This window comes from Astatotilapia calliptera, chromosome 15 (genome assembly GCF_964374335.1).
Source record: "Astatotilapia calliptera chromosome 15, fAstCal68.1, whole genome shotgun sequence".
Taxonomy (NCBI): Eukaryota; Metazoa; Chordata; class Actinopteri; order Cichliformes; family Cichlidae; genus Astatotilapia; species Astatotilapia calliptera.
Window position 1 is genome coordinate 16,071,968 of NC_137436.1, and position 72,089 is coordinate 16,144,056.

The 72,089-nt window shown below is 40.8% G+C and overlaps 3 protein-coding genes across 7 annotated transcripts in view; 2 read left to right on the forward strand and 1 right to left on the reverse strand.

Moving 5' to 3' along the window:
* The first annotated feature begins 4,769 nt into the window (after positions 1–4,769).
* LOC113037399 (brain-enriched guanylate kinase-associated protein) lies at positions 4,770–44,090 on the forward strand. Of its 2 annotated transcripts, XM_026194419.2 has the most exons (7): positions 4,770–5,768; positions 8,728–8,765; positions 27,188–27,349; positions 31,234–31,300; positions 32,953–33,060; positions 36,233–36,313; positions 41,779–44,090. In XM_026194419.2, the coding sequence occupies exons 1-7, from the start codon at positions 4,785–4,787 to the stop codon at positions 43,189–43,191; spliced, it is 2,853 nt and encodes a 950-aa protein (XP_026050204.2). In that variant the 5' UTR covers positions 4,770–4,784; the 3' UTR covers positions 43,192–44,090. The 2 variants fall into 2 exon arrangements, with proteins under 2 accessions (XP_026050204.2, XP_026050205.2); XM_026194420.2 differs by lacking the exon at positions 36,233–36,313.
* Positions 44,091–44,373: 283 nt separating this feature from the next.
* On the reverse strand, positions 44,374–49,702 carry rdh14b (retinol dehydrogenase 14b). The gene is made up of 2 exons (XM_026194421.2): positions 49,259–49,702; positions 44,374–46,798 (listed from the first exon to the last, which is right to left on the reverse strand). Exons 1-2 carry the CDS (start codon positions 49,610–49,612, stop codon positions 46,181–46,183), a joined length of 972 nt encoding a protein of 323 aa, XP_026050206.2. The 5' UTR covers positions 49,613–49,702; the 3' UTR covers positions 44,374–46,180.
* A 5,856-nt stretch (positions 49,703–55,558) lies between these two features.
* LOC113006580 (interleukin-6 receptor subunit beta-like) overlaps positions 55,559–72,089 on the forward strand; it is a 22,722-nt gene continuing 6,191 nt past the window's right edge. The window contains exons 1-13 of one of the 4 annotated variants that reach the window (XM_026142636.2): positions 55,559–55,926; positions 61,124–61,396; positions 61,494–61,620; positions 61,726–61,895; positions 61,972–62,087; positions 63,792–63,818; positions 65,127–65,313; positions 66,490–66,572; positions 66,661–66,871; positions 67,014–67,178; positions 68,371–68,472; positions 70,515–70,658; positions 70,744–70,884. In XM_026142636.2, the coding sequence (XP_025998421.2) occupies positions 55,872–55,926; positions 61,124–61,396; positions 61,494–61,620; positions 61,726–61,895; positions 61,972–62,087; positions 63,792–63,818; positions 65,127–65,313; positions 66,490–66,572; positions 66,661–66,871; positions 67,014–67,178; positions 68,371–68,472; positions 70,515–70,658; positions 70,744–70,884 (1,801 nt within the window). In that variant the 5' untranslated portion in view covers positions 55,559–55,871. The remainder of the gene's footprint in view (positions 55,927–61,123; positions 61,397–61,493; positions 61,621–61,725; positions 61,896–61,971; positions 62,088–63,791; positions 63,819–65,126; positions 65,314–66,489; positions 66,573–66,660; positions 66,872–67,013; positions 67,179–68,370; positions 68,473–70,514; positions 70,659–70,743; positions 70,885–72,089) is intronic. The other 3 variants (XM_026142637.2, XM_026142638.2, XM_026142639.2) reach the window with 3 other exon arrangements.

The window sequence follows — 72,089 nt, forward strand, 5'->3', positions numbered from 1 at the left end:
CCACCATGGAACAACACGACACCCGACTTGAGAAGGTGCTGCAGCGCATTGAGCTAGCAGGATTGAAGCTCAACCGAGAGAAGTGCTCCTTCAGACAGAGCCAGCTTCGCTTCCTAGGGCACCTGATCGACCATTCTGGGGTCAGGCCAGACCCTGAGAAAGTGAGCGCCATTCTTCAGCTGCCGTCACCAGAAAATGTGCAAGAGCTTAAACGGATCCTAGGAATGGTTAATTACCTGGGCAGATATATTCCTGCTCTTGCCACAATATGCCAGCCACTGTACGAGTTGCTTAAAAGCAAAAACAGTTGGACCTGGGATCACCCACAGCAGGCAGCCTTCGAGAACATAAAGAGAGCGCTTACATCAGTACCTGTTCTCGCCTTCTATGATGTCAACAGACTCACAGCCGTATCTGCCGATGCCAGTAGCTACGGGCTTGGGGCTGTGCTGCTTCAGCTTCATGGCACAGAGTGGAAACCTGTTGCCTACTGCTCTAGACGCCTCACGGAGGCTGAAACACGCTACGCACAAATCGAAAAGGAGTGTTTGGCAAGTGTTTGGGCCTGCGAGAAGTTTGATAAGTATCTATGTGGCTTAGATCGCTTCAGGCTTGAGACCGACCATAGACCTTTGGTACCCCTGGTCAATAGCCGGGACCTTGACAATGTTCCATTGAGGTGTCAACGCCTCCTGATGAGGCTCATGAGGTACAAGCCGGAGGCCGTCTATGTCCCTGGCAAAACGCTTGTCATCGCCGACACGTTGTCACGGAGTCCACAGACTCGGGCTGAGGATGACACTAGCACTCACAGTGAAGTGGACTGCTACATAGCCACCGTGTTACAGGGCATTCCAGCGTCCCCAAGCCGAATGGAAAGCATTAAAGCAGCCACTGCAACGGACGTTGAACTACAGACCGTCATTACGTACATTCGCAGGGGTTGGCCTGCACACGGAGCTAGTGTGCCATTGAACATTAAAGCGTACATGAAAGTGAAAAACGAGCTATCAGAGACTGACGGCCTGGTTATACGAGGCTGCAGAATCGTCATTCCAAAGTCGCAGAGAACAGCCATTCTACACAAACTACATGAAGGGCACCAAGGCCTCACCAAGTGCAGGGATAGGGCTAATTCATCTGTGTGGTGGCCGGGGCTCTCCACTGAGTTAAAGAATGTAGTGCTGCAGTGCCACACATGTCTGGCCCAGAGGCCAACGCAGACAAAGGAGCCGCTCATCTCCACACCTTTGCCAGATCGTCCATGGCAAAGGATAGCCCTGGATCTCTGTGAACACAACCGGAATAATTATCTCGTTGTGTCGGATTACTACTCACGTTTTCTGGAAATACTTCACCTATCATCCACGACCAGCGACCAAGTTGTTCAGAAACTGAAGTCGACCTTTGCTAGGTTTGGGATCCCTGACGTGGTGGTGAGTGACAATGGCCCTCAGTTTTCCAGCTCTGAGTTCCAGGCCTTCGCGAGAGAGATGGATTTCGCCCACGTAACGTCTAGTCCCCACCACCCACAGGGAAATGGTCACGCAGAGAGGGCAGTACAGACTGCAAAGAAAATCCTCCGGCACGACGACCCACTGATAGCGCTAATGTGCTTTAGGTCTACTCCCTGTGCCACTACAGGCTTCAGCCCAGCGGAACTTCTTATGGGGAGGAGGATCAGGACAACCCTGCCTACCTTGGAGAAGAATCTTCAACCTAAATGGCCAAACAAAAGAGAAGTTAGACGAAGGGATACTGGTCAGAAGGCCGAGCAGGCGTTCTACTTCGACCGCCGCCATGGTGCTAAGCCCCTACCTCCACTTCATCCAGGGGATGCTGTCCTAACTAAGCTGGACCAGGAGAAGGCTTGGGCAACACCGGCCATCATCTCCAAGGAGAGCGTCACTCCGAGGTCCTATCTCGTTGCCACACCCCAAGGTGCGTTGCTGCGACGGAACCGCCGCCATCTCCGCCTCGAACCGTCTCCACGGGCTATGCCACAACCCCTTCCAACACCCACTGTGGACGCTGAGGAGCCGCCACCTCAGTGCGCTGGTGCGTCCACTCCAGAGACCCCACATTTGGCCCCTAGTCTTGCCCCAACGCTCGCACCCACTCACGCTGACGTACCGACTCTGCTACGCACGAGGTGCGGCCGGGTACGCAAGCCAGTCAGCAGGCTGGATCTATAGACATTGGGGTGATGGGACAGAAGGAAGGACTGGGGAGTGGGAATGTTGTATTGTTGCTGTTTTGCACTTATGTTTTCAGCTGCAACCAATACTGCTGTTACCTGGTTGAGTTAATTACCTTAAAGGTTTGCCATGTTTCATGAGTCCTGTTTTGTGGACACTGCCCTTCAGGCTGACAGTACGCCATTTGTGCTCGACCCTAAGAGAACCGCCCAGAGGCTATTATAGTGTCGCATGTTATCATTGTGTCATTGCTGTTCTATTTGGGGTTTGTTATTGGACATAACATGAAAAGGGGGGAGATGTCATGTACTGGGCTTTACGGCTTTACGCCACTAGGACCTGCTTTGCGGCAGGGGGCTGTCTATATCCAGTTCTATGTCTTGGCTGTCACACACGTTGTTGTGCTGTTATAACCCATGCTGGATACACGTTCAATAAAGCAGCGCTACAAGAAGCTACCGAGTGGTCATTCTACACATGTGATTGGTCAATGTCATGTAAATCACAAATTTAACTATCCAATCAGAGAACAGATGGGTTTGGCTGTCGGAGGGGGCTTTTTTGAACTGCAGGTCCTTGAAGGGTAATACAGTTTGAAGCTGGAGGATCTCTATATAACTATCCGATAGAAGCTAGGTCACCTAACTTACAGTACAGTTGTTGAAAGGATAAAGTTGTGGTATATCAGTGGTTAGAAATACCATTATTACTTTAGGATTAGTTTAACACAAAGTCAGGGCTGACCCAGGACCATGGCTGTGAGTCCCAGTACGCAGCATAAAGGTCCTTTCACATCGGACGCAGGATGTGCTGCTAATGCTAACTGCTAACTAAAAGCCAAAGATCCAGAATTTGTCGCGCTGGCAGCTGAGCTCTGTGGGTTTTTGCAGTAGCTCTACCTGTACTAGATGCACCTGCTTCTTGCCGTTTCTATCACTGACTTTATGTCCTCTACAAGAATTTCTGTTTTTGTTGCTGGTTCTTTAAATGTTCAATAAAAACATGTATCGCTAATTCATAACGAAGAAAGCTTTGTAACTATCCCCACTAGTGAAGACTGTGTCATTTCCACAACACTGCCCCCCCCTCCCGAGGTCCGCAGCGCTGTTGAAAAGGCTCTGGAGGTCCCTGTATTAAGCACGTAAACCTGTGGAAACAAAAATCACCAAACTCGAACCACCACAGACTGTTTTCCTTCCTGGTGATGAAGGAAAATGCTGGGCTGGCATGTAAAAGGGCATTTATTCCCTTCAAGGACCTGAAGCTCCATAAAGCACCCCTCCGACAGCCAAACCCATCTGTGCTCTGATTGGATAGTTAAATTTGTGATTGACATGACATTGACCAATCACATGAAAGGAAGAAAAATAGGGTCAAAATTCGTACTTGTAACTTGAAACTTGAGTGCAGAGTTTCACACTTATTTTTTGGCCACACACAAATCTTTTTTACGCACACACAAATTCTGTTTACACATACAAATCTTTTTTAGGCACACACAAATTCTTTTTACACATACAAATCCTGATTTACAAGTACAAAATATTTATGACCACAATTTGAACCCATACAGATGCAGTAAAGCTGTAGGAGCCAACAGCTGTGTGGTAGCTAACTAAACCGATTCTCGTGTGTTTTTTGGTGCATTTTTATTATAGTTAGATTCCTCTTCATTTATCTTTAGTAAAAGCCTGCTGCAGTTTTGATGATGGAAAGTCTTGCATGTTATTTCCTGTTAGTTACCAGTAACTAGCAGGCATTTGAATCTATGTTATATGGATGCTTTGCTAATGTTAATTGATGGTAAAAGCCATAAAGCTAAAATCAGGACTTTGGAATGCAGGTCCTTCTTCTAACATACACTATGGGATATACACATAACACAGAGACATTTGAGAGGAATAGATTGAATAAAGCAGTGTAATTGCACACTGCAAAACAATTTCTAAAATTCACTTTTTTACTTTTGGCATTATTCTGTAACAGACAACTCAAATTCCAACTTACTATTATTTCTCTTAGAATTTCTTAATGATTACGACTATTTTTTTAATGAGATATTAATGAGATCCCAGCAATCAGTTACTCGGCAAGCCCATCTAGTCTGTGTGTGTGTGTGTGTGTCAGCTGCCATGTGCTCAGTTGGATCAATTCTCTTCTACAACCACTGACCTGGAAAAAGCTGAAAAAGCTTTGCCTGCTCTGCTATCAATAGACAGTCTAATTAAGACCAGCACTGTCTGCTCAAATAGTAAAGACACTGGCTAGGATTTTATGAAAATTCCCTGTCAGTAAACCTAAACCTGGAGCTTCTGCAGATTAACTGTGACTCTCAGTGTATTTGACTGTGGCCTCAGACTATGGATGCCCTTGCCTGTGATAGCAGGGAGTTCGCCTGGCACTGAAGGAGGCCATCTGTTCAGCCTAGAGTGAAATGTATTGGATCGCTGTGAGGTTGCTTACACAATAGTGAGACAGGATTGGGTTAGAACTCTTTAAAATTGGAGCTATCCATTGGACCATGGATCATCTGCCATTTAAAACAATTAGAGAGAGGACACATCTGTGTAGACTGGACTTAAGCCGATGGATGGGACAGGCAGCAAAGCCTGCTCCCTCTCTCAGAGAGGCACAGCAAATAAGGGCCAGCATTTCTCAAAGTCATGGGCCCCCTTGAGTCCGGCTACCCCCATGTTCAATGGTGATCAAGTCTGGCTGGAGGAGCTGATAGACCCTGCTTCTAACCAGTCCTCTCCCAGTCAGCCATCTAGCCCCAGCGATCCAAGCAGCAGTCCAGGAGGCAGCAGGAGTAGCAGTGACGGCACTGACAGCCTGCACAGCTGGAACTCTGGGGTGACCTGCATCCTGCACAAGTCTATCAAGAAGCAGAGCCAGGAAGCTTTTCAGACTCGACTCAGAGGAGACAGAGAGTCTGAAAAGCTTGGACCAGTTCCTTCTAGCAGGCCTCATGGCAGAGGACATCCACAGGCAGAGCAGGGAGGAGACAGCCACAGCAGAAATCTGCATCAAGGGAGGGGCTCTGTACTTTCACACACCAGCTCTAAAAGCGGCAAACCACAGTGTGTACTGGAGGAAAAGATTGAAGCCAAACTGAAGTTTTCCCAGTTCCTGGATGAGGTGACATCTAATGTGCTTGACCCAAACAGCCTGCAGGCATTTGGAAAACCAGCATCTCCCTCTGGCTTCACCAATACAAATGCTGATCAGCCTCAAGCAGAGATCCACGTGGTGAGCCCCAGGCTACCCTGCTCAATGGCCCAGCAGCAAGGCCCTTTAGCCGAGCAGAAGACTCCAGAAGAGCGGACTTCTCCTGACCTGGTAGAAAAAAAGTATCTGGAGACGGACATCGACACTGTAAGGAAGGGCGATGAGCTGCATGACCTGGAGATAAAAGCAGACACACCAGAACAAATAGATGAGAAATATGTGATTCCACCTCCTCCAGAGTTCAGTCAAGGATTTAAGATGAAGAGTCACTTTCCTGAGTTTCACTATGACTTCCCCAGATACCCCTACAGATCTATCTCTCTGCCCAGGGGCATCAACATGGTGAGTGATGAAAGTCTTCCCAGTCTTTAATCAAGGCCAGGCCTCTGAACATATGTTGTGATTGGAACGGAAATTGTTCCTCTCAGTTTTTGAAGAGACGTCTGAGTAAATCAAGCCTTTGTATGATTTGAGTGAGCCATTCCTGATTTTTCTGCTCTATTATTAAGAGCGTAAAGAGCTCAAGTAAGCACGGGCATGTCACAGAGTTACAATGTCTTTGTCTAGTGCAGTCTGTGGAGTTTTGTTTGAATAATCCAAGAAGCAGTTGCATATAAAATGAATGCTATAAAAATAAATAAAACAATAAATTATTAAAGCAAGAGTTATAGGGAGAAAATTTAAAAAGAAACTTTTATAGCCCCACTACAGAACTTTGTTATCGCTATCTGAACCAGAAAAACATTCATATACTTGACATTCCTGCCTTTATCCCATTTTACAGTCTGTATGTTATATAGAGGCCTACTTGCATACACATATAAGACAAAACGAAAGATACAAAACATAATAGTCATTCCAGCATTTTGCCCACTTGAGGGCAGTAGAAATGAACTGCAAACACCACACAGACACCTTAAATGTAATTGAGTTTCTGACCTCCAACCTATGCGCTAATTTTAGCTCTGATTTGCTCTCCACCATCTGTTAGTTATTCAGTGTGTTGATTTGACTCATATGCAGTTGTTTTTCAGGCTTTTTATTATTTTGCTGAAAAGAACACTGGGATAAAAGCAAAACATTTAAAGTTATGACCACTGAAACGCCTCTAGGTCTAGAAGAAGTTCGAGCTTTGGGGCGATGAGTCTCTCAGAGTCTTACACAGAGTCATTCAGTTTACTGCTAATTATAAAAATATGGCTTGCAATTGACTTGGGTTCGCCCAAGTCAAGCTCTTTAAAGTTGTCACCTCACTGGTGATTATTGAACCTAGAATATGTAGTCAGAGAGCAGACAAAGCATGTCATCCTGGTGATGACATTATGAGTGTTCCATGCAAGTTCTGCTGTGCTAAAGCTTCCAATTAATAGTAAATCATTTGGAGCAAGAATGAGCTGTGGGTGTACGATTTCTCCTGCTGACCCACATAGACATCCTCAGCTGATTCAATAGACTGGGTATACTGATGTGTCTGTAAGTTTGCACAGGAGCGCTGCTTCATGCTGACCAATAAGCAGACTTTTATGGGACTCCTCATTAGCATTCTACCCATTAGCAACTCCTCCACACAAACAATTTGAACTGAACAATGCTGTCATTTACTGACTCAGCCCACTCGCATTTATTTTTTGACATCCATCATTTACTCAGTTTGAAACATAACCTTGCTAAAATGGCTGTGAAAGCAGCGAACCTTGTTGCACAACTGTTTCCTTCTCGAGTAGCAACCAGTGTTTCCACTGGCTTACACCACTAGAGTGCATTACACGGGAGGACAAGCCTGAGGGCTCAATCAGCAATTACTACAACCAGCGAGGGTATTTTTGCAGTCTCAGCATGACATCCATGTCAGTGGTGGATGATGAGGATGATGAAGCACTTGGCTGAGGTTACCTAGTTGCTAAATGTGCACCGCTTTGCTGACTAGAAAGCGTGCAAGCTTATTGTTTTACATCTCCGGGTTTGGGGTCTGTTTTTTTTAGCATTTCTCACCCCCCAAAAAACAAAACATACTTGACAGATCTTCAAACTCTGTGTCGCTCCCATTTAATAATAAAGGAGAAGATCACATTGCCTTAATTTATTGTCTGATTAAAATTCAGCCTTTGCCGTCACCTTAGCAACTGCTTGAAAAAAGGTGGGTGGTGTGTGGGGGCTGAGAGGCAGGCATGTGAGCCTGTTGGCGTTCATCTCAGTGTGAGTGTCTGTGTGTCGCTGCAAAGTTTCATCTCCTCACACAAGTCCTTGTACTTGTAATGAAACATTCTTTGCACTTGACCTTCTGCTGTGCACACACACACACACACACACACACACTGAACACGCATTCCCCTCACCCCCGGCTTTAAGGTGTGTTTTGTTGGTAATCTGACTCAAATAATCTCTTCGCAACGACTGCTTCCTTCATTAATTACAGGAGATAAATATGGATGAACGTCTCCCCTAAGTGCAGATGGTAAAATCTGCTTTCTAGCATTCGTCAAATTATGAAACATGATAACATAACAGCGTGGATACCACCCTCGATCGGGCCTAAATTTGAACGGAGATGGGGGAATATTCTCAAATCGATGCATAATTCATCGCTTTCTGAGAAAAAGAAAAATGGAAAAAAAGCAGCCGATTCATATAAACCTATTCTCCTTAACAGCCAAGGACTTGAGATGTAAGATTCAACAGATTGAACCACCTGTTCTCCCCACTCTCCACCCCCCCCCACCTCCCCCTTGTTTCCCCTTCTTTCTATGTCTCTCTCCACATCCTCCTCCCTCTCTTTCCCTCTGTGCTCCTTCTCTCTGATTCAGCACCTCGACAGAGATACTGAGTCGCTGCCAGTATCCCTCATGGGGGGGCTTGCCATGTATCTGCAGTCTGGCTGCAATGGAGGTTTTCACTCTCCCTCCCTCCCTTTCTTCCCCCTTTCCTTTGCCTCGCTTTCTCACTCTCTCCCCTCGCACTCCCGGTATGGTACGATTGTTCTCTTCTCACCTCAAGTGAGCGCAGATGTACACATCCGGCCGCAGTCTGATGAGCGTTGCATGGGATTTCTCACTAGTAAGGGAAAAAGGGAAGAGGAGCAGATGAGGGAGCACGGATGTGAGTGGGGGGGAGTGTGGGGACATAAACAAACACATAGGGAAACACAGAGTGTGCTTGCTGAATATGTATGTTTCTTTTCTCGTTCTTTCTTTTTCTTTTCTTTTTTTTGTGGAGGGTGTTTGTGCTGCAACGGTGCTCCACTTGGCAGCTTCTGGGCCAGTTTGATGGGTCCGCTCCACTAACATGCTGTCATTTCCTTTAGATGCCTGACGAAGTGATGAACAACATAGACACCATCAGGTAAGCTTCACCCTCTCCCTCTCTCACTCTCCCTCCTTTTCTGCACATATCTTTCAGCACTCCATCATCACGCCCCCACGTTCTCCCTGTCTTCTTCCTTTAAGCTCCTTCCCTCCCACTCTTCCTGTCTCTCTCTCTCTCTGTCTTTCTACTCTTGCACAGTCTCTCCCTCACTCCCTCTTGTCTTTCCTCCTGGCTCAGCTGCTGCCGCTGCTGCTGCTACTGCTGGAGTGGCGTGGTGCTAGTGGCAGCGACAGTTTTAGTGGTGGAGGAGGAGGTGGTGGGGTGGGTGCATGTGTTGGGGGTTTTCTCCGAGCTTTAAGGGAAAGCTGGGTAAACCAATCCAGATAGCATATAGAGAGGGGGTTTTCTCCATCCCCGGCGAGGCTCCGGCAGCAGGATTTTTATCTCTCGGTCTTCAGGATGAAGCTCTGCGCGAGCGGAAGGTACTGCTTCACTGTTTGCATCTTTGATTTGGATTACAAAGCTGCTTTTGGTTGCGTGTGAATATGTGTGTTTATGTGCTCATCTGTACGTGATGTGGCTGCACTTGCCGTGCTCTCTGTTTACTGATGCAGCGCTGTTAGGAATGATGCCTCTTCTCTGATACTTTGTCAAAGATAAAAGGGTGTATTTTGCAGAAGAAGGCTGACACGGTTCCATGCGGGGAACCTCTTGGCTGGAAATCCGCTGCAGTGACTATGGCGTTACTGTAAAAGCTTTTTTCCAAACAGATCAATCAGGAGTTTTTTTTAATTTATTTTTTTTATTTGAAATAATCTTGAATCTTTTCAGGTTCCCAAAATGTCCATTCACGACTGTTACACATTGGTTTCTGTGTGATTTTTGGACTGTCACCTGTCGGAATGCACCTGTAACACTGATTAATTACTCTGCATGATAACGCTGTTTTTCCACCACGAATACTTAAGCAAGAGCAGCTCTGATCTGTATGTTTTTCAACATGACAGTCAAAAAAACACAAACGTGAGCGCGTGCTGGTGTAGACGGATTTTAATGAGCTCATTACAAAATTGCAGGTGCTCGCCCACTTTTCTGATTTAAGTATTTCAGAGAAATAGAGCAGCAGCGGAAACATGACGAGATGCAGGGGCCACCCCCCCTCCCTCTACCTCCCACTCTCTGTTTTGCACCTCACTGGCCTACAGTAGACATGTTTTAATTAATACCAGTACTAATGAACCATTATTAATCCGGCTCAGATGAAAACAGATCCCAAGCTTTTCCTTTTGTGTTAGATTACCGATGGTGTTATTACGATTTCAGGAAGATTACAGTTTAAAAGCCATTTAACCAGTCGACGAGGGGTAATTAATCTTGACGGGGTGTTTCTTTAATAGGAGGCATCAATTGTCCTCACCTCTGTGTCACAGCTTTAATTGAATTATAGCAGCTGTGCCGAAATAAGAGGGGGGTAGCCCCGTGTCTATTCTGCTCGCTTTTTGCATAGGAAACCAGGTCACCTGTAGCCTATAAGCAAGCTGTGATGGGGTTAAAGAGAAATCAGGACCCACCTGAGAGTCTGACCCTACCTCTTCATCCCCCCCACCCCACCATATCCGCGAGATGCCTTCGAGTCTAAATGATGAAATGTCCTGAAATCTCTCACACTCCGTTGCTCCTGCTCTCTCGCTCACTCTCTCTTCCTCTTTCGCAATCCCTGTCCCTCTCTTGTCCGGGCTCATGTGTCAGGGCCCTGGAGATGGAGATGTAAATTTTGCATGGCGACACATTGGAGCTCCAACGCAGAGGAGACCTCGGGTGGATTAAACAGATTTAAAGTTTCAAGGAGTTTAAAAAAAATCGTTGTCAGAATACTCTAGCGGATGAATAACAGTGTGAAGGGTTTTATTTTAAATATAAGATTGATACCGCTTTTTAAAAAGCATGATTGACAGCCAAAGATTGAGCAAAATTATTATGCCGCTGTCTCGGTGAGCGGTGATGGAAGTGACGTCCTTGAGAGGCAGTAAAACAAAAGTCTGGGTTAGTTTTTAGATTTTTAGGATGATTGATGACATTTTTTTTCTTCCATCAAACCCACTGCGACTGGATATAATTTCAGAATAATATATGCACATTAAGAACCCTCATTATACAGGAAGAGAAGGCGATTAAAAGGTGCTTCATACTGTTAAGTTTCAGAATGTATCCTGCACTTTATATCTTGGTCTTTTTAAGCCTGTTTTTAAGTAGATCTTTTTAGATATATACAGATTAAAGAAAGAACAACATAAAGTGTCATGAAGAGGCCAGATATGAGCTTAAATGCTCACTGGGATATGAGCTATAAATAGGCACTCACTCATTTGATGTGTTAATGATGGTGGTGGAGAGAGTTATCCAACACGTGACCTGCCAGGTGTTCACTTGGCTTGAACTCTGGTGACTTTGAAGACCACAGATCTTTTTCTTTTAGTCATTAAGTCATTCAGTGACCCTTTGTGCCCTAAAGGGAGGGATCTGTATTCATTATGTTTCTGCACTTTTGTTTTTTGTTTTCTTTTAAAAAAGCTCAGTTAGTCCGCGATAATGTCTCGGCCTCGATCTGAAGGTAAACCGAATCTTCCTACTCCTCTGAAGCTCACTAATTAACATGTCCTGTCTTCTTCATTTAATCTGCACAAAAGCAGCTTGTAGTTTTTATAGCTTGGTTATTCCACAGCTCAAATGAACACGATACATGTCAATTATTGAGTTTCATTCGTGCTGCTTTGTGGACTTTGTTCCTTGCGACAGAGCCACGCTGCCTGTTTCCTAATCCAGACTGGCTGCCAGTGGTATGAGAGTGATATCAGTTTTCTCATCTAATTCTTGGCAAGAACACAAATAAAAGGCTCTCCTGAAGTCTTCCAGTGCCGTTTAATTTGAACTTAAATTTGCCAACTGGAAGGTTTTTCTCTGCTCGTTCGTGTGGTAGTCGCTGTTTGTGCTGTGTTTCAGTTATTATTGTTTCTATTTGATGCTAATAATACATATAGAACACTGGGCAGCTGCTCTATTATAAATGAGTCAAACGGCCATGTTTATGTTATAGCAAAGGCACCTGTCAGCGTCTGGGATGTTGTCGCAGGTTAGTGAACAGTTTTCAAAGTCAACATGGTGGATAAATGGTGCCGAAATGGGGCAAGGTGGACACCAGAGTGACTCCGACAAGGGCAAGATTGTTTGCGTTGAAACATTTCCAGAACAGTGATGGCAGGTTGTGGGAGTCAGAGGACTGACAAAAAGATCTGCTGCTTGTGATCATATTCATACGTGTATTCATAGTTTTCACGCAATATTACATCGCTATAGGAACGCCTACCTAGAGGACAAACAGGGGCTTTCCCCGTTTGTTCTGCCAGCTGTTAACTTGGATGCACTTGGAAGTCCCTCAGTCCAGTTTCTTTGGCCATTTTGTACCAATCCATCCTTTTCCATAGCAACTCTGGTTTCTTTTAAACTGGTTTATTTCATAGAGATGTCGCCCGTTAATGGACATTAGTCTCAAAATACTGCATGAGACAGAAACATTACAGATTTTAGCAAAATGGCTAGTTTATATTTTTAGTCCCAAGGTAGATAACAAAAAATATAGCCTACTATATGCAAGACATCAATGGCATTCAGAGTGAGTCATTTAAACTCACAATTATGAGACAAACCTCAAGCTGTTCAAAAATATTACTACTAATACCCATAAACTGGATCAGCATGAGATGGATACAATCTCTTGTCCATATAGGAGCAACATCTTTTAATCGTTGAATTCAGTGAGCTCTTTGTGAAAGAGCTCACTGAATTCAAGCGTAGTACTGTAGTAGGATGCCACCACCATTGTGGCATATTCCATGATCAACTCTCAGTTGATCTACTGTTAATGCAAAGTTGAACCACAAAGCAGTAGACCACGATCATTATCAAACTCCTTAGGTAGCTCCTTTAGGTTTATTGTATATGTGCACTTTTTTCCATATAGTGTTCCTCCTTCCCCCTCCAAACAGCAACATTATTGACCCATCCAGCTCCAAAATAAACAGAACTGTCTGTACTTTTGTGCAATTCCATCCTGTTGGCAGTCTGAGGAATTCTCCACAATAAACACGTGTAAAATGCTGCCAAAATGAAGCTCTGGCTGGGACCTCACTGTGGTGGGTGCTGTTTATCGATTGCAGATACATAAAACTTGCAGTATATTTACATAACTTTGTTTTTCTCCTTCTGAGAAATGACTATTTGTGGCTTGAAACAGCTGGAAAATTAACAGACTTTTGTTGCAATTCTATGGAGTGTCCCCTAAGTCAGAATGATGAGAACTACGAAGACCTCAGGGCACCTTCAGATTCCCTGAGCTGTTCTGAAAGGGGAGTTTTGGCTGATCATTATAGATAGAGAGATGTTAGAGCAACAGAGAGGACGTGTTTGAAAGCGGCGTGGGAGAGAGGCTGCTCTGAAGAGGCGAGAACTTAGTTTTGACCTGCTGAAGTGGACAGTGTTGCTCTGACAGACTGATGCTCTCCACTGTCCTCTGTGGTCTGACCAGTCAGCCTCTCTCTCCCACACTGTCTGTAGGTCTCTCTATCCTGAAGCTCTGAGAGCTCCCCCAGGGGCCATTAAGCCTATCTTATTATCTTAACCCCATTATTTCTCCTCCCCTTTGCCTTCTTCAGCACCAGCGGTCAGGTTGTGCTGGTCCAGATTTATTCCTCATTGTGATGAAGCCTGCCTAATATGACAGCGGCTATAACTCAATTTTTTTGTAATTTGACTTGAGTTGGACATTTACATAGTAATCAGCATTGTAGGTCAGTTTGTGGTCAATGGAAGTGACACCATTTTAATGAATTTTAAAGTGAGAGTTAGATTTTTTTCTGAACAGAAGCCGCTGTGAAAGCCAATGACGAAGAATGGTAATGCTAAAATATAGCTGGTAAGTGAGCTAAAATAGTGTTTAGCACAGAACTATAATGCTAAACTTGTTAATTTTCAGACCCAGAAATCCGTCTTTTGTATACAGTCTATAAAAATACAGCAGTATTCACTAAATGGTTGCTAACCTTTGCATAACCCCTGCATAAGAGTGGTTTGGATAAAATTCTCAAACATGTGTTTTAGAAGGTTCAAGGTTCAAGGTTCTTTATTTGTCACATGCATAGTTATACAAGTATAACACACAGTGAAATGTAGTCTGACACGCTCCTCGACATGTGCAAAAAATGGGGGGGGGGGGGGGTGTAGAGGAAGAACATTATATATATATATATATATATATATATATATATATACACATACATATAGTATATACACTGGGTGAATGTGCAGTAGTAGCAGCAAGCAGGTGAATTCTGTACATTAATATGAATAGACATCTGACTATTTTACAGGATAGACAATATAAACATATTTAAAGTTAAAGGAATTGAAATGTACATTGTGCCTTGGTTTAGAGCGTCTGGAAGAGAGTCCTGTCTCAGTCAATTATAGATGATGTGAGCGGGCGGGTGTGTGTGTTTAGGGCACGGATGGCTTGGGGATAGAAGCTCCTCTTGAGTCTCTCTGTCCTTGCCCGGAAGATGCGGAACCTTCTACCAGATTGCAGAAGTTGGAACAGTTTGTTGCCAGGATGGGACGGGTCCTTCAGTATCTGCGCTGCTCTAGTCCGGCATCTCCTGGTGTAGGTGTCCTGAAGCGGGGGGAGAGCAATCCTGCAGCAGCGTTCTGCTGTACGGATCACTCTCTGGAGAGCTTTTTGGTCCTTCACACAGAAGTTGCTGGTGTCACATAGATAAGTACAAGGTTTCTGCTCTTACTATAACAAAATCCAACAACACAAGCAGCTCTGAAGCTTAATATCAAGGGTAATTTGAAGGATTTCTAAAAAAAGGTGCATGTAAGATGAATCGCCAGGCTAAAAATGACACCAGTCATCGGGACATTGCACTGGATATTTTGGTTCCTCTGGGTTGTGATTTTGGGCTCTTTGGCTTGTTCTGTCAGATGTTTCTGGCATCACAGAGATACGTGCAAGCTTACCTTTCTTACAACTAGATGTAAGATGTAAAACCCGGCAGTGAGCACAAGTCATCAAGACGCTGAGGCAAAACAAATTATAAATCCCTTTTTTTGTTTTTTACCCTTTCCATAAAAATAGGGCAAGCGTACTTTACACTACATGAATACGAGACACCACTCTGAGACCTGTAGGGGTTTTCCGTCATGCCGGGCATCATATAAAATGAACGCAACATATAAAAAACATGTTTTTGTACTAATCGTAGGAATCATGCAAGATTTTAAGATACGCAGCTCCAGATGAGATGTCAGTTCAGTGGCTGTGGGCTAAATCTCTAGTTAGCATGCCTGTGAAAATAGCAGACGCCATGTAAAATTCCCATCTGTTAAAAGTCTGACACAAACTCATGCCTGCACAAGAGGTTACATTGCTGTTGGACAGATACAATTGTAGAACCCATCTTCTCAAATCAAATAAATGCATTTCTTAAAATGTTGAACTGTTATTCAAAACCTTCTTTTTTAACCAAGCCATAAAGCATTTAAAAGCCAAACTGCAGGGACCTTTGTAATAAAGAGTATCAACCTGTGAGAGTTTAGAAGAAAATTAAACAGATAAATTAAAGCTTTTCAAGCAAATGTCTGCAGCTTGTTTGCCTCGGTCAAGCCGGAGGTCACAGATTACCCTTGTTTTCTTTCCAAGCCGCTACATTAATGGGGCTATGCTGGAAAGTTATTAGTGCTATATTGCGTCTTCCCAATATAGTGCCTCTCTGTGTTTTTTTAAAGATCCTTTCATGCATCCCTGAGTTGAGGCTTTTTAGGCAGCCTCTTGAGAGTTATGGATGGACCAGTAAGTACATCTGTGTATAAGTGCACGAGGTAAATGCTGAGGAAACTCACACACACACATACACGCACAGAAACACAGAGCACTACACTGCAGGCTAGATATGCAGAGGTTGTTCCTTTGTTGCATCTAATCACTACCTGTCCATTCGAGCTCCACTCGTAAACAGCATGCTGCGATGGTGGGTGGCGTGCTGTGCATGCGTGTGTGCGTGTATGTGTGTATACACATGTGTGCACGTGCATCCATGTGTGTTTGTGTCTGTTCTATTTTTAATGAGCTGAACCCGTTTGAAAGCCGCTTGTGTTTTTCCATCCCGTCTGCTTTTGGTTGTGGTTGCAAACGTGGCAAACACTGGCCTTGTTTTTTTGCACCACAACAGCATTTTCACAGCTGTATTTCTTTTTCCTCTTTCCAACCAGCAAAATAAATAAATAAATGGATAAAAATGAAAAGACTGTGGACAGAAATGCTTTTATTTATTTATTTATTTTCTGCTCTCATCCTTTCTGGGAAAATTTAAATTGTGAAAGTAATTCAGAACCACTGAGATGGAACAAAGTAATCAGTGGGAAAACTTTGGTTTCAACTTGTGAAAGAGTTTAAAAGTTGGGGTTATTGTGAGAGGGTGTATTCTGGGTCGAGAAAGACGTGATCTCAGCGTCTTTGCTAGGACAGCTCTCGGAAGGCTTCGCTGGCACTATGAGTATCTTGTCTGAAGGATGAGCTCATTTTTTTTTGTAGAGCAGCATGTTTTTATGTTTTTAATGCGCTCAGTGTGCGGGTTTGTTCTTTTAGGAACGCATAGGTCATTGTTTTTGCCACTCTGAGGCTCCTAGCTTGAATTTTATCTTTGTTTTTTTTATTAAATCAAATCACTTTTTATTGTCACATCACATGTGCAGGTACATTGGTACAGCACATGCGAGTGAAATTCTTGTGTGCGAGCTTCACAAGCAACAGAGTTGTGCAAAATACAATAACATAAACAGGCAAAATATACGAATGGCTAAATCTGAAACTAATAAATATATGTACAATATATAATAGTATATGCAAAAAAATAAATAAATAAATAAATAAATAAATAAATAAAATAAAAAATAAAAAATTCTGGATGTGTATACTAAATGTTTTTCTACGTGTGTGTGTGTGTGTGTGTGTATACACATATTTTACAAATTAAATAGAGTCAATAAATAAAATATATAAAAATATACAGAGTCTATTTGCAAATTTGAAAGCTATTTCTGTAGTTCCTCAAGGTGAAAGAAGTATTTGCAGAGTCATTTAAATGATCTGTGTCATGTATTGTGTTGTTTTCCAGCAGGATTCTGTAAAAACTGCAAAGCCATTAAATAAAACGTGATCAAGACTTGAAGCATGGGCAAGAATAGAAGCAGTTCAGTTCTGGAGTGGATTTGATCACGCTCTTTAAAATGGCAAAGTAGAAAAATGGCCGTGGCCAAGGATGTGGCTTCTGATTTTTTTTAAAAATTTATTTGGCATTCAAATATCAAATTTTTGATTCGGACATGGAAAACAAATTTCTTCCAGGGACTGCCCAAATGCACTCAGTCAAAAGCACAATAAGCCTCCATAAACCCAACATACCTACCTGACCATTTCATTAGGTACACCATTCAACTGCTCATTAACAGCCAATCACATGGCAGCAGCTCAAAGCATTTTTACGTTTGCAGGAATGGGGTGAAGCTGAAGTTCAAACAGAGAATCAGAAAGGGGAAGAAAGAGGGTTTCAATGTGACATGGTTGTTCGTATCAGCTGGACTTAGTATTTCAGAAGCTGCTGATCTACTAGGATCTACTGAGAATGGTCCAAAAATGAGAAACGCAATCACCATTACACCACCAGCAGCCTAAACCGTTGATACAAGTGAGGATGAATCCATGCTTTCATGGTGTTTACAACTAATTCTGACCCTACCATCATACAACAATTCCTAATCTTCTAATGGCCATGTCTACATGAATACATGCATTGAGTGGCCGACAAGATACTTGCATTAACAAGCAGCTGAACAGGTATACATAATGAAGTGACATGCGAGGGTATTATGTGTTTATATATTCCCTGAACAAAAATGCCGTGAGGAGGCTTGAATAATTAGGGAATCACAAATGAGTGGTATGCTGAAAACAATACTCTGGTAGGGAAAGTGTTAATGTATTAAGTGGTAGAGGCACTCTTGGAAGATAAATAAACAGATAACATTCAAACCAGTTCTCTAGCTTTGCATTTCATCATTATACCGGTGCCTGTATCAAACCCTCTTTTTAACGCGGTGCCATTTTCTACGTCTAAATGTCTGCCTGCAGCTTATTCTGTGGTTGATGTTGGACTCTGTTCTCTGTGTTCACTCCTTCAGTTTTGGCAGAACAGAACTGTTTGTATTTGGGATCGGCGAGCCTCCATCACCTCTTCCGCTCATTCTAAAATCCTCTCGGGATGTTGTCGTGATTTCACACTCCCCAGTGCCGGGTGCCATCAGCAGCACGTGAAATCCGTTCAGCGGGTCATTATCCCCTGCTGCCGCTAATGATGTTGGTAGTTGCTGTGAAACTACTTAGGTGTCTGCTCCCGAGTTAATCAATGCAGGACCGAGAAACAGCTAAGAAATAAACCCACACACACTGACAGAATAGCACCCTAATTTGAAAGCTGATTTTTGTCTGTGAGGTGGTTGAGTCATACTGTACATGCCATTGGACTGAGTGACTACTGCAGGTTGTTAATCCGAAGGCACAGGGGCCAGAAAGAGCATCATCTCTGCCTTCTTTCCCTGCTGCTGGATGAGTCAGCCACTCGGGTTCCCCCGCTCTAATGCTGAGGTCTGGGCCTGTGATAAGGGTTTTTCCTGAGAGCCAATCTTGCTGAAAGGTAGATGCAATCAGGAAGCCAGGAAGGAAGAAAGAGACTGACGGAAGAGGCGAGGAAAAGGAGAGGAAGGAGGTAAAGAAATGATGAGTTTTCAGCAGAGACTTCACACCCGCTCTATTTGCTTTTCCTTTGTAATTTGGCAAAGCTCGCTTCCTCTTTAATGTCTTTGGCTTTATTGTAAATACTCTGGCTAGCAACCCCCCCCTCACAAACACACACACACCCCTCTACTTTTCCATCTCCCTCATTCCACAACTTTAATGCCCTCCTCCTCTTTTACCACCTCCCTCTTCCTCTTCTTTTCAATGCTCTCGAATGTCAGCGTGGCACGAGTGGGTGGCAGGCACCGCCATCCGAACGAGCCCCTTGTAAGGTTTTGCTGCAGTGTGAGGATGGGCACAAGGAAGACGAAGAAGCAAGCAAGCGAGTGAATGAGCGAGGGTGTTGCGTGCGCGGTTGTGCGTTGGCGTTTTGACAGCGGACGCCTGATGGGGCCTGAGACGTGTCGCTAACAGCTGTCCTTTTTCACTTTTATGGCAGACAGCGTTACTTTAATTCAAGCCTGGGAGAAGGAGGTTGAATAGGCAGAGCTTGTGCCGCAGAGTAAACACAGGCACACACACACACACGAACGCACAAGCAGGAACACACCTAGACTTATAGATACAAACAAATGTGTACATATGCATACGGACAATCAAGCGTACACCTGCATGGATAAACTCACACATTTCTGCCACTTTAATGCTCTCAAATACATGCTCGCACCTGCCAAATCTTAAACACACACACGCGCGCACACACATATTCGAAGCTGGTATGACTCAGAGGGGAGCAGCTGGAGTGAAGGCTCCAGTGGCGGTAGTGAGCTGTCACCATCTGGAGGAGTACATGTCTCCCTGCCTTCTCAGCCAGTAGCAGAAGTCACCTCCCAACAACTGGGCATTAGTAGATCAACATGTTTCTTTATTTCATAATACGTGCGTGTGTGTACACAATATCAGTGGGTACAACACCCCAAACATGAGCTGTAACTCGCTGCAGTCCCATCCACAGTCGGTCATTGCTTCCTTCCCGGATGGTCAGCCCGCTGCTCGGATCAGAGGAGCTTTGATCAAGCTTTGACAGCCTGTCTCATTCAATAACATGCGCCATTTGTCTGTGTGCTGAAGGCTGCACCTGTGCTGCGGACGCCACCAAGACGCAGAGGACTGGAGGGATGGAGGAAATATTTATACAAAAGACTTTCAGTCTTTCAGGCTTGTCAAACTCCTTCATTCACACTGCCTGGATGTGTCAGCTCCTCTTCTTTGTGTTTGGACATATACGAGATGAAGACACTGAGTCTGCAAGGGATGTTTGTTTTTACTGATAAGTCTGATATCCGCCTGTCACAGGAGACTTTCCCCCACCACTAGTGACATGAAACAAGTCTATGTCCTGCCAGGACCCAGAAGCAGTTTTTTTTAACCTCCAACAGATTTTGTCTAATGGCTCCTGACCACAAGCAAACAATTCAGCATTAAACACAATATTTAAGAACGTAGAAAAGTTTTGTGAACATTTATGTTTTTTTAAAAAGATATAGACAAATGTTTCAAACATTTCATTTTTTGTATGAAGGCAGTTGTGGGGGTTGTTTGCTTATGTTCCAGAGTGCTTTCAAAATTTCATCAAACCACACTCACAGCGTGTCAGTGATTAGGCAGCTTAGTGCTTCTTTGCGTGTTTTTCCATGTCAAACAATTAGCATTTTTTCTTTTAATATACAGCATTTGTGGTCACAAAAGAATACTTCTCATTCAAAATCAGGTTTTCAGTTCCCCAAATGTTCCCTAAACTGAGTGGGGGGAACTTAGATTTTAGAAGAAGATGCAGACAAGCTGTTTGTGGGAGCCTTTAATTTAAGAAATAAAAATATACACAGAATGTACTCACCGGGCGCTTTATTAGGTACATCTTAATATTAATTGGTTGGACGCTCTTAAATCTTTGAGACACAGATTTAACAAGGTGCTGGAAACATTCCTTCACTGGTACTAAGGGGCCCAAAGTGTGCCAAGAAAACATTGTCTACACCATTACACCATCATGCAAGGCGGGATGGATCCATGCTGTATGCCAAAATCTGATCCTACCATCTGAATGTCACTTTAGTAATTGAGATTCATAGACCAGGGAATGTTTTTCCAAGGTTCTGTTGTCCAGTTTTAATGAGCATGTATGAATTGTAGCTTCAGTTTCCTGTTCTTAGTTGACAGGAGTGGCACCCAGTATGGTCTTCTGCTACTGTAGCACATCTGTGCAAAGGTTTGATCAGTAGCTTGTTTAGAGATGCTCTTCTGCATACCTTTGTTTCATGAGTGATTGCTGCTTTTGTATCACAGTCAACAGATGTTGTCAAATGCTTTCTCTTTAAACCCTAGGGATGGGTTTGTGGGAAAATCCCAGCAGATCAGCAGTTTCTGAAGTACTTTAACCCAGTATACTGACAAAGTGTGTAATAGACCCACTGGTCCATCCCGTGAATGTCATGCTTTGCTTCTCCTACGCATGAAATGGACAGGCATGCTTAAGTTGCAGTACCTTTCAGTGCCAGCAGAGGGCGATAATGTATTTAAAAGCAACATAAAAACAGTCATGGACGAACTTTTAATGAAACACATATACACGTAAACACATATCAGCCACGTAGCTTAATATTACGTGGAATAGAAGGAGCCTGGATTGTACTTCATTCCTACTTTGGTCAGTTTAACTTGTTGGCTTTAAATAAACTATCGCCCTCTACTGGTACTACAATTTAATTCCATTTCACACCTAGGAGAGGCAAAGCGTGGCATCCATAGGATGGTCCTGCAGGTCTATTACATGCTTTGCTGTGATATTGGGTTGATGACTCAGAAAACCCTGCCACGACAACAACTATCTCATGTTCAGGCCCTTAAATTACCTTTCGTCCTCATTCTGATGCTCAATTTGAACATCAGCAGGTCATCTTGACTGTATCTACATGCGTAACTACAATAATCTGCTGCCATGTGATTGATTGGATATTTGAGTTAATGAGTGTTCAAACCGTGAGCGTATATATTCCCTCTCCTTTAATGGATTCCCCTCATATGGTAGCTGAACTTTGCTAGAAAGCTGAAAGGAATCCCTTGCTCTTTATGTCTGAAGGACTGAGTCCAAAGCTTGACATTTACAGCTGATGTCTCAGACAGTTTTACTTCTCATTTTCGCTTCCGCTGTTTCTTTGCAGGAAACGTTGTGCACCGTCAGTGGAAGAAGTAAGACAAAAATGGTCTTTACTTTGAATTTAGTGCCTTGAATTTAAGGAAACGGGACAAAACTCGTGGGATATTTGCCATTAAACTGTCCACATTATGCTTAATGGGATTTCCATGTCATTTAGTCTTCTACACAGGGGTTTGCACAGTTAAAAAGACAAAGTCAACACCAAATAGAGTAATTCTCACCCACAAAGAAAAGCTATTGAAGTCCTTCTTATGCCTCATTTGTAGTCCAGACTTTTCCAGACTTTCTGTTACTCATCTACATAACAGTGGTATAAGAGTGGCTAGTTTTGGCACATATTCTCCAAAATATCTCAGCCATGAGCAAAGCACACCAAATGTTCTGGTGTCGGGTACTAAGAGTAAGCGCATGAATCTTCACGGCATCTGAAGACCCAGTGAATTATTTTCAGTTTGATGCAATATCCGGAGGGGTAAGTTGCAAACGTTGCTATGTGTGCTCTGTGCTCAAAAGGGATTTTATGTAGAATGAGAGTTGGATCATAGCAAATTCGGGTTTTCAGGGGGAGAGGCCTTAAATAGACTGGAGCTAAAGAGCATTTCAGACAGAAGGTGAGAAGAGGTGCAGCATGTGAGAAAAATTATGAGAAAAGCATTTATTTTATTTGTTATTTTTAGTAGCAGATCCCCTACATACAACTACAGGCCCTTTAAAAAATAATATGGGTTCTTTCATATGAATATGACCAACAGAATCTGTCCATGGATCTTAACATCAGTTTTGTCCTGCTTGACTTGTCCTTACTAAAAGTTGCCATCCTGTCTGTTTGCTTTGTTTGGCAGGGTCAACACAGATAGATCACTCACTAATTCCAGACTTAGCTGGTCTCCTTTGGAAAACTAACATAAATGCTGTCTCCCTGTGGTCAAGCCCTTTAAACACATGAGAGGGAAGGAACACAGACAAACCATGAAAAAGATATACATTGGCAAAACCGCCTTAAAAGTCCCCCGAAATGGCGGCAAACATCCGAAAAAGAGGTAAGAGTGAACGTCTCAGACGCCATCTTTCCATCCATCCTCGTTTTTTATCTGTTTGTCCGTTCATCCGCCCACGAGGTGTCTCCTCTCGCCATCCAGAGGTGCTAAAGCAGCCTCATCCCGCCTCTCCAAGCCCAGAAGTCACGCTGCCTCGTCATCTCATCTCGCTGGAATGAAAACACTCATTATGTCTGACTCAGCTCCTGTTCACCGGGGAGGTCACTAATGGGGGATTTAACATCCCTGGAGCTACTTCACGTTAACTCATCCTCTACCAAACAACAAACACCTGTTTTCCCCTGATGATTCCAACCAATCACAGAGAGGCATGAGGCGAGGAGGTGGGGGCTGCTTGGATAATGCGGCACTCAAATGTCACTCAGTCATTTGAGACATTCATTGAATCACTCTGTGGGCAGGTTTTCTCTACTCACTGACACAGTTCCATAAAACATAAACACTATCCCACTTTCAGTCTGAAGTTAGACTGAAGCTAGAAGTTATTTAGTATTTAGCATTTTTGTATTTACAGTCGAGTAAATGGAGACTAGAGCTGTGCTTGAGGCAGGATACTCAATCTGAGTGCATAAAAAAAGGCTTAAAAAGAGAACGTAAACTACTTTTACAGAAGCACAACTTACCTAACATGAGAAAAAATAAGTTCTAAATTTGATAAGATATTATGTTGCTTTGCTAAAAAAAAAAAAAGTGGAAATGAAAAATTCAGATGCTCAGTTTTTCATAAAATAAAACTTAATTGGTTTAAAAATAGAAGCAATCCATATCTAATACAGAGGAATCAACCTGAGAGAATATGAGCACTGCATTATGTATCTTTTTGTTATTCTTTAAGAAAAACAAAACATTGTGAGTTTGTGCAAGGATCTAGCTGCATTTATGTGTGGCAGAGAAGACAAGAAAAGGTAGACGTGAGGTGATATTTATAGAGCCACAAAGTCTACATGCGGAGAAGATGGGGTGGGTGGATGGGTTGACAAAACACTGGACTTTAGGACAGTAAACTGTATTCAGCTTTTATTATTGTAACATTGGACAGTGGTGGAATTCAGTTTTAATCCACCAATGCTTCACTGACACAGGCCTTGAGCTCCTGGCAACCTCTGGTTACTAGGGCAAAATTAATATTCTCCAGCCAGTTGCTGAGTGCGTGTTGACCAGATGAAAGCTGCACCAAAGAGAGCGCTGCTCCACAAACCTTGCTGTGATTGCTGTGTTGACCACATGTAACATGCTGACTTGTCTGCAAACACCCTCCGAATACTCGGCAAGTGGTAGTGAAGCTAAAAACATGATACACAAACCAGAAAAAGACACCATTCCCCATCAAAATAAAACCACCGCCTTACTGCTCCAACCAACACATTTCAAAAAGTGCAACTTTGAGCAGCTTTTGTAAGCAAATGCAAGGAGGTTTTTGGTACAGCTGGCTAAGAATTACACATTTTTCTCTAGCGACCTGTAGTTGCCAGGGGTTACCAACTGGTCTATAGTACAGGATGGGCCATTTATATGGATACACCGTAATAAAATGGGAATGGTTGGTGATATTAAAGTCCTGTTTGTGGCACATTAGTAAATGTGAGGGGGCAAACTCCTCAAGATGGGTGGTGACCATGGTGGCCATTTAGAAGTCGGCCGTCTTGGATACAACTTTTGTTTTTTCAATAGGAAGAGGGCCATGTGACACATCAAACTTATTGGTAATGTCACAACAAAAACAATGGTGTGCTTGGTTTCAGCGTAATTTTATTCTTTCATGAGTTACTTACAAGTTTCTGACCAGTTATAAAATGTGTTCAATGTGCTGCCCATTGTGTTGGATTGTCAGTGCAACCCTCTTCTCCCACTCTTCCCACACTGATAGCAACACCGCATGAGAAATGCCAGCACAGGCGTCCAGTATCCGTAGTTTCAGGTGCTGCACATCTCGTATCTTCACAGCATAGACAATTGCCTTCAGATGACCCCAAAGATAAAAGTCTAAGGGGGTCAGATCGGGAGACCTTGGGGGCCATTCAACTAGCCCACGATGACCAATCCACTTTCCAGGAAACTGTTCATCTAAGAATGCTCGGACCTGGCACCCATAATGTGGTGGTGCACCATCTTGCTGGAAAAACTCAGGGAACGTGCCAGCTTCAGTGCATAAAGAGGGAAACACATCATCATGTAGCAATTTCAAATATCCAGTGGCCTTGAGGTTTCCATTGATGAAGAATGGACCCACTATCATTGTACCCCATATACCACACCAAACCATCACTTTTGTTGGTCCAACAGTCTTGGAGGGATCCATCCAATGTGGGTTAGTGTCAGACCATTCTTCATTAGTGACAGTTTTCTTGCGTCCACACTTTGGCAAATCCAACACTGAACCAGTTTCACGAAACTTAGCAAGCAGTTTGCTAACTGTAGCCTGGGAGATGGGTGGTCTTGTAGGGTGTCTTGCATTGAAATCTGCTGCAATGACCCGGTTACTGCGTTGACCAGATATCAACACAATTTCGATCCGCTCCTCACGTGTTAACCTCTTCGACATGTCAATGGCTGTGAACAAAGAGAAACTTGTAAATAACTCGTGAAAGAATAAAGTTACGTTGAAACCAAGCACACCATTGTTTTTGTTGTGACATTACCAATAAATTTGATGTGTCACATGGCCCTCTTCCTATTGAAAAAACAAAAGTTGTATCCAAGATGGCCGACTTCTAAATGGCCACCATGGTCACCACCCATCTTGAGGAGTTTGCCCCCTCACATATACTAATGTGCCACAAACAGGACTTTAATATCACCAACCGTTCCCATTTTATTACGGTGTATCCATATAAATGGCCCACCCTGTACTGTGTGTCTGGGTTCTTATTTAGCATCCTTATCCTTATTCCCCTAAACTGAACAGCTGTTGTAACACTTCTATCTAGGTCAGAGGATAGGAACACAATATGGTCATTCAACCCTTTGAAATGAGATAGCTTCTAAAAAAAATGACACTAATGCACAAATAATGGTCTTTAACCATAAAAAACACTTTTCAGTACACAAATAGTGGTCCATAATAACAGGTGTAATAATAGTGGTCTATAGTGGCCTATAATAGTGCTCATGAGTCACCTTTTTTAGTTCAGCTCAATTTTGTTTTCTAAGCTTAGTGTGGATATACCAAACATAGCTACTTGAACCAAAGTCGTCCTCTGTGTCCATGTCTCCTGCACATATCTGGTGCATCTGTGTTGTAATTTGCCTTTAATGGGGAAATTAAAAGAGACATTTGGACAAAACTACTGAGAAATAATCGAGCAGAAATATTCATTTATACCCAATGAGGTTCTGTATGAAGTCTGGTTTGACCCGTTCTACTTTTCATCTTATCGATTGCAGAAAGATTATCATGCATGCTAATTAGATTAAACTGGGTGATACCTCATTTTAGTGTCCTGAAAAAACAAAATCCCTCAAAGGAACCTGTCCCTGTTCTTTTTTTTCGATGTCCCTCAGCCCTTGACTCCCTGAATCTATGATTTCGTTAAACAGTGAGAAAAAGAGACAAAGAGAGGAAGTGACAAGAACGTCGTGACCACATCTCCATCCAATCTGCTATCTGTTATCCGTCTCAGATAGAGTCATTACCCTCCTTCCTCCATCTGTCCGTCAATATGAGGTCCATTAAGCCCCACCGTGCACACTCAGATCCATCAAGGCAACAGACATTTCCTCCTTTCCCACTCACACTTGCCCTTTTATTAGATTGAAGCTCAGGTAATGCACATACTCTAAAAATACTCATCATTGTGCTGTCTTCCCATATTACATGTGGGGAATATCGTCGTTTTGTAAATCTGAGCCTTCGGGGTCTATTCGCATGACATATTAGATTTCATTGTCTCATGTTTCATCACTGATTAAAACCTCTTTTTTTCTCCATTGGGCCTGTATTACTTTCTGATGAGGTTTCTGTGATGTGCTGCAAAGCTTTGATACTGAAAAAGATTGACTAATGCTCTAAAGTCTTAAAAGCTCTGTATCCTTACTTACCCCAGCCTGGATTCTTAATTAGAGATCTGTGTTTTGATCCCATGTTTTGCTCGCACCATGCACTTTTGCAAACAAGTTTTCTACTTTTATCACCCTCTCATGATGCTCCCATCATAACTGCACAGCCATTCAGGGGTGCATTAAAAAGATCTGTAGACTACTTAGATAAGCATGCACTCAAGTTAGGAGCCTGTTTCCTCCATCATGTGCTCTGAACCCGTGTGTGTGTGTGTGTGTGTGTGTGTGTGTGTGTGTGTGTGTGTGTGTGTGTGTGTGTGTGTGTGTGTGTGTGTGTGTGTAGCTCATTGCTGGAGCAGAAGGAGGACTTACGGAAAAGACTTAACTACACAACACACAAGCTGGAGCTACTGCAGAGCGAATTTGACTCCACACGGCAGTACCTGGAGACGGAGCTGCGCAGAGCACAGGAGGAGTTGGACAAGTTTACTGATAAGCTGCGCAGGTAGGCCCCTCAGTACAAACTTTACAACACCCAGGGGGCGAAGATGGTGGCAGTGTGGCACAGAAGATTTCACAAATTGTTTGTGGACAAATTGCAGTCAACATTTCTCAGTTTCAGAAAATTAAGATTCTCTTTTTTTCTCCACTTGTGAGAGCAAACATGAGCAGAGAGAGTAAAAGACAATAACAACACAGCTCTGTCACAGGAATGTAAACAGCAACAGCAAATGTTTTATATCCCATCTTTTTCACAAATGTTCTGTGGTGGATAGTGCTTGCACTGGACTTTCCACATTCAGCACTTACCCATGGGTATCTGCAGTTCTGGTCCACTGAACACAAGCTTAAAACTGAGGAAAGATAAAATATACTGAGGGAGCTGTAGGAGAAGCCCATTACAGCCCAAACAACACAAGAAGTACGTAGCAGTTGTTTTAGTGGACTTTTTATGAAGTCTGAGATAAAACTTTTAATTTTATTTATTGAGCAGGCCTGTTGACATTAAACTGGCCTGACTAAAACAGGGTTAGCACAGGTTTCTGTTCTGCAGAACAATAATAGGAATGATAATAATAATATACAAATGTATTCTTCAATCAAATACTGTTTATAAGTCTGTATAAATCAAGGATGTCAAACTCATTTTACATCGGTGGCCCACTTTGATCTTAAGCTGGCCTCCCTTTTTTGTCAGTGTAGGAAAGTTGAACTGTAATCTGTTTAATCCCTGTAAAATCTCAATACAAGAAAAAGAAGCATAATTTCTATAACACATCTTAGTTTTACTACATGATAATAAATGCTGCTCTATTTATTTAAAGAAATCTATCAGCATGACTCTTTGGGTTTAAACTGTGAAAGATAAATATTACATTTCAGAAGAAGCTCTGGATGCTCATGGTCTAGACTGTCCTGTAGTAATAAAGAGGAAAGTTGTTATTAATTCCCAGAAAATTCCCTGTTTTTTAATTTATTCTTTTTATTGTGGAAACATTGTAAAAAACTGAAATTGAAACTGACTAGTAGGTAGTAAAAAAACTGGGATTTTTTTCTGTTGTTCAATTGTGTAATTATTACTTTATTACACTGTTGTATGTGAATTGCTGTGGGGGAAGTCTTTATCAGTAGGACGACTTGTAAAATGTGAAAATACAGTTAGAAGTCCAAAATCTATGCACTCATCCACATTTTCCAAAGACATGTAGTGAGCTGGATTGTTGTCTTTGGCGGGTCGATTCTGGCCCCCGGGCCTTATGTTTGACACCCCTGATATAAAGCATAATACAGGACACGGACACAATGATAAACTGAATGCTAAACAAATAATATATCAGTTTTAAGCAGAGCATGGTTATTCTGTCACCTAAAGGGAAATAACAAAATAACAAAATAAAGAGATCAAATTAGACGCTGGCAGCAGATTATTAAACCCTTTCCAGAAAAGTGTCACCAAACTCACTGCTTCCTTTCCAAATTCAGTTTTATTTCTCTTTCAAGAAGAGAAATTTGGGTTCTTAAACATTTTGAGCTTATGTCAGCATTTGACAGATGCATTTAACGCCGCATCATTGGTGCTGTAACACAGTGCTACACAAAACAATGTTACTTTTGAAGATTAGTCATATTGAAATAGTCAGGGCCCAAGAATGGCACACTGCAGTGTGCCTTTAAGTACTGCTCAGCTCAAATGTGTTTTGCTTGGAGGTTTGACATTTACTGTACATGATGATGAACAATCAAACTACATGTCAGAAGTCTACAATATTACTTTAAAATTCCACTTCAGGGTGATTGCTTATACAAAAATATGGATGGGTGGATGAGCCTATGTTCAGCATCAGACTTCTATGCTGAAACACAGCTGTACCAGGTGTTAGGAGTAATTGGAAGAGCCACCCTATGAATAACAGAAGGTGCAGTGGCCACCCTCAGAAAATGGTGCCACTTGCGCTTCGCCGTTTCCAACTTGGCGCCAGGATAATAATATACGTTGCCAAAGAACATGAAAAGAAGCCTGATGAATATTGGCAGCACATTCTTTGGTCAAAAGAGACCAAAATAAATTTGTTTGGATCAGACGGGGTCCGGATTGTTTGGTGTGGACCCGGCCAAGACCAGTGACTGCACACAGTGCAGATCACGAGAAAGAGAAGTGGGAGGGTACTAATACGAGGCTACGAGACAGAAAGACTTCCAGGCAAGATGACCTGTATAGATGGTGCTATAAATTTCTCAAAAATCTAAGAAAGTGAGGATATTTCCAGAAATAGCTACAAAAGGCTTTTAACGTAAAAAGCTGAAAATGATTGAATACAAAGATTGACAAAATTCCTCTTTACACTTGTCTAAAACTACTAAAAAACAATCTGAATTCTGCTTTTGTTTTATCTAAAGCATGTGCAGGATTCGTCTCATCTTGACTGCTCTAAATATAGCACTTCATTCATGTGCCTAAGGAAAAATTTTTAATACTGCATCACTGTTTAAGGAGTAGACATATGAGGTGATTTTCTGAAACCCCTTATGATCCACTACAGAAGGTATACCAATGTGATGTTAGCAGAAAATACCTGGAGACTCAAACATAGTGAAATAATAAAGATTATATGTCTACCACGAGCGTTCTAGATTTTATGTGAGAACCAAAGCGGGCTGAAGCTATTATTAATCTCTTTTCAATATCGTAAAGCACGTATCGAGGGGGTCTTTAAGTCATTATATTAGAGATCATCCTTCAATTAAGATCTAAGAATTTAATTGCACAAGTCAATTGTACCACAAGTGTTTGAGAGATCAGCAAATTATGCAGTGCTGCAGTGCAGTGTTTCTTATCTGGGTAACTCACAATACTGTATCATTTTAAATTACCTCCTGGAAAGTAATTTTTTCTGTTATCTTCACCTGCTGTTTACACAAGTTTTTACTTGTGGTATCAAAAACAAATACCAGTTTGTGTTTTAAATAGATTTCATAGATTTTATAGTCTGACACTTTAGAATGTGCATATACAAGATAGAGTGCATGGTTTCCTCTGTGAAAGGCCACACAAGTGTCTGAGTCTGCTGTTGAGGAATTGCTGTCCAATTCCTGGATGGGTGAAGGCTGCCGTTGTGCAGTGGTCATTGGTTGTAGCTGTTTCTGATGATCACGTCAACACGGCATGTCTCAGGCATCCTCAACAGGAGCCATACTGGGACTAAATGCTGGCCAACGAAGTGTCTGGATATACTACTGATACTCTGTGCAGTGTACAGGTTAGAGCACCTCATCTCGGTACATCTGTCCATTTAGATTTCCACCAAGAACCATCAGATCGGTGACGGTGCTGATGTCACTCAGTAAAAAACAAAAACAACAAAAAGCAATTATGGCGCTGACTCAAAACCAATTCCCAAAACTAATCACAGTATCTGCTTTGGTGGTGATTAGACAGATTTAAAACAAAGATAATAATAATTCGTTTCATGACATAAACCTTGCATTTACTAGTATTAAAATGAAAAAAGGAGTTGCATTTTTATATTTGAGGTACTTTTTAGAAACCCCGAGAGGTGTAATTATAAAATATAATCAAAACGTCACCTTTTCCCCTTCATTTTAATTACGTTGACATCCTCAGGCTGGGGTCCTCTGTCAGCCATAGTGGAGCTGCGGCTCAATATTTATTACTGGTGCCCAAAATCTTTCCATATATGTTACCATGCCTTGTGGGGGGAAAAATCCCTCTATTACGAGACATATGACGTGTTATTCAGCTTTGAATTGTGCAGTGCACTGCTGAGCCTGCCAATCTGCTTATTTCCAGTTGCAGAAGTCTTCGGCTGCTACTATTTATGTTCAATCTATTACCTGCAAGTGAGCGCTGTTGTTTATTGTGTCACTTAGAATACAAAGTAGCTACTCAGCACTGCAGAGGATCAACCAGGATCTGGAGGAGAAGATCCACAGAAATGTGAGTATCTTAACAGGTGTCTGTGTGTTTTAAACCCTGTGTACATGCTGTACAATAAGCTCTCAGGTTTGCGGTCAACTATTTGCAGTATTTGTAGACAGAAAAGAAGCAAGTAGGAAAGCCTTGAGATTTAGAGATGATACAGAGCACTTGGTGAGCTTGTTTGAATATGAATGCCCTTCTGTTGGTACCACTGACGTTAATTATGGCTTATTACAATTGGCTGTCCTCCTTCCAACAGCAGAGTGATAGCAAACCCATTGTTCCTCAGTGCTCTGCACCTCACTTCATTTGTCAGACATTGCTTTTTTTTTGCTGGTGGAAAGATACAATTAACTAGTCTGCCGGAGAACACTGTATGACCATCAGGTGTCTTCGCTGTTGAATAGACAGCTGAAAATGCTCGTCGAATGGGTTTGTTACAGCACAAGATAATAATCATTGCTGTCGCCATCATTTTGATGACAATGTGAGATACCAAGTACAGGTAATAAAGAGCTGAAGGTCACCCAGCTTTTTGTGTAAAGAAAATTGGTGATTTTTAAAATAAAGGCTGGTAGCCTCTTTTTTTCTTTTTTTTTTTGAAGTGTTCTCATCAGCTGTTATTGATTCATTTCACGTACACCCTCCACAAGGGTGAGAAAGGTGCTGAGTAAGTCTCTCTGTAATAGTAAAGCTTGTTTACTCCTGAGGTGCCGCAAACCCATCTGACCCCTTGGCCCTGCACAACTACAGAGAACGTAATTACAAGACTGATAAACACTGTGATATAGTTTGAGTCTGTTAAACTTTTCAAAGAGGCGGAACTACTGTACGCTCAGGCATTTTAATTACAGCTTCCACAAACCCAAAGCTCTTGGCCAAAATACATTTTACTGACAGGTGATGAAGCTAACAGAAACTTTGCTTTTAAAAAAATGCAATAAAAAATTATTTAACTATATGGAAGCTCAGTTTACTGACATTAAAGTTTCCCATTCATCAACAGTAGCTAAGAAATACGTATGTAATAGGCTGCTGTCATATTCAGCTGTAAGCAATATGGATTAGGTGTGACAGCCCAAAAATAGGACGCAGGAGAGAAGTAGAAACCAAAGCAAGCATTTAATCTAAAAAGTCCAAATGAAAATATCCAGAAACACAAAGAAAAGCTACTGAGTTACATGGACAACACAACAAAGGACAAAGGAACACTCTGGGAATATATACATGTGAGGTGGAAATAGAAGGGGAACTAAAGACAGCTGAAGACAATCAAGAGGGCAACCATGAAAAGTAAAACTAAACAAGATAAAGTAAAAGGGAATTAAAACAGCAACACTCAGAACAGAAAGCACTTCCAACGGGCACCAAAACCCAAAAGAGTTAGGTGAAATATACATATACAGTTGCCAATATAAACAGTACTGACGACCTAGATCTCAAAAGAAAATTAGAAAGATCTATCAAAAATTTTCTATTTATGTTTACCGGGTTCATATTTGAATTAAAAACATGCAAGAATCAATTTTGAAAGTTAGTCTGAAAGGTCTCTTATAAACAATCTATTCTATAAATTCTATAAATTTCATTCCTAAAAAACACACAAGAAAGAATTACACAGAGGAAAGTACTTTAAAGTAATCTTTAAATCCCTGCTCTGTCATTATCAGTCACAGCACCACGATGATGAAAAGCGTGCTCTGAGCAGAGAGATCATCGTCCTCAACAACCACCTGATGGAGGCAAAGCTCACCATCGAGAAGCTTCAAGAAGACAATGTAAGTAAAGCAGTGCCCAGCATTCAACTCTGCAGAGCCAGACGATGAGTATGAAGTTATTGTTTGAGGCAAATAGAAAATAGGCGCTTCCATACATTCTGTTTGGGGTTTTCATAGTCTTGCCCAGTGACACTATGATATGCAAACTGGAGCACCAGAAAGGAGCTGCAAATTCTCAGATTATTGGACAAACTTGTGAGTAAGACATGCAAGCTCAGTAGTAAGATGACCTTGTTGCATTAAAGTTCAAAATGGACTCGTGATTTTACTGTTCCATTATACATATAAAAAAATATGACCGGTAGGATCTAACTTTGATTTATAGGCAGCGGGAACATAAATGGATAAGTTAAAAGTTGTTGGGTTTTTTTAAATTTTGTTTTTATTATACATTTGGTCACTAGGGGTAGTTACCTCTTGAATTATGGCATTTGTAGAGGAAGTGGTTCATTCATTCAGGTATCCCATTGCGGAAACTCAACACTTTTTACCATGTTCTCTGTAGCAGAGACATTGTTAGGCTACATAAGTTATGCACAACTGGGACAAGAACTACATGTTGTGTCTGACAAATAATAAAGAAGAAAATGTTTGGTGTGTTACTGGGTGTGTTACTGTAAATGCATAAACTTGTCGGCAGATATTAGCATATCAGCAAATAAGATGGCAGTGTGGGTGATGCAACTTTGCACTGACTAAAGGATAAAAGAAACAGCAATAAAGAGCTGAAGACTAAGTTCAGTGATGTTATATAATGAAGATTTCTTTGTCTCCAGGAACAAATGGCAGATAAACTACCAAAAACTAACATGCAAAATTAAAGCTACAAGGAGTGATGATAGGGCCCTAACACCTTTGGGGACACGGAGATGTGCTGCTATTGCTGCAGTTGACACTTTTCTTGCAGTCGTGACAGTATTAATCCCTTGACAAGCTAGTTTTTTTACAACAGCCTGTGGCCTCTAGTTGGTGTTAGATTACATCCACTAATAATATTTGACATTACATGTGTGGAACGCACAATGAAAACGTGATCATCCGATAATGCTTTCAAACAATGCTGATTTCCTATTGCCATAAGGTGGTGTACAGTGTGCATTAGAGTTGTGAGAATTTCTTGTGCTGTGGCGATTGATCAGAATTTTCCACATATCCTTAAATGTAAACTCAAAAGCTTTATAATTTAGCATGGCCAAGATCTTTGGACTGAACTTTGGCTACCAAGGGCTTTGATTGCTAGCATTTTGCTATGGTTGCCTGTAGTTGCATGGAAGATGCTGACTTGTTTGCAAACACTTGCTCATTACATACCAGGCAGTAGTAAGACTTGAAAAATGAACTGCAAACCATAAAAGGTGAACATTCACCTTTTAAGTAAAAGTTGTACCTTTTCAAACATCTTGGCTGCAGCACTATGGAACTCTGTGCTGGGCTCTAAATTATTTATATTATATATAAATGACATATGTAGTGTTTCCAAACTGTTAAAATGTGTATTGTTTGTTGATGATACCACTCTGTACTGCTCAGGTAAAAACTTAGAACAGCTTCTGACTACAGTGGAAAAGGACTTAAATATATTAAAAAACTGGTTTGATATAAATAAGTTATCATTAAATATAAAGAAAACAAAATTGATTATTTTTGGCACTAGACAAATGAAAAATGTATCTAAAATAAGGGTTAATGGAATTGAAATTGAAAGAGTGTACGAAAATAAATTTCTTGGAGTGATAATTGATGATAATCTGAGTTTGAAGTCTCATATAAACCACGTGAAAACAAAAATGTCAAAAACCATTGCTATTCTCTATAAAACAAAGCATGTCCTGAACAAAAAAACATTATACACACTTTATTGTTCTCTGTTGCTTCCATGACTTATTGTCTAGAGATATGGGGTAATGCATATAAAACGAACACTCTTCATATTTTCAAGTTACAAAAAAAAGCTATAAGAATTATAAACCAATCAAACTATATAGAACCAACTAACATTTTGTTTATTAATCTGAATACCCTGAAATTTTATGATTTAGTTGAATATAAAATGGCACAGATAATGTATACAAAATAACTTGCTTTGCCCCAGTACTCAGAAGCTGTTCAAAGTCAGAGAGAGTCAATATGACTTAAGGGAAACAGATTTCTTTAAAAAAAACAAGATAAGGACAAATATAAAGCAGAGATGTGTTTCTGTTAGAGGAGTTAACCTGTGGAATAGTTATGACAGTGATTTAAAAAGGTGTAGTTCATTTTACTTGTTTAAAAACATGTTTAAAAATAGAGTATTAGAAAATATATAAATCAAGAATGAAAAGAGCAAAAAGGAGAAAAAAAAAACAACCTCTTGATTCTTTTGCTTTGATGTAGTTACTTATCTAAGGTGGAAAGTTTTTTTTTTCTTTTTTTTTTGTTTGTTTGGTTTTTGCTTTGTTTTATTATTTTCTTCAAGCCCTGTGTACAGGAGCTGCATACAAAAAGATATTTTGTGAAAAGGGTTGGCGTAATAAGCAATACCTTTTCATTAGCCTTGTCTCATGCTTTCTTTCTTTATGGTAGATTTTTGTTCTGTTTTCACTGTTTGTTTGTGTGTTTTTTTCACTGTTTTCACTGAGATTTGAATTTGAATGCTAATCAATAAAATCAAAATAAAAAAAAAAACAAAAAACTTTGACTTTAAAAATGAAGGTTCGCATTTCTGGTTTGCTGGTCTGGTCAGCAACAGCTAGTCACTTCAAGCAAAACAAATTTTTCCTGGTCACCAGTTGGCCATTCTTTAGGCCTTTGTGACTGGAACTTTAGAAACTGATTTCACAATTAAACTACTCACCAGCTGTGGTTAATGAACATTTCACCTTTGCAACCTGGAGGTCACAAACTAGTCTTTAGGCGATTGTCACTGAGGACTTAAAACCAAAATTTTCTACGTCTTGTTATGCGTGTGCACAATTTAATGTTGTAATTTCAAAGGGGGGAGGGGCTCCGGAGTCATTTTGTACCCCCCAGTTAAATAAGAAGTTTTGTGTTTCTGAAGAAGGAAAGTAGGTTTGGGAGAATAGAGTTTAAGCAGTATTGATCCAAAAGAGACCAGAAATTTAGCTGGCAACGAAAGTTTTAATATTCATTCTCTGTTCTTTCATTTGATTGTGGCCATTTTGTGCCTCTGCAGGAAATGTACAGAAAGGACTGTAACCTGGCTGCTCAGCTTCTGCAGTGCAACAAGTCTCTTTACATGGCTCAACTCTCAGAGGTGAGCTGTGCACTCACTTTTACAGGCTTGATTTTTCCAGTGCTCTTTATCCTTTGTAAAAATGCATTTTGCATATGTTCCTCAGTTTTAGTGAGGCCTCAGTCTAATCCCTGGTAGCCTTTCTTCACAAAAGTCGCATATAACCAAGCTTAAGAACTGTATGAGCTTCAGGCTTTTTTGCGCTGACATTTGATGTGAACCCAGAAAGACAGAAAAATCTGTAATTTTTCAGTTCAGCGGTAGCCAGGTAAAAGAAAAAGCTTTGGTAAAAGCTAAGGGGGAGGAGAGGTCTGAATGAGGTGTATCTTGAGCAGCACTAAGCTGAATTTTCAGCTGATGACATGAGATGAGCGAAGAGAAATTTGCTGTCTTGACTGTAACATGAAGGTCATCTTGCCCTTTGTGAGCCAGAAAAGATAAGTCTTCCCGAAGCGATGAGTACTGTAGGTCACTGGAGGAAGGACAGAAAGTGAAGAATTAAAGCTTCATGGGGTTTTTTCTTTAAATAACCTTCACCTGAGAGAGATGAAAGAGGCAAGTTTTCAAAAAGTCGATGGCTCTGAGTTTAAAAGACTTTTTTAGCTAGAAGCAATCTGGATATATACTATAGAACTATGTATACTATACACAATGATTATGTGTTGAAGGACATGAACCACAGCTTGATTTACTAATTTTTCTTTTAAGTATAGCAAATCAGCATTAACATCTTCCTTTATAACAAATCAGATTTTTACCTTATTTCTATCCAAACTACAGTGATGTGCATTTACCATATATCATGTGAGAAATATTTAGTTTAGTAAACATAACAGATTTCTGCTTTTTCTCAAATGCAGATCATTTGAAGGCCTGACAATAAAAAGTTGCAATAGCATATACAATCAGATCCATAAGTATTTGGACAATGACAATGAATTCTTATAATTTTGCCTCTGTACAGCACCACAGTGAAAGCTAAATCAAACAAGCAAGATGTGAATAAAGTGCAGACCTTCAGCTTTAATTCAAGGGCTTTAACAAAAGTATTGCTTTAGCTTTTTTTCAGGTATTAGACACATTTTATGGATAATTGTCCAGTTTTATATGCTCATAAGTAGTTTGACAATTAACTGCATCTAGTTTTATGTCTAGATGACACTAATTTGCTTGTTCATTCATGACAATTAAGTAGATAAAAGGTCTGGAGTTGATTCCAGGTGTTATTTCATCTGAACTTGCTTTTTACTCAATATGAGCCCCAAAAATGTGTCAATTCAAGTGACAGAGGCCATCATTAGGCTGAAGAATCGAACTCGACCTATTGGAGAGTCAGCAGTAACTTAAGAGAATGAAGGCTCTTTCCAGCCTAAAAGACCACTGAAGACAACTAAAGTGCATGATGACAGAATTATTTCCATGATTAGGAAAAAGAAAACCTTTACAACAGCTGATCAAAAACCCTTTTGAGGTGGTAGACATCATGAGAAAGACCTAGAATCAAACCTGTGTCTATGGAACTGGGCCACTAGTGCGTACTGATGACGTGACTGCTGATAGAAACAGCAGGATAAATTTTGCAGTGTGCAGGGTTGTACTCTCTGCTCAGATTCAGCCAAATGCTCCAAAACTGATTGGACAGTGCTTCACAGTGCAAATAGATAATGGCCCAAAGCATGCTGGAAAAGCAATCAAAGCATTTGTCATGTTAAATAAAAGAGATATTCTTCAGTGGCCAAGTCAGTTATCTGATCTCAACCCAACAGGACATGCTTTTCAGTTATTTAATATGAAACTGAATGCAGAAAGACGTACAAACAAGCAGTGACTGAAGATGGCTGGAGTAAAGGCTTAATAGAGCATCTCAAAGAGGACACAGAGTACTTGGTGACGTCCATGGGTTCTAGACTTCAGGCAGTCAGTGTCTGGAAAGGATTTTCACCAAAGTGTTAAAAGCTATCATCTTATTTAAAATTGTGTTAATTTGTTAGGGATAATAGAGGGATAATAAGACACAGCTGAAGTCAACAAGAAGCATCGAAAAAGGCAGAAAGATGGAAGTAAACAGAAATGGGGACACAAAGCAAGCCCCACAAAAAGGGAAACATAGACTGGGGAAATGCAGAAAGCAGCCAGAAAGGAGAGGGCAACAGTGTTTGTTCTCTTAGTTTTATTATTTGTGGTTTGTGTTGGATGCAATGTTTTAAGGTTTTGGTGATGACTGTTTTCCTCCATGACTTGAAACTGTGACAATAACACCTACACCTCTACTCCATGCACACAGACTGGTGTTTCTGTTCTGGTCACTCAGTGTGCAGTTTAGCCAGAGTGCCGTCACACTGCACCGGTTTTGTTAATCACGTAAAACCACAAAGCAGCATGGGAACTACTTTAAGGCACATTGTGAGCAATTCTGAAGGACACTCAACAGAGGAGGTAAAACTACTGTATGTGGCAAAATATAAATGGAGAGCACGGTGCAGCCTCATCATAGTGTCCTGCTGCTCCTTGTGAAAAGAATGCACGCGGGTATTGATGAGTGTTTTAACACTAGCCCAGCTTGGTGCCACTTTCCGCTGCATCAGCCGTGGGCCTTGTGCCTCGCCCATGTGACAAGGGTAGATTTGAAACTGGCAAGCGTCCACGAGGTTAAAGAACGCCTGTCCACGTGTTTTAGGCATATGGCTGAATGGAAATATCAATGCAAACTGCATTTGGTTGCATAAGACTCATAAAATATCCCCAACACTTGCACGGTACACACATTAACACATGCACGTAGGCACCGTTAACAGTAAAGGGTCTATCATAAAGTGAAAAACTGTTCTGCAGGCACATTGCCAAACATAATAGGGGTCAGAGGCTATACATGCACTCACTGTGTGTCCACCCGTCTGCTGGTCCTGTGGGTGTGAGCTAATCGAAAGTGTATTGATGAATGGCGCTGCAGCATTTTGAGAGGTGCAGTGGCTCTTCAGCGCCTACAGAAGCGCTTTAGTCGTTTGTTCTGCTGCAAAACAATCACAGAGAGGGTGTAAAATGATCACGCTTGGATTTCTGAATGACGCATAAAAGCTAATTGAGATCTTGTTTAAAACAAGCCCAAATGAAAAAAGTGTGTGGACAGTAATTAAGTGGCATTTAGTTTTGTCCGAGATGCAATAAAAGTGCTATGATAAACCGTCTCTTTCATGTTCTCTGTAGTGTTTGTCTTTTCTCTATCTACAAAGTTATAATTAGCTTCCTTCTCATTGCCAATTAGGAACAACTGACTAGATTCCTGTTGATGATGTGCTGCAGTTAGCTTAATGCTTGTTGCTATGGAGAGGTAGAGATAGTGGTGGGAGGCTTTTTTTTTTATTAAGAAATGCTTGAAATAGAACAGGAAAGCGACTTATTCTCACTTCAAAATCAGGTATATTGTTCTCTTTGGTTGAGGTTCGTGACACTGAAGATTACACTTTTCCCCCTGCAGCTGTGAACACAATTCATGCAGTGAAGGCAGGTAAATGTGAACGTGTAGGTTGCTGTATCGTATTCAGAAACCACCTAAAGTACAATCTAACATACTGACACACATACTGCATTGTGCAGGGATAACAGAACCTGTGAGCAGCTTGGATAAAACGCTAAAATGCTGTGAAGTGTTTGCTCTTTCTCTTCTTCTTCTTTTTTTTTAAACATGTTTGTCAGATTTAAATGTTTCAGATCATTAAACAAGTAAAAATACAAATATATGCAGTGTTTAAATTTTGATTTCATTTATTAATGGAAAAATAAAAGCATCATGTATCATATTAAATGAAACTGTAAATTTAATTTGACACAAAAACAAGACTTTACACCAGGGATGTCAAACTCCTTTTATGTCGGAGGCCACACACATTTAATCTCTGAGATATCTTATTTAAGAAATGAAGTGCCATGTCACCAGAAAGAAATCAATCAGCATGACTCTTTGGGCTTAAATTCTAAGAAATAATATTTGATGAAATACTATACTAAAGATAGGACATTTCATTAGCCTTGTTTTTAAAGCCTTGCTTTTTAGGAACCGTTCCATGACTATGTTTAGATGAGAGGGGGCTAAGTTATCAGCTAACACTAGAATTTAACAAGATCAACCACAACGTATGTAAATATGCACCAAAGATACAGTTTTGGCTCACTTTAACCTCTGAGTAAATCCTAGAAATGATGCATTAAATATATAAATGTTCCTCTTTCATCTCTTTGTATGTGAAACGTCTGGTGATGGATACACCAATAAGATTATCTTTATGCGTTAGCATTCCCTCCATTTAGGCTGAAATTGGTTTGGTGTTTGAGGGGGCGCAGTGATGTTTTACTATCGCGTAGTGAATTCGAATTTAAAAAAAATTTTTTTTTTGAAAAAATTAGAATAAAACTAAGTAAACAAAGCATTCTCAGTAGAAAGAATGAGGACAAAAAACCCCTAAATGATGACTCAAACTACTGACCAACTTCTTTTTCATTTAGCCCATTTAGGAACCACCAATATGGAAAAGAAAAAGAAAAAACTTATAAAAGACTTGCATCAGATTTGGCTTGCTTCATATAGTGAATCGTATAAGGCTTATATGATTTACTCATGAAAGTGGCCACTTTCTCATTACTTTCATATATTGTTTTAGGAAGTATGCAAAACATACAAGTTTCATGTATATAATTTTTCAAGGGATCTTATATCTGTTTTCACTCTTGTATGCTTTTCATACAAGTTTCAGACAAGACAGATACAAACTTTATAAGATTTATATATATCTTCTCCATATGGGCAGATTAATTGTCTGTTTTTTCCCAACACAAAAGAAAGATGGATTCACTGCAATAATCTGATCTAATGTCTGTTGTTTGTGGAAGCAGCGTCAACATCCATCTGTGGTTCAGTTTTGGAGACAGCATCAGGGTGTCAATCATGCTTGCTGGTCTGTGTGTGCATCCACCTGCAAAATATTAGTCTCAATAAAAATATAATGGACGAATAATAAAGACATTCACTTGTGCTCTGTTTTCATATAGAAAAAAGTAGCTATAGAACAAAACAAATGACCATGCATAAAAAAAAACTAAATCATTTTACACCAATCAAAATGTGCGAGACAAAATGAAATGAATAAAGAGGAACGTTGGATACATGCAGATGATACAGGCTGATGACTTGACTCTACTTTCACTCCACGATCCAAATAGTCTGGTGCCTGATGTTGTACAGTCTGACGCAGATGCCTCAAAACCCGATGCTCAGTGTGACATGTGATATACTTAAATTATTGCTGCTGCTGCACAGTTTAAAGGTGCCTTTAATGTCAACACCCTGATTTACCTACTAATTACTCGAGAGAGAGTTTGACAGTGTAGTGTACAGCAGTTCCTACACTACATAGAATAAGGTCTTTGCTATAATTTATAACTAACATTCACCGATTTTCCCTGCTTTACCCTTGTTTCTCTGATACTTTTAGCTGCCTGCTGACTTCCAGGAACGCCTGACCATGCACCTGGAGGAGTCTCCCCTCTGTCACACCTACTCTGACTCTGTCCCGACCTCTCTCATTGCCAAAGTGCTTGAAAAGCCAGATGAGGCTTGCAGCAGCAGCCAGGCCTCCCGCTCCCCCAGCCCGCAAACACAGGAACATGCCTTTATTTTGGAGAGTTTGGGTCCCGGAGAACGTTTGGGGCTACGCGGAGCCTATAAAACTGACCTGTACAGCAGTGACACAGCCCTGTATTGCCCTGATGACCGTCACCGTGAGCGGAGGCCCAGCATGGATATTCACGGCGAGAGGAAGCTCCTGTACGGGCCCCAGAACTCCACCGACAGTACTCCAGAGGAAGGTTCGGTTGGGTTGAGAGCTGGCTTCTCCCAGGAGCACTTTGCTAAGTTCCCTCCCCCACTGGGTGCAGCCTCCAGTTCTTACTCGAGTTTTAGTGGAGGGGGGTCTGAGGACAAAGGCAACGGACCGCCCAGCAGTGCAGCTTCTTCCCCCCACCATCACTCCCTCTACATGGAATGGAGGGATGCAGGGGACTATGAGAGAAAGAGTGATTCATCTTGGGAGAGGGACAGTCCACGGGGCTTTGCCAATGCTCATCCCTTCCAACAGACAGAGCTGAGCCACCATCAGAACGGCAGCTCTCCCGTCTACAGCCGTACCATGTCCTCCTGTTTCAGTGAGCCCTATGAGCCGCTCCCCCCGTCCTCCTCCCCAAGTGTCGCCTATGGAGACAGCCGTAGAGGCAGCACATTGGCCCCCGAGGAAGAGGAGCTGATTGGCCGGTGGAGACAACTTAGCGTGGAGGACTTAAGTGCTCACACCTACCGCAGCCCAGGACGGGCCTCACCTTACAGCTTCTCGGAGCAGCACTTCTCCGTCCGTCCCGCCAAGATTCGACTTGGGCCGCTCTACAGCAGTTTCCAGGAAGGGGCTGACTACTACCACCACGGAGTGGATGTCATGGACCCAGTGTGGGCAGCTGCCAGCCCCAGTCCCGAATGCAGCCCAGGGCTGCGCCAGGCTCACAGCCAAGCTCACCTGTACCGAGCTGAGGACAGTCAGGGGTCAGAGCACAGCTTGTACCACTCAGGGAGCTCTAAAGACAGGGAGGGAAATGTCGCATCTGGAGGCCAGAGCACTGATTATGTAGACCCCAGCCCCAACAGCTCCACCGAGTCTCTCCACCAGAGATCTCTGGAGATGGCCGCAGAACTGCAGCACTATCAAGTGGAGATGCACAGCGTGCCTGCACAGGTGAGCCAGTCGCCACCACCAGCCCCACCCCCTCCTCCTCCGTACAACCAAAAATTTGGCTCCCTGGGACTTTCCAGGAAGGACAGTCTGACTAAGGCGCAGCTTTATGGAACACTTCTGAACTGAAGGACTTTCCAATCAGGTTGCATCTTCAATAGTAGACACAGAGCCCTGGTTTGTTCAGCTGCACCTTCTCGTAGTGCAGCCATTTTGACGGCTTGAGTAGAAGCCAGGAGTTCTTCAGTATCATGAACATGTAACTATTGCTGATTATTTAAAAGCACTGATGGCGTGGCAGTGGATGGCAATTGTTTACATTATAAATTTCTCAAGGCAGTAAGTCAAGTTAGGGGTCAGATGTGGGGAAACAGACAAAGAGGAGCTCACAGAGTCCTTAAAACTTTTGAGAATGTGTATGTGTTAAACTACAAATGTACAAATATATACTAACTTAAAATTGAGTGATATATTTTGTATGTAGCTGTTAGCAAGAGATACATTTAAAAAACAGTGCAAAATCCTATTGGTAATCTGGAACTTGTAAATAAATTTAAAAAAACTTCCACTGCTTTATTCTAAAAACCCTGAGAGAGGTATTTTAATTGCCCCTTGACGTGCACAGAGATTTGTTTCAGCCGTTATTTTTAATCTGCTGCAACAGCGATGGCCTTGTGATGATTTACATACAAGTGTTGAAAGGAAGCGAAAAAACAAAGACAAATTAGTACCTTAAACGAACCATGAGAAACATTTGTTTTGTTTTTCCTTCTGTTAAATGGATTTGACAGTATTGATGGGAGTGTTTTATTGTTATTGATGGAACGTTTGATCTGTTTTACCAGTCAGTATTGCTTTCTTTTTTGCTCTTCTATATCCCCCAAGAGAAGTTTCCTGTCCCCTTTCTACCTCAGATTTGGATGCCCACACCCCACAAAACCACTGTAACCCCGTTTATTTCACAACGATGCATGTTTATATATTTTGGTTGTTTTGTTCGCCTAATAAAGCACAAATTATACATACAAGCTCCCAGCCTTTAATGTACACATTTGGGGATTTGAAATGCCGCTGAATAAAAGCGATATCATGTTTTAATATCTTTCACGCAGTTGCATAGCGATCGGTTGTTGTTTCAAGATAATTACATGTCTGCTGATCTGCAGTGTTCAGCTGACTGAATGAACGAGTGGAAGACCTTTCATTATTCAGACTCAGATTGCTGAGTCACTAAGTAGCTCTGCTTTTTCACTGTTGGGAAAAAAATAATTGCAAAAAATAGGTTAGTAGAGAAGGATTTTTGCCAACAAATTCAGAACAGAGAGGAAGTTTATTTGTGTTTTCCCAGGAGTCATCATCAAGAAAATACTACAGAAAAGGAAATGGATAATATTCTGTGAGTGTCTGTGATATCTAACGAACTAATTTAGAGCTACTAAGGAAAATTATATCATGGTATACTCCCCTTTGATGTATTAAAAGTGCCACGCCAAGCACTAAATAAATAGGGATTGGACAAAATACCTAAAAACAAAGAGTTTGACTGATTTTCAATTTGATCCCCATTAAACCTTGACATTGTCACCTTGGAATTTACCGGCGTGGTCATGGAAGAAAAGTACTGATGGCCAAACCAGCTCATTCAGTGTATTCATTATGTGTATTTTGGGTACATAGGTGCCTAACCTAAACCTGACCAACTGAAGCAACCTCACACACTACCCCCACAGACCTGTAAGGTAAGTGCTTCATCCACGTCTGTTCTTGTCCTGATTTGTCAATCACCAGAGTATAACCACTCTCACCAGACTCATCACACCACATCACCTTTTTCCATATCTCCAAAGTCCAGCTTTGGTGTTTCGATCGTGATTTCACAATCATTCAGGTTTTTTCCCCCCGACCACATTTCTTCCTTGAAGACGATGGCATGTTAATATCATGAAGGATAGTTTTCATTTGATCGATTAACTGGGAAAAATTGATTATTCTGGTGGGAAAATGATTACTTGCAGTCCTTCTCTAAATACCCTTTGGTATCATTTGAAAACTGGTTCATTTAGCACACTTAGCAATTGAGTAAATGGTCTGGAAAGGCTCTTGAATTTATTCAAATGCCTTTGAACTTTAACTAATAAAAATGAGGTAAGAGGACTCTCAATCCATCCGCAGGAGGGAGTTGCAGCGCAGCAGCTCACCGATCGGCATCGCTAACCTTGCTGTCCTAGCAGAAAGCATTTACACTTCAAACACATCAAGATGAAGGGAACTAGATCAACTGCTATCACTCCACCACCTCGCCTTCCTCTGCACAGCAAAGCAGATGCTAAAGCATGCAAAAATTTAGCTTTCCAACACCACAGCTGAACCTGAAACAGATACGCGTTTCACTCCAGGAGCTGCAGAGCACAAGCACTGACGGGAAAATGTGACAACTCAGCGTGGCTTTGAAGAACTCTATGAGGCGATGCACCTGAGAGTTTGCTCCTTTTGACCCGAGGATGCCTGTCTGATTAGGTCAAGACACAAAACTGTAATCTATGCATTCGATTCATTACAGAATATAGTAAATTATCAAGTTTAGAGTTAATTTTCACATCTGTTTCTATGAAATGTTTTTATCAGAGACAGGGAAATGTTTCCCCCCCCCCACTGAGTCTTTCTAGGGAGTGAGGGTTTGTTTACATGCACTTATATAACCCTGCTACGGCTGTGTGCAAGCTGATTTCTTAAATGGTGTGGAAATTGGAAAGCTATTTAGCTTATTAAAAATTAGGGGAGAAGCAAACCTGGAGGGTTATTGAGACGTAAGCAGATTATTTCACATAACACTGCTTCATTGTTTTTTTAAACATCACTTTGATAGGCACACCTTAAAATTAAAATCTTTATACAATCTCTAAGCATTGTGGCACTCTTGCACACACACCACTATCGCACTTCACTCTACAATATGCTCTTCAATTAATGTTCTTATCCTCAGGATGGAAATAGTTCTTTTATTTATTGCAAGTGGACGCTTGTAGAATGGTGTCTGTGGAGCTGCAAGAGATTAGCTATCAGGTCCAAGAACACTTAAGTCCACTCCCCAAACTCCATCCACAGAGCTGGACTCTGCTCAGTCAGCGAGTCCAACCATCCTCCTGCTTATGTCCCACAGTTTCTTGGCTGCCTCCTCATCTGTAGCTTTGGGTAACAGCTCCTCCTCCTCGCAGTTAGCAAAGCACTTCCCCGACACTCCCTCCACCTCTGGGGAGCAGGCCAGATAGAGAGGAGTCTGGGCCCCCTCCAATGGACTCTTGAAAAAGACCAATGAGGCAAGGTAGAACAGCGGCTTTGCCAGGAGGGGGATTTGGATGTGTCTGCCTAACCTGGTCCTCACGATCCCCGGGGTGAGAGCATTGACTGTGACCCCCGTCCCCTCGAGGCGATGGGCCAGCTCCAGCGTGAACAGAAGGTTGGCCAGTTTGCTCTGACTGTAGCAGAAGGCCTTATTGTAGTTATTTTCACTGTTCAGGTCATCGAAGTTGATGTGGCCATATTTGTAAAGTTTAGAGGAAACCACCACGATGCGGCTAGGGGCCGAAGCCTTCAGGAGGTCCAGCAGCAGGTGAGTGAGGAGGAAGTGACCCAAGTGATTCACACCGAGCTGCATCTCAAAACCTTCGTCTGTCTTTGTGTAGGGACACTGGTAAATACCGGCGTTGTTGATGAGCACATCAACCTGGGATTCCTCCTGACAACAAAGATACATTTGAAACATTTAAGACTCCAATTAAGGTTTTATTACAGCTTCTCCAGCATCCAGAGGCATTAATTGTCCATATGCATAACAAAAGATCAAATTTTAACCAAACAACTTAAATAAGTTTTTTCTTCACTTAGAATGGGGTTATGGTGTGACAATGCACACGAGCAGGGCTGGTCTGAGTATAATGAAGGCAATCAGTCTGTATTATCTTATTTAACAAAAAGTATGCATTTTTCTGACAATTTTCACTCACTTGAGAAACACAAATGCAATTTATGCTTGAATAAATAACCCCATACTCCAAAAAAGAAAGCATTACAAAATATTTTATTACAATCTTAGTGATTCTTCTTAAGGGAAAAGCCAAAAACTTTTCATCCCTTTGTTGAGTACGACTTCTACAGGCTAAATGACCTAATTTGTAATTTCAGCTGCAAAATGAAAAAGAAAATAATTCAGATTTTTCAGAAACCATCTGAATTTTTTCACGAACTCAAATGTTAACTGAGTTATGGTCATGGTTAAGAATGCTTGTGAAATGGGCCCACCGGCAGGCCTGTGGTAAATAAAGGCTTAAGTTAATTAATATAATACCTATTTTAATAAAACTTAAAGTACAGCACATTCTGGGTTGCAGAGATCTCCCTGAGACACCCAGTGGTTATACGAGGTATCTGCCAAATTCCTAAATATATAAGTAATGTTTTACACCTAAACCTCTTTGACTTAAACTATGATGTGTACTTATAAAGACATTATACCTGAATGCTAGAAGGAAGGACAAAAATAAAGCCCCAAAGCATCTCAGTGTGTTATATAACAATACAGTTAATCCGTAACTTTAATTATAACTTCTGTAAGAAACATAGTTTAATATGAACTTTTAAATTACAGAAAAAAATAGAAACGATAAAACTTTCTAATAGCGGAGGCTATACTGAATTGTATTAGATTGTATGTCTTTATCATTTAATTATATTAATTATGGAATGGTATGCTATAATAGCCTGTGGTTACAATTTTTCTTCATCAAACTAATACAGCATTGTGAATTTACCATCTTGAGTGTCTATTACAGTACTGTGCAAAAGTGTCAAGCCACCCTTTATTTCTTAAAAGTTTGCTCTGGTGAAGAGATTTATTGAAAAATGTGTATAACATATAGAAAAACACTGTTTTATAGAGCAAAAACTGAGTTTTCACAATCCTAAAAAGCTTGAAAGTCAATATTTGGTATGACCACCTTCATTCTTAAACACAGCCTGAGCTCTCTTAGGCTAGCTTTCTTCTCATTTCTTTAGGTAGTCTTCAGGAATAGTTCACCAGGATTCTTGATGCACATTCGAAGCTCTTCTTTGGATGCTTGCTGCCTTTTGTTCTGTTCTTTGCAATAATGTTGAGGTCTGAAATTTGGGGAGGCCAGTCTGCACTGGCAGTGTGTCAGTTCTTTCCTGGATTTTTTCTCCTATTTCTTAAGTACATTATTTTATCTGCTGTAGACAGTTTTTTGGGCCCACCGCTTTTCCCCGCCACTTGTCCAGCTCCCTCAAATTTCTTAAGGACACACTGCTGAGATATGCCAAGTTTTCAACAGACAGCTCTTTGGCAATCACCTTGTTGGTACAATAATATTATTTTATGCCTGTCAAACTGTGTTATCTTTGGCATTGTTGTATATTCAACTTTAAAAATGAGAAGAAATTTTACATTTTGTTATGAAAGACTGACAGTATGTGCCATTATGTGTAGCAATAACACTGGTTCATCTCTTGAGTTAGGTGCTTTTTTTATGCTAGAATGAATGCTCTGAAAATGATCAGATACAAAGAGTGAACTGAAAATGAGTGAAAAGGCAAATCTCTAAGGAAAGACTTTCAAAGACCTTCAGAAAGCCAGGAGAATTATCAAGACCACTTTAAAAATGTCTGGCTCATTGGAGGCATAATATAAGAAAATGAGTGGTGGATCAAAATTTTGCACAGTAATCAATGTATAGGAAGCTTTTGGCTCCTCCTGTGTTTACTCTCATTTGTGACTCAATAGTCTAAGCACACAGAGTATTGTTTGTTGTATGAAATGAAAAGCCACCTGATGAAAATCTGTGATATCGGACCACATAAACAAAATACTTGAAGCCTTTCAAGGATCACTGCTACAGTTAAACAGTATCGTCTTTGCTGAAGCTTACAATATAATAGGATATTAACTCTTAACATCTGCCAGGAGACCAACACTTCTAGACTGGCCCCTGTTGGACAATAGTTTATTTGCATCTGTAACAAATATGGGTTTGGGGTCCAATACTTAATTTCAGCACCAAGGACAGTCCCCCTGGAACAATGCTCTGTTTTTTTCTGCTGAGTTGGGCTCAATAACAAAGTGCACCACAGCTGGTAAATAAACTACAAACATCTACTCTCTTGCTTTGTTTGGGTTCTCATTTACCTGAGTCACCTCCTCACAGAAATTTCGGACTGATCTAAGAGAAGCCAGGTCCAGGTGTTTGATGACCACCTCCCCGTTTTCTGGTCCCGCTTGCTTCTTGATGTCCCGTGCTGCCTCCTCGGCGCTCCGCGGGTCCCGGCAAGCCATAATGACCCGGGCGCGGAGCTTCAAAAGCTCCCCGGCCAGGGCCTTCCCTATCCCGCTGTTTGCCCCGGTCACGATGACTGTCTTGCCTCGCATATTTTCTCCTGAATAACGGAGCAACTTAACGGCTTTCTGGCGGGGGAATAAACGCCGCATAAGAAGCAGGACCCCACCGCCAACAACAGCGGCAATTAGCAGAGGAGCGGACATAAAAGCTGTGACGGGTGACAAGTCGCTGAGAGAAACTGTTATGTATCGACAGTAAAAGATGACCCCGGAAATGATTATAGTCTAAGATTTCACAGCCTGTCAGCCAACAACACATTTTATTTATTTATTTATATATATATATACATACATACATACATACACACACACACGTGTATTTTTAAAGCAAGCACACGACTGAACGTATTGAGTAGGCTGAAACCGTTCACACGCTAACCAAGTTAGCAACATTAGCGACTTCAAACTGTCCCATAAAATATCTTCCGGGTTATTTTCGTAACGGAACAATATAATCACGATATGCTAAACTAAACTGTACACCAGTTTGTTTTCACCGAAACAAATATAAAGTTTTTTCTAAGAATGTTTTCTATCGGCTACTACTTTTTAATTGAGCTTATAGAGGTCAGAAATAATACTTTACCTTTTTGTTTTTCGTAATGTCATTTACCGCGATATCTGTATCAGCCACTAGATGGAGCTATATGAAAAGCCAAAAAATCTACACAGACGAGATGAGACCTATTTTATTTTTACCATATTCCCATTATTATTATTATTATTAGTAGTAGTAGTAGTAGTATTTGTTCCAGCAGTTGAAATGATTATGAAATAACAAGTAATACAAAAATAACATATCTGGCAGATGACTCTCCACCTCACATATATGTTGTATTATAGTAGGTGATCATATGTGGTGTAAAAGATTTTCAACTTATGTCTTAGTGGAGGTGGAAAGAAACATTTTCCACCCGGGCCTGTTCAGTAAGAGGTGCAGTGGTGGTCAGGATTGTCCGTGATGGATAACTGATGACTGATGCTACTTCCTCTCCACCGCAGCTTTGATGGGTGGGTCCAGTTTGCAGCCAATTACAATTTAAGATTCAGATCTCCTGCTCTGTTTATTCAGTTTCTTAGTGTCACCAGCTCCAATGCTGCACCCCAAGAAGACCACTGTCCTTGCCACAGCAGAGTGACAAAACATCTCCATAATTTTGCTGCACGCATGGAAGGATCTCAGCCTCCTTAGGAAAGCCCCTTTTTTGTGCACTGGCTCTGTGTTGGCCTGTAGTTGGTGTGGGTGCCCAGGCCATTTTGTACAAATACAAACTTCTATAATGATACTGACAGGCTGGAGGTTTTTTCTTCATTCTTTCCTTTCTCTCTCTTTCTGTTTGAGAAACCTATATCTTTAAGTCGCAGGTAGAAGGTTGTGGGCCAGAGTTTGTTGCTGGCCTCCCTTGTCAGAGTCTCCTTTCCTGGACAGTAACTCCGTCTATCCGTCTGCAGTCTGCAGTTTGAAAACGACTTTCTGAGCCTTTCTTCCTGGATCCAGACTCTCCTGAGGAGATTCATGAATACTGCCAGCAAAACGTACCTGAGACCCGTCAAACTCTGTCCCTGCACTGCTACACTAACAGCTGTTTCAGAATCTTGCCTGCCTGCCAGTCATCCCTCCAGAAACTGTCCAAGAAACAGAGAGATAACGCCTCAGAAGCCATTTAAAAATCTTACAAAATAACTTCGTTCACTGAAACTGTACCAAGCAAGCATACTCTACCAGTTGACCAGCTTCTTAATATAACACAAATACACATTAGAGTATGAGTGCAGATTTTCAGTATATAAGTGGTAACAATGTTTCAATCCTTTACAAAAACACACACTACTCACACAGAACTTCATCTTTTGGGCCCTGCACAGCTCAAAGCCAAAGTCATGGTTGGTACATTTATCCTGCTTCCTACTCTGTTTTCTCTTTGGAGCTCTACATTTTTGCTCTGGCTCATTAAACACAATTTATAATGCTGCTGTGCCGACAAACTGCTCTGTAAGGACAATTACAGAAAAACAAAGTGTTGCATAGTTGACGTCAACACACACATTTTCCACAAATGACAGACAGCAAGGTCAGAAAATAAAAGTAAACTGCTTTGCCTAGAAATTGCATGTATCATTAATATTCAGTGGAGTGGGAAATGACTGACTACCGAACTAACATTTTTAAGTGATGGCTATTGGGAATGTTAATGTGTTTTTCATTGAACCTGTCAGTAAAGAATGTCATAATTATTTTTTTCCCCTCAGTTTTACTTGTTATAATTAAATTTTCTTGCCCTTTGACAGTTGGAATGAGCTCCTCCCTACCTTGAATCGGTTAAGCATAAAAAAATGGATGGATTAAATTTTCAGCGAAATATGTTTCGACCATTAGATGGAACTATATGAGCGCAAAACAAGAAAAAGTGACTGATAAGAGAGCTCGAGCTTCATATTTCTTGTTGAAAAATATTTCTTGTTGGTCTGAAGACATAAAAGAAGAGTCTTAATAACCTCAAACAGGAACAGACAATAACAAATAATCCTCCTGGGGCTTTGATTTGTTTGTTGAGGTGCTGACTCATAATCCATCCATGTATCGATCATATTCTGTTATACAAAAGGACTCGCTTCCTTTATAGCAGTTGCGGTAATAGAGGAAATGACACCACAGTTGATTATTCACTTTTTCCTGTAGATTATCTCATAGCACAGTGAGCAATAACTGTACCTGTTAATAGGTATTTTGTGTGTCATTTTTCTCCTATAAGAGGTTTGATTCTTGGAATGAATTTGTCATGTAACCGGTTGAGGTTGTCGGTTATAGCCGGAGTAACTTATCATTTCTGATTGGTGGACTTACTGCATACTGTAACATATGTGCATATAAATTTTAGCAGTAACATGTTAAGAAAATGCTTACGCTTTTTCTAGTACTCCATAATAAGAAGAGCAGTTTTGTCAGACAAAATGATTCAGCTTTTGTGACCTTCAGTGTAATGGTCCAAACGGCTGAAGGCCAAAAAAATTGAATCATTTAAACTCAAGAAATCTGTCCTCTCTTTATTCTTCTATTACACTTGGGGCAATTGCTTCACTCTTTCTGGCTGCGTCTGAAACAAAAGCCCCTGAGTTTCACAGTGCTGAGTTCTGTAATGTGTTTTTAACAACTGCTCACAGGTAAACCATCCTGTTATTTGTGATCTGTTCACCTTTTCTTTTGAAATAAATGTTTCGTAACAACCCGACTAATTGTTGCCCTTGCTTAAAAGACATGACTCACAGTGTGCATTAGTAGTCCTAGACAAAATAAATTAGCTGTTTGTTCATTCGCTCGTTTAGAAACTACACTTTTCCCTCCAAGCCTCCAACGTTTGTCGTTTTCATCTCACAACTCACACTTAAAGTAATCTAAACACATTTCATAATATTCCTTTACCATATTAACTTAAAATATTATAGATAGCAGGGGTTTTTTATGTCCCCAGAGTGTTATGTAAGTTTAACTTTTATCAAAGCATTCTTAAAATGACAAATCACAAAGGACCTGGAGCTGATCCCAGATCACTTGTAGCACCCTGGACACGTCTCCAGTCTCTCACAGCGCTGACACAGGGAGACAGACAAGGAATGTACATCCTATGGCCAATCTAGAATCACGAATTTACACGTATGTCATTGGGAGGAAGCAAGAATACCTGAAGAGAATCATAAGTACATGGAAAACAAACAACACAGCGAAAAGTCTCAGCTGCCTGGAAGGTTTGAACAAGAACATTTTCTTGTGTAATATCCAATTTGAAACTCAAGTCCTAAAAAGCCCTAAATGCTCCCTGAGAATATCCAAAATACTATAGTCACTAAAAACTCATGAAGTCACTAAAACTGATTCAGTTTATCGACTGACACAACAAACAAAATTTAGTTGAGGAACGTAGTGACAACATCCTCTATTTGTCATGATCTGGCTGTGTGGCAGGCAGGAAATAGGACCCAAACGCAAACTCACGGGAAAACAGGACTGAACTCAAAATACAGCTTTATTGCTGACAAAAGATAACAGCGATACAAAATAACATGAAACTAAACTGGGAAGTACTAAGGAACGGACTTACGAGGAACCACACGGAGGGGCACACAGTCATGAGGGAGAACGCGACACAGAACTGAGGGAGACGCAGACATAAATACACAGAGGGTTAGCGAGGGAAGTGGGAGCACACGGGGAACACAGGTGACACTGATAATCATAACAAGACACGGCAGGAGTGAACGCAACACTGACGGGAGACGGGCAAAGTAAAACAGGAAGTACAGAGGTTCAGACAGGAGGAGAGAGCACGGGGAGAACACAGACATAACAGGCTGGGGAAAACATGGAATAAAACACAAGGAGAGACGAGGGCTCACAAATACACAGAGGGGTGCACAAGGGGTAAGAGTCACAAGGGGAAAACACTTAGGGAACATCATAACAGGGCAACCCAGGAAGCATGGCCTAAATAAGGAACAAAATACAAAAATACATGAAACTAAGAATACTGGGCCAACATGGCCCAGGACCATGACACTATTGTCTCTTGGGTCTACTTAAAGTTTCAAGTCATTTAACATTAACATAAAAGTGGCTGCCTCTGTCAATGTTGGGAATAAATTACATTCATGTTCTAACAAAAGTATTGTTGATAAAGTTATATTAAAAGAAAATTACCCCAACTTTGATATGATACATGTTAGTTTAAAAAACAAATGCGTATTACATAGTGTGACTGCAGAAAAGTCTATGTGTAGTCTGGTGTTTTTGCAGCCACAGAGCAATGTTGTCACAGTGTCACCACTTGGTGTCCCTTGATGTGGCAACAGCATCAGAAATGTATTTGTTTGCAGGGCAGTTCCGCAAATACTATCAACATGGTTCATGGTAATCTAACCAGCATATTTCAGGAGTGTAAGGATGAACAGAGTGACACGTGAGGCCTAAAAACAACATTTTTCAGTCTATTACCCATAAAACTCAGGGAGCAGGCAACATTGCCTACATGTCACTCTTGAATATTTGAGGTACTTTTATCATTTCAAATAACATGTTTAACTGAGGCTTAAGATATGTTGGAGACATTACAGATTATAGAAGGTCTTTGTTCAGAATGTCGATGTCAGTCTGTCCACACTTAAGCTCTTTGATGTTTCAGATTTGGTATTTTCACATGCAGTGGTGCACACTGTGTAGTAGTTGTTAGTATATACTCATCTTAGCAAGAACCCAGACCTGCCTGTTAGTTTAAACTGTGATTCTAAATTAGCAATACTTGTGAATGGTTGTGTGACTTCCTGTATTAGGCCTGTGGTAGACTTGCATTCTGTCTAAGGTGTACTCCCCCTCTTCATCTTGTGAACCTATTAAAACGATCATGAATTTATTTAGTCCCTATGGACCCCAAAGCGCTTTACACAACCAGTCATCCACCCATTCACACACACATTCACACACTGGTGATGGCAAGCTACATTGTAGCCACAGCCACCCTGGGGCGCACTGACAGAGGCGAGGCTGCCGGACACTGGCACCACCGGGCTCTCTGACCGAAATAAGAAAAATAAGAGAAAACAAGCAAAAAAAAAAGAGAGAGAGAGAGCAGCATAATAAACACAACGCCATTGCATTAATCCAGCTAAGTATAAATGTACGAGAGCGATCTGTCTGCCTGCGTCAATTTCTACTACAACATTCAGGATATAACATGACATGAAATCCTGGATCGATCCTGGATCGATCAGTGGTTCAGGCTGCTGGTGGTCGTGTAATGGTGTGGGGGATATTTTCTTGGAGCATTTTGGAACCCTTAGTACCAACTGAGCGTCCTTTAAACACCACAGTCTGCCCGACAGACACAAGCCTGGAAACTGAAACAAAACTCAATAAAAACTAATGAGAGAGAAAAAAACTCAATTAACTCTGTGTTTGAGAATGTTGCTGATGTCCAGGTCATAAAGTGCTCTGCTGCTATTGGCTGTGCGCCAGATTATACGAACTGATTTACCGGCAGTCACGTGTGGTTCGCGAGTCTCCGGAGCGGGGAGGTATTTAAATGAGCTCCCTTTCACGTCGCCGAGATAATAACAGACTGAAATAATCAAAGTTTGAAGGCGGTTGAAGAGTTACTTCACTTCCTCTTTTTCTCTCTGTCTTTCCAGTTGGGTAATACCTCCTGTTCAGTTCAGGGTTTGCTTCAGTTCCTGTTACATGATGGCTGAAATAAAGCGTTAGTTAGGAAAATGTGGCGGAGGGTCGGGTGCCGTCTATCATAACAGCCTCGGTTGAAGCCGTTGGAGTGCTTCTGTGTTGCTCAGCGGAATAACTGTCAGCTCTAAATGCATTTGAACAGCGGATTTGTCTGAGGTCTGATTACAGGATAAAAAGATGTACACTTTCCAACTTGTATTTATCCTGGCTGGAATCTCATCCATTCGTGCTGGTAAGTCAATTTTAGCATTTTATGCGTCGCATAGTTGGAAAACAAAATAAGTATTAAAGGGATTTCCAGATATGCTGAGCAATAAAACTCAGTTCTGGGCTTTATGGGAAATGCCCATTTTTTGTTTTACTTTCAGTAATGAAGGGTAGCTACTCTTGCATGTGTGCTTAGACCCAAATTTACCTACAAATATTCTCACTTTGAAAGAATAATAACCTCCAGCATTTTAAATAATTATGATCTGAAATAAGATCAGAATCCTAAACTTTTTAACTGTATCAGAGTTTTGCTTTGAATGGTGTTATTTCTGTTTAAGTATGCATTACTAAGAATGACTCGTTTTTCTTCTAAAAGCAAAGATCCGGATAGGTGGTAACCATATGTGGCTCCATTGATTTAATAAAACACCTCATTTTTTAACCAAAGTGAACAGAACCTGATGAAATGTCTGACAATCCTTCTCCGATTACTGAAAATCAACAAATATTCTACATGGAAGTGTCCCTGCTTGTCTAAATATTTTCCATGAGGACTAGAAGAGAAAAAAAAAACAACTTATGCAATAACAAATCTAATCAGATTGAAAAGTTACAGTGCTTTTCCTTTCTAACTTGTACAACGTTACACCTATTCTGGGAACTCCTCTAATGGTCTGTTGCTTTTCTTTATAACAGATGATCACATTGTCCTTTTTAGATAAGTTAAAGTAACAACACAACAATTAAATATTGTAAAAATAGACCATCCTTCTTCAGTGTAACAGTTTTATCAGGAGAAATGTGCTAAATAATCTAAACTATCCAAACTACATTACAAACTACATTATTAACAAGTCTTTATACATGTTTTCCCAACTTGAGGGTGAGGTACCTCCAAAGGGCCAGGGAGACCTCCGGTAGTCTCATTGATTCATGGGACTCAAACACCATGAATCAAAGGTAAAATATGTATTAACTCTGGCGTAATATTCTTCACCGGTTTTATAAAACTATGAAATTATTTGTTAATGTTTCAATTCGATTCAATTCAATTTTATTTATATAGCGCCAAATCACAACAGCAGTCGCCTCAAGGCGCTTTATATTGTACAGTAAGTAATGTTAAGGTCGTGTCTCTGTCATGCCACCACAGGGGGCACTGACCTCTTGGAAGTCAGGGAACAGGGTACATATGGTGCTAAGCATGAGAAAAGCAGCTTGATTCAAACCAAATGCAGTGCAATACACGTTTCAGACATCACACCTGTTCAGAGGAATTTTGAAGATTTAGTTTGTTATTGTTCAGTCACTAAATGTGAGTCAGAGCACCAGCGATCGTAGTTTTCACAGAAATTTCTCAGAAATTTTTCTTTTTAATTGATGACGGTGTAAGAGTTGATGCTGTTTGGAGCATGTCATCTTGTTTACATAGCAGACTCAGGGTCGTGTCAGATCGTCACGATGCTATTATTTGTAATAATGAATCTCAAAGAGCTCATGTACCGTTAATGTGAACTGAAATCTTTCTGTGGCTGCTTCACATAATAAGCTTTAAACCTGAAACTGTTAGTGAGCACTAACAGAAAGTATTGTGAATTGATAGCATACTTTCCATGAATCCCCCCTGAGGCATTCTGCAGTATGTTACAGATGCAAGGATGAGGATCAGGCGTAGGAACTTGAAATGAGACATTGTGGGAATCTGACTAAACTGCTTTCTGATCTAAATAAAGGTTCACAGGCTTCTAGATTTACATTATTCAAGTCACTGATTGTGATTGGGCCTTGGACCACCCCAGACTCTGTCTATTCTCTACTCTCAGTGCCCAAACAATAATCTTTTTTTTTTAAATAACTATAAGCTTCTCTAAGGATGTAAGGCTTAGTCTACACAAAAACAAGCAAAAATTCATTTTTCAAAAACGTCTGTTGAGAAGTGGATCATGGGTAGGTTTTCAAAGCGTAAGCTATTGCATTTCAATTAAGTGTTATTGTTTCCAGGGTTATGGCATTACTGGCCTGCTATGCTGCTTGTCTTACTGTAGCTAGCACCTGGGATTTTCCTGCTGTAACTCATCAGAATGCCTCCAGTTAACACAGACATGGCAGTAAAAACTGTTTAAAATACTGAAGATATGTCCATCCTGCTGATTGATGATCGAGCTTTTCAGGGTGATCACAGTTAAGACTCATTAAAAAAACAAAAACAAAACAAAAACTACCTGATTCAACGCTGGCTGTCTAAAATGGAAACTTCTGGTCATCAAAAAATAAGCTTTAAATGTTACATGGAACGAACCTGTTACAGCTAAAACTTGCACAAGCATGCCAAATTAAGTAAAGTTGTGAGCAAGCTATAAAGTCATCACATTAAAGGATGGAATAAGCATGATCAGTTTTTCCAGGTAAGAAAACTAACCTGGGCATGGACGGTGTTATGGTGTCGCTTTGATGAAATTACAGAACGAGTCATCAAAGAAAGTCTTGTGTATCATATCGTATTCATTTTAGGCTGCTGACATACTTGATTGACTCATTCATCTCAGTTGCGAAACTTCTACGTTGCAGCAAACAGTGCAAGAACAGCAAGAATAAGAAAAAGATTTTTCTTGATAGCTTTGCATTATTCTGGATGTTACACTGGTTATTTTTGCATTTCGAATGCTATAGATTAATGTTTTAACACTTTTAGTGATCGTGACTTTATTACATTTAAATCTTTGCATAAGATGCAAAGCCTAATTAACAAAACTTTCTCTTGTATCACATTCAGTCTCCAGTTTGCACAGATTTTTCTGCTGATTTAAAATTGTGTTGGACTAAGAAGTGGGATTAGATTACAGTTAGGTGAGCAAAAAGTCTCAAGCCACTCCTCATTTATTTATATTTTCTTGAGAAAATGGGGAAATAACAAGCTTAAAAGTCAATATTTGGTATGACCACCTTTATTTTTCAGCACAGCCCAAACTTTTAGGAATAATTCTCCAGGCTCCTTGAAGAACATTCAAAGCTCTCCTTTGGATGTCGGCTGCCTTTTTGTTCTGTTCTGTGTCAAGATGATCCCACACTGCTCGATAAAGTTGAGGCAGATCCATGAATGATAGTGCTACATTGTGTGTTTTTTATATCCTGGTATGCTTTCACTGCATTGGTGTATTTGGGATTATTGTCAGGTTAAATAATGAAGCCATTTCCAGTCAGGTGCTTTCCAGATGATACTTCATGGTGGATCAAAATTTAGTGGAACTTTTCTGTGTTTGGGTTCACATCTCAGGTTATTTTTCAGGTTTTTGTTAACTTTTTTCCTCTTTCTTGAGGACACGTTCATGTGATCATGTGCTGCAGAGTATCTTTTTTACTGCTTGCCACTTCTTCTTTTTTCCTCAGTTACTTTTAAGGACACACTGCACACTATGCTGACATATGCAGAGGTTTCGACTAATTCGCTCTTTGGGAACCAACTGGTTGATGCAAAATCCTATTTTATGCCTGTCAGACTGTGTTTTTAAGACTTTCCAAAAACCTAGAGAACTATTCCTTTTTTTTTTAAAGAAAAATGACAAGAAAGTCTGATTTCCTGGAAGCAAAAATATGAAGAAATGAGAATTGGTTCAAGAAAAAGAAAGGAAGCTGGGTAAGAAGAACTTCGTATTCTCAGAGTAGCAGACTATGACCCAACTCAAGTGTAAAAAAAACCCTCTGTACAAGAGGAAGTGTGGGCTAAATACAAAAAAAGTGAACAAACAGTCGAGGCTGGTATTGTTGCAGTAAGGAGTCAGACCAAAATGTAGCACTCAGAAACAAGGGTTAAAACTAACAAGCAGCTTTATTGCTGAACTTCAACTAACCACAAAATAATGCAGGTTAAAAAATAAGAAATACACTCTTTAAAGAGGGAAAATCAACAAGAAGCAAGGACACAGCCAAGAGGAAGAACTGAGACAATATATATTCACACAGAATAATGAAGGGAAGGGAAACAGGTGGGATCACAGCTGGGGCTCATTACAACTGACAAAAGGAAATAGAAATACAAATAAGATACAAGTAAGAACAGACACCAAAATAAAACAGGAAAAAACAAAGCACAAATGCGCAGGCTTGACACAATGACAGAAAGGTGAGCAAACACTGAGAGACCAGACAGACACGGGGACACAGGTGAGGAAAGGGGTAAGAAAAGATGATGAGTTAGATAAAACCAAGACACATGGACTCAATGAGACATAATCAGAGAAGAAGAATTTAGAAGTTGAGTGCTGGAGGAAATAAAAAGAATAAAATGAAGTGGTCCTTATAGATCTTTTTTCTACTCTACCTGAGCACTCTACAACATGCCTCAGTCACCCGTTCACACCCATTCATCCATCCATCCATTTTCTTCCGCTTATCCGGGGCCGGGTCGTGGGGCCAGCAGCCCAAGCAGAGAAGCCCAGACCTCCCTCTCCCCAGCCACCTCCTCCAGCTTACCCGGAGGAACACCAAGGCGTTCCCAGGCCAGCCGAGAGATATAATCTCTCCAGCGTGTCCTGAGTCTGCCCCGGGGGTCTCCTCCCAGTGGGACATGCCTGGAACACATCACCCAGGAGGTGCCCAGGAGGCATCCTTGTCAGATGCCCGAAACACCTCAACTGGTTCCTTTCGATGTGGAGGAGCAGCGGCTCTACTCTGAGCCCCTCTCGAATGGCCGAACTTCTCACCCTATCTCTAAGGGAGAGGCCAGCCACCCTTCGGAGGAAACCCATTTCCACCGCTTGTATTCGCAATCTCGTTCTTTTGGTCACTACCTACAGCTCGTGACCATAGGTGAGGGTAGGGACGTAGATCAACCGGTAAATTGAGAGCTTCGCTTTTACACTCAGCTCTCTCTTCATCACAACAGACCGGTACAGTGTCCACATCACTGCAGCCGCTGCACCAATCTGTCTATCGATCTCCCGCTCCCTTCTCCCATCACTCGTGAACAAGACCCCGAGATACTTAAACTCCTCCACTTGGGGCAGGGTCTGGTCCCTGACCCGGAGTGGGCACGGACGAGACCAAGACACCCATTCATGCAAGCGCTTTTTTCCTATGCTTTAGTGCTTTCTGTGAGCCAGCTGTTTTCCCTGTTTCTATGCATCTGATAACCTAAGCAATCCATCTGCCGGCTTCAGTTTTTGCTACAGAGACAAAAGAGTTTTTTCAATTACCTTAATTAAAATGATCATTTCCTCCAGGCCCCAACAGCAACACCTGCAGTGTTTACCCTAAAGATCTATACATCAAAGCGGGAGAGAACATCACGATAACATGTCAGAGCGCGTGCGATGGCACGAGCAAAATCTACTGGAAACTGAACAACGATCGCATTGATGATAGCCTGTCCAGCATGTTGAACCGCACACACACAGTCTTGTCACTCAGAAATTTCACTCACCCTCGTGCGACATTGCAGTGCTATACTGCAGATACTCAGCAAGTCATTGGAGGCACCATTATAGAAACGTACTGTAAGAAGTCATTTTCTTCCATTACCAACATAAATATAGTTGAGCATTCCTGCATTAAAGGGAAATGTAGGACATTAATAACTTAATTTCTCTTCAGCAGCAAAACCCAGAAATATTTCATGTGTCCATTATAAGCTTAATCAAGAGGAAAGCGGTGGCTTAGACAGCCTCACATGCACATGGGAGCATCACATGAATCCCCCAGTGAACTATGCCGTAGAGAGGTAAGTTTTGTATTTTCTTTCTCTTGTGTATAACAACTAATGTAGATTTTTTTCCCTTTGTTTTAATGCTTCTTAAATTATTTAATAGATTTTTCTTTCCTTCAGTGTTTTTTATAAACAAAAGGAAATTTTACAATGCCACTCAAAGAAAACAACATGCACACTCACAGAACTATTCACACTTCGAGATGACAACATCACTGTTACCGTGAAAGCCACAACTCATCACTGGAATGTTTCCTCTGAGCCTCGTACATTTGCGCTACATGACATAAGTAAGTGACATGGATTACATTGCATATAACTATATTTATGAATGTTTTTGATGATGTTGAAATGTCTGCTACTCAGGTAAAAGTCTTCCCCCAAAGGACCTAGAGGTGGCTGACTCTGCAGGTTCGCTCTCAGTTAAATGGCGACGACTTTCTCCGTTAGAGCCGGGTCGCTGTGAAGTCAAATGCAGGAAAGTACGTTGCTCTTTCATTACATGCACAGCTGCTCACTTTGAAACAATAACAAGAATTAGTTACGACACTGCCATAAAAATGCTGAATGAAACACAACAGTTTCAATGACGATGACCACAAGTTATGTCATTTTCATACATTAAACAGCAAGTTACATAAACAGATTTCCAGGAAGACAAAATAAAAAGGAAGTCCCAAAAAATGTGTCATCTCGATCTACAGTCATGTCAAAAAACAATTCTCCCACTGGAATTAAGAGAGTAAGCAGCAGCTTGATGCTGCTATGCAAATGCACTAGATTAACTGATGAGCAAGTGTAACTAGCACTAACATAATCAGACAGTCTTTCTAGGAATTAATTTCCAAGTAAATTCGCCTCCAGGTCAAACTTTGAAAGGACTCTTCAGGAGTCAGTTAGCATGTGAAATTTTAAACTTAATGACAGCAAAATTAGAAAACGACTGAACAAGTAAGACTTGTTTGGAAGGGATGCCAAGAGAAAGCCTCTTCTCTCTAAAAGGAACATAGCAGCACAGAAATGTTTGGCCATAATGCGCACGACCACCAAACACAACATATCAGCACAAACAGCTCATAGCAGCTGTCACAGGACCTGGGCCCCTTGTAGTCATTGAGTCAACTATGAACTCCTCTGCAAGTATTCTAGAGTCAGATGGGACGAGTATATCTGATAGTTCAAGCTTTGCTGGAACCGGGCATGTGCAACCGGACAGTGATCCCAAGGACAGCAGCAGAGCTACACAAGAATGGCTGAATTTCTCTGAAAAAGAAATTAATAAAGCTGTTGCAATGACCCATTCAATGTCCAGTCCATCTGACTGAAATGCTGCGGCGGGACATTACGAGACAAATTCCCACAAACCTCAATGAAGCAATGTGAGAAGCATGTGAGAGACTGATGAAGTCAAACAGAAAATGGCTACTTCGATTTGTTGCTGTTAAAGTTTGTTCTACAAGCTATTAAATCCTGGGCTGTACTTATTTCATCTCATGTGTTGTGGAAGTTTAACTTAATAAAGCCCGCAGACAAACGGTGAGCGTAGCTGGCATCCTTTAATTAAAAAGAACAAAAAACCCAAACTTGGTGGGAGCAGCCATCGCGGGGCAAATGACCAGCAGAGTCTCTCCTGAACCCAGAACAGCCCTGGGTTTAAATACCTTCTACAGAAACAAAAGGCAGTGCACAGCTGTTTACACTCCCTTGCTACCTGATACAGTGGTTGAAAACAAAAGACTCTTCCTGTGGAATTGTCTGCTTCCTCCCAACTTCCTGAAATAAAATCACATGGCTGTTCAATGGCATGAATAAGGTGTGAGACATTGAGACCTGCTAAAACCCAAGTAAATAATGTGAATAATACATAAATAAAGGAAATTCTAATACACATGTTAATAGTTTTGCCTAGAGTCTTGTGAAAGTTAATTTAGTTGGTTAAGCAATAATGTTTTAAAATAGTACCCAATATGTGCCTTAGCTAAAGATTTCTGTCCAGAAAAAAATTATATATCTAGTCATAAACAGTATTTGCGTCATCAGATGCAAAAGTGCAGATGGTATAAACTGCTATAAAGCTGTGGAATGGGAAATAAAATGTAGACACTATATAAGCTCTTTTTGTTTCTGCCAACATGTTTGCAATATTTAACCCTTCATGGCTAACTGGGGACTTGTTTCACTTCCAGGTTTTAGCTGGAGGAGAAATTGTCGAGGTAAGGAAAAGCTGGCTTATCTCAAACCTCTAATCTCTGCGGTATTTGAGGAATGCAGAAATAAAAACACATTTGCTGCACAGGTAGTGAAGGTAAAACACAAATTAGATAACCTGTAATCACCTAAAAATCATATGCAGTGGTCCCTCACTATAATGCGGTTCACGTTTCGCAGCCTCGCTGTTTTGCAGCGCATTGTGTTCTGTGTCCTGATTGGCTGTAGACCATTAACAATCAATCTCGTGCTGTGTCTCCTGCACAGTATAGAATGCGTTCAGGTAGTCAAATTTACATAAATCTTCGAGCTGTGGCAGTGTGACTCTGAAGAGCTGTACTGTATGTTTGTAAGTTTTCTCCCCAACAAACTCAACAATGTTGACTAAACGTTTTTGCACCGTCAAAGGCAACCAAGGGTTCCTTTGTTTTCATTCTATAATACTGGACTTATTTTTCTACGAAGGTTTGAACTTTGAGAGTGTTTAAACAAGAGATAAAAGTGTGAAAATCTTCATGCCTGTCTGAGAAAAGTGCATAAAGTGTGTAGTGACGGGTTTTTACAGCCTTAAAACATTTATAATAATTGTAAAAAAACCAAAAATTAACAAAGTCGGCTACTTCGCGGATTTCACCTAGAGCTGTACTGTATGTTTGTAAGTTTTCTCCCCAAGGGACATAAAGCTGTGGAATGGGAAATAAAATACATACATGAGGGACATAATGGATATACTGTGCTAGTTGGAAGAAACAAATAGAAAATAAATAAGCAGCATGTGATATTTCTATAGCTGAATATTTAGGCTGTATCCATAACTGACGCAATTGATTTCTCAGTATATTCATTTTTAACTTCATTATAAAATATTTTCAGCATTCAATTTTGACAGCGATTTGTTTCGAAATGTTTCTAAGAATTAAAAAATATTATAATACTAATATTATAATATTCCTTTTAATTAAGTTACAATTAATTATCTTTAGATAAGATTAAACATTACTTTTAACAAATAAAAACATTCAGCTAAAGGATGACTTCTGGCAAATAGTGGTGACATTTGGCAAGAAAAGTATTTTACTTAATGTAATAAATTATTTAAAAAGAAATCTAAAACTCCTCAACTTCAAAAAAGTTCCTTGTTGCATGGATTTTTTTCCCTGGATAATCAATTCAACAAAATAAAAAATAAACCTTTATAAATCTCGATTCTTTTTAAACATGCACCCTATAAATTTAGTGACTGTTGGTAAAAGCTTTGAGTATGTTTTAGAAGTGAAGTGATGTTCCTAAGAAGAAATGTTTGTTTCTCCTAGTGTGACCACAGTGAGACTGGAAACAATACAAGACCATATTGTCTACTAAATGATGAAGCTAATGGGTCCATCATGATCAACAATGTGGATTCCTGCACTACCTACGGCTTTTCAGTACGCTGTGTTTTGGGGAAGGCCATCTGGAGTGACTGGAGCAAGGAAAAACTACATGTGACCAAACTAAACAGTAAGCATAGGTGTAACTTTGTGCTGAACATTGGGGGGGGGGGGGGGGGGTCAAGATCTCTGAAATGAGTAAAGAAAATCAACAGCCTTGAATTGGGATACAGCCCATGTGTTTGCAACAAACCGTTTATTTTGCAAATCGAGCTCAACACTGCCCCTAGCGTCCTGGAACACTTCCGTTGTGTTTTGGAGTTTGCCTGTGTTTTGTATTTTGTACGTGTTTTGGAGTTTGTATGTGTTTTGTATTTTGTATGTGTTTTGTATTTTGTACGTGTTTTGGAGTTTGCATGTGTTTTGTATTTTGTACGTGTTTTGGAGTTTGCATGTTTTGTATTTTGTACGTGTTTTGGAGTTTGTATGTGTTTTGTATTTTGTACGTGTTTTGGAGTTTGCCTGTGTTTTGTATTTTGTACGTGTTTTGTATTTTGTACGTGTTTTTTATTTTGTACGTGTTTTGTATTTTGTACGTGTTTTTTATTTTGTACGTGTTTTGGATTTTGTACGTGTTTTGGAGTTTGCATGTGTTTTGTGCTTTGGATTTTGTACGTGTTTTGGAGTTTGCATGTGTTTTGTGCTTTGGAATTTGTAAGTGTTGTGGAGTTTGTACATGCTTTGTCTCTAGGGGCCACCTTAGGTTTGAGGCCCTGAGAGGGAACATTATCAAGGAATGTTAAAGGAATGAAGTCTGAAACATTTTGAGTTGCAGGTTTGGACTTGAATGTGATAATACAAAGTCAAAAGTTTAGTCTTTTATGCTGTGTAATATGACTGTAGTGTTTAAAAAAAAATACCTCCAGAGAACCGATGTCATGTAACACGAAGATGAGGGTCAGTCTACAACTTCTGCAGCAGAATTACTAAAAATAATGAACTGCGATGGACTTGCGGTCTTTGACGTACCCCGCAGCTCACATCGAGAGAGCTTGGATAGGCTCCAGCTCCCTCCGTGACCCCGAACTGGAGAGGCAGTTCACAAAGTGGATGAATGATTGAATTATTCGCTGTAAACACGTAGTTGTTTGCAGCGGTTACCATGAGCTCCAGGATATTATTTAACGTGTGAACAGACACACTGCTTTCTCCTTTCTTGGCTTCAGACCAAAACCGTTGACAATTTTCAAATATAATAATATTCTTGCCTGCGTAAAATAGTTTTTCTTATTTTGACCTTTTACAGAGAATCATGTCAACCTGCGCCTGTGGAGAAAAGTGTCTGAACTGGAAGAAAATGGACTTAGAAAAGTCCGTGTCATGTGGAAGGTAAGGAAATATCTCATTGGTGTCTTTAAACAGCAGATTTCTGTATGTTCTATTTTTTTATGTGACAAGCTTCAAATTATCCACACAGGGTATTCCTAAAGACTGTGGAGGCACATTTGATTACACCATAAAACAAACTCATGACAGTGAACACATGACTGGAGGGAATTATACCTTCTGTGGCAACACAACTTGTGATGTTGTTGTAAACCAAGATGCACACAGAATAAATCTCACAGTCTTCCAGAATAAAGAAGTTCTTGTGGTGAAGTCAGTTTATGTTCCGGCCGTTGGAGAGAGTAAGTTTAAATGCTTTTTACTGAGCATTTTTAATGGGCAATTATTATTGATGTACCAGATTGCTTCAGTTTAATGGACAAAGGCTTTGCTGTGTTGTCAAGCAATTTGCTTCTTTTTTCTTTCACTTTATCTAATCGGCAGGCCTTCCTCAAGTTACCAACATCCAGACCTTATCTGATGACAAAGTTATTAAGGTCAGCTGGATGGCTCCTATGCAGCCAGTCAGTGGGTATAAAATTGACTGGACCCAGGATGGAAGTCAGTACCACTGGAAAGAGAGCGAGTACACGAATGTAACACTCAGCGGTACGTTAGAGAGCAGTGTGATAACGATAAATTGATGACAGGCTGATAGATGGATGTTTAATAAATTCCAAGGGAGCCTTGTGGCTGGAATCTGAGTCATGCCGATTTATTGGCAAAGACATGATCCATTTGTGTCTTATCTTCCAGCATCATTGGTTCATGGGTGTAGCAAATTATGCATAGCCTGGGTGAGATAGATGTTAAAAGCTGCTCTGTAATCCATTATACATTCTACAGAAAAACAGTTATTTCTTGAAAACTGTGTCCTGAGATGTGTTGCAGTTTGCGGTGTTTCTTTGTGCTCAGTTGTGTTTAAGCAAGCAGAGGAACAGCCAGGCTAAATAGATTTACTCACAATGTTTCTGTGAAGGTCTGGTTCCACGGACCAGGTAAAATCTGTTTCTTGTTTTTTTTTAAGTATTAGAAAAGACACTATTTTTCAAAGGTTAACAAACAAGGACAATCACCGAAATAGATCCTGTATTTGTATTCTTCATTTCCATTTAGTTTTTGTAGGTCTGCTTCAATAGCATCTGTGTTTACTTATGCTAGGAAGCTGCTTATTGTGAAGCTATTACTTAATTTTTTCTTGTTTATCACAGTTCTCACCCAAGTGCCTTTCATAGTGTCCCCACTTTTATTTCTTCTACATTTCTAACCCTGTAGTCATCTCAGGGCTTCTCAAATCTTCTCTCATAACTCTTTGGATGCCTTCAGAATCAGAATCAGATTCCTCAGATGAGGAAACAGATGACCTAAACTATTTAATTATAAGCATAACTGTTAAAACAAATAAATCATTCTTATCCATTGTTGCACACATATTAAATCTGAAACGTATACTAGATTATAATAGATACTAATCCCAAGAAGCATTTCATCATATAAACAGATCATAAGAACCACTTCACTTGGTGCACTTGGAGCTTTGGTATGTTTAGATTACACAGCTTTTGGTACTTTAGTTATACTCTTGATAGGCTTCTAGCTAAAATATTACCATAGCTAAAGGCGGTATCATATAAAGCATAGAACAAATTCAAATTTGGCACTAACAGCACAAAACTCCTCTAAGGGATGCACGTAATCACTGTTGAGCTGTGTGGCTAAAAAGCTAAACAAGTATGCTGTAACAGTCACTTGCTAGTTCTCTGTCATCAGTTTTCAGACTAGTCTTCCCCCTCTCTTACAGGCCTCCAGGAAAAAAAGCCATATAATATCACAGTAACGCCCCTCTTTGATGACAAGACAGGTCAGGGCACAAAAGTCCTTCATGTTTGCTCCAGTTTTGGAGGTAAGTAATTCAGATGTTTGGATGTATACACTACCAGCAAAGGTTTGGACACACCTTATCATTTAATGATTTTTCCTTGTTTTTATGACTATTTACATTGTTCTCACTGAAGGCAACAAAACTATGAATAAACACATATGGAATTATGGAGAAAATAGTGCTGTCAGCATTAATGTTGTTAAAAATGACGTTAACGCCATAACTGCAACCCATAACCGACTGGCTGCACGGCGCAAATGCATTAACGAGCTAACTGCGCTGAAGCGTTGACGCCGTGCAGCCCTCACACGGGGCGAGACGCGTTAACTCACTAACAGAGATTTGCGTTAATGCGGTTATGGCGTTAACGTCATTTTAACGAGATTAACGCTGACAGCACTAGTAGAAAACAAAAGAATGTGAAATGATTAAAAAAATGTTTTATATTTTAGATTCTTCAAATTAGCCAACCTTTGTTTTGATTACTGCTTCACACACTCTTGGCATTTTCTCGATGAGCTTCGTGAGGTAGTCTCCTCAAATGGTTCTCCAACAGTCTTGAAGGAGTTCTCAGAGATGCCGAGCACTTGTTGGCCCTTTTGCCTTCACTCTGCGCCCATCTCATCCCAAACCATCTCGACTGGGTTTAGGTCAGGTGACTGTGGAGGCCAGGCCATTGGGCGCAGCACTCCATCACTCTCCTTCTTGGTCAAATAGCCTTTACACAGCCTGGAGGTGTGTTTTGGTGTCACTGTCCTGTTGAAAATCTAAATGATGGTCCAACTAAACGCAAACTAGATGGGATGGCATGTCGCTGCAGGATGCTGTGGTAGCCATGCTGGTTCAGTGTGCCTTCTATTTAAAATAAATCCCTAACAGTGACACTAGTAAAGCACCCCCGCACCATCACACCTCCTCCATGTTTCACGGTGGGAACCATGCATGTAGAGACCATCTGTTTACCTTTTCTGCATCACATGAAGACATGGTAGAACCAAAGATCGCAAATTTGGACTCATTAGATAAAAGCACAGATTTCCACTGGTCTAATGTCCTTGTGTTTTTTGGCCCAAACAAATCTCTTTTGCTTGTTGCTTTTCCTTAGTTGTGGTTTCTTAGCAGCTATTTGACCACAAAGGCCTGATTCATACAGTCTCCGCTGAACACTTGATGTAGAGATGTGTCTGCTACTGGAACTCTGTGTGGTATTTATCTGGGCTCTAGTCTGAGGGGCTGTGAACTTGCGATTTCTGAGGCTGGTGACTCGGATGAATTTATCCTCAGCAGCAGAGGTGACTCTTGGTCTTCCTTTCCTTGGGCGGTCCTCATGCGAGCCACTTTCATCGTAGCGCTTGATGGTTTAAGGCGACTGCACTTGGGGGACACGTCTATTTCTTGTTTCTCTTTACTTAGCTGGTTGGTTCTTGCACAACTGCAGTAACCAACCAACTGATGGTCCCAACCTCATTAAGAAAGCAAGAAATTCCACAAATGTACCCTGACGAGGCACACCTGTGAAGTGAAAACCATTTCAGGTGACTACAACATGTAGCTCATCGAGAGAAAGCCAAGGGTTTGCAGCACTGTCAACAAAGCAAAGGGTGGCTACTTTCAAGACTCTTAAATATAAGACATATTTATTTATCATTTTTTTCTTTGCTACATAATTCCATAAATGCTTGCTTCATATATTTGATGTATTCAGTATGTATAGGGGTAGGCAACTCCAGGCCTAGAGGGCCGGTGTCCTGGAGGTTTTAGATCTCACCTTGGGTCAACACACCTGAATCAAATGATTAATTCATTACCAGGCCTCTGGAGAACTATGTCATGTTGAGGAGGTCATATAGGCTTTTAAATCAGCTATGTTGGATCACGTACACATCCAAAACCTGCAGGACACCGGCTCTCAAGGCCTGGAGTTGGACACCCCTGATGTAGAAAGTAGTAAATATAAAGAAAACTCATTAAATTAGAAGGTGTGTCCAAACTTTTGACTCATTCTGAAACAGTACTTTTTAAAATGCTGTCCCAAGCTGATGTTGCCCATGTCGCTCCTACAGATCCAGACAGCATTGCTATCACAGTTGTACCTAGCTACCGACAAGCCTTTGTGAGCTGGAATACGAAATCACAGAAGGAATGCAGCGGTGCTGTTCAAAGCTATACAGTCAACTACTACAAGACGCAGGATGTACTGTATCTCAGTGAGTACGCAACGCACTTGTGCGAAGTTTGCACACTTTCATATAACGCAACATTCATAGCATTTCTTTAATGGGTTTCTTCCAGATGTTACTGTGGATGGCAAAATGAGGAACGTCTCTTTAAAAGATCTGAGTCCAGACACCCAGTACACCGTCAATGTCGATGCCAGGGCTCTGACCGGAATATCAAAAAGCAGTGATGAGAAATTTACAACCACAAAATTTGGTAAGTGGTCTATAAGAGCTCTGACTTAGAGGAATGATTCAGAATGAGCCTGTGAGCGGATTATCTTTGATTTGGTGCACCCAATACCACCCTGATACTAAGTTGGTGAATAATCAACAGATGCATCAGCACAATAATCATGCTTTGGCATGTCAGGCCAGTAAAGATTGTTATTTCAGTCAATAGTGACACAGTTTTATTTTTTCGTTTTGTTTTCTGGATTGAATAAAATACAGCAAAAAATGTTTTTGCTTAGTTTAGTCCATTCAATGTCTGTGTAGTTTTATTTATTTTATGTTTTTTAGCAACCTTTATATTTAAATCCACTCAAAACATTCGTGAGTTAAATAACTCAATGGCTGTTGTTACCAGTCATGAACCTGTGTTTTCCTACAGTCGAGCTTTAACCAAACACAGCTCAACTGACTCATAGCAGTAATAACAGCCTAATCCCGACATCAGTGCCAAATATTAAAATTTGATGAGCCTCAGAGAAAATCTCTTTATGGCCTCGATCCAAAGCCTTTGTGTTTTCCAGCACCTTGTTACCTTGGCATGTATCTAAGGACGCAAACAAATAGAAACATTCCTGAAAGTCAGAAACAGGATGCTGCAGTTTTACTGCTCTGAGACCCACAACAGCACTTATTTGCTGACGGCAGACTTGACAACTGCAGAAAAAGTTTAATAATTAATGACGGCTCATTTATTTTCCATAAAATATTAATTGTTTTTACAGACAAAAAGGCGTGGCAGGATTTACTTTGCTATTGTAATATTATCTACAAGTCTATGACCATGGGCATTGCCATGGTCGAAATTGGTCACAGCACAACAGCAAAAACTGAACCAAAAACCTAAAACTCAACAACTACTCTGGTTATTAAGTGGTTTTGAATCTCCACATGCAGTCATGGTAACAAGAAAGTACACTCTCTTTCAGCTCAGGTTTTTTTGTATCAGGATATAATACAAGTAACGCAGTCGTTAGCAGGTCTTAAAATTAGGTAAATGCAACATTAAAGCAACTACAAAACATGACATATTATGCTGTGCCATTATTTATTTAACAAAGTAATCCAAAAATGCAGTGTACAATTAGACAGTGCAATTAGGTAAATGAACAAGTATGGCTTGTTTAGAAGAGTTGCACATGGCAGTTAGCTTAGGCATGCAACGTTGCACCCGAACAAACTGAGACTTCC

What these genes read in the sequence shown, in the direction of transcription:
- LOC113037399 (XM_026194419.2), top strand. Translation starts at nt 4,785, where the DNA reads ATGGATGGGACAGGCAGCAAAGCCTGCTCCCTCTCTCAGAGAGGCACA. An exon ending in TGCCCAGGGGCATCAACATG is followed by an intron (nt 5,769 to 8,727) that starts GTGAGTGATGAA and finishes CATTTCCTTTAG; the next exon opens with ATGCCTGACGAAGTGATGAA. An exon ending in AGAAGCTTCAAGAAGACAAT is followed by an intron (nt 33,061 to 36,232) that starts GTAAGTAAAGCA and finishes GTGCCTCTGCAG; the next exon opens with GAAATGTACAGAAAGGACTG.
- rdh14b (XM_026194421.2), bottom strand. Translation starts at nt 49,612, where the DNA reads ATGTCCGCTCCTCTGCTAATTGCCGCTGTTGTTGGCGGTGGGGTCCTG. An exon ending in TCTGTGAGGAGGTGACTCAG is followed by an intron (nt 46,799 to 49,258) that starts GTAAATGAGAAC and finishes CTTTGTTGTCAG; the next exon opens with GAGGAATCCCAGGTTGATGT.